At 34.8% G+C, this 72,089-nt stretch overlaps 2 protein-coding genes across 3 annotated transcripts; both read left to right on the top strand.

Moving 5' to 3' along the window:
* The first annotated feature begins 13,510 nt into the window (after positions 1-13,510).
* On the top strand, positions 13,511-14,581 carry LOC139854658 (protein ALP1-like). The gene has a single exon (XM_071843949.1). It carries the CDS (start codon positions 13,511-13,513, stop codon positions 14,579-14,581), a length of 1,071 nt encoding a protein of 356 aa, XP_071700050.1.
* Positions 14,582-42,798: 28,217 nt separating this feature from the next.
* Positions 42,799-50,925, top strand: LOC139853011 (uncharacterized protein At4g26485-like). Of its 2 annotated transcripts, XM_071842378.1 has the most exons (4): positions 42,804-43,103; positions 43,750-43,948; positions 44,255-44,321; positions 50,489-50,925. In XM_071842378.1, exons 1-4 carry the CDS (start codon positions 42,926-42,928, stop codon positions 50,885-50,887), a joined length of 843 nt encoding a protein of 280 aa, XP_071698479.1. In that variant the 5' UTR covers positions 42,804-42,925; the 3' UTR covers positions 50,888-50,925. The 2 variants fall into 2 exon arrangements, with proteins under 2 accessions (XP_071698480.1, XP_071698479.1); XM_071842379.1 differs by lacking the exon at positions 50,489-50,925 and having other exon boundaries at positions 42,799-43,103; positions 43,750-44,303.
* Positions 50,926-72,089: the final 21,164 nt, after the last annotated feature.

The following is a 72,089-nucleotide window of genomic DNA, read 5'->3' as shown; positions in this document are numbered from 1 at the left end:
ATTGTACGCTAAGTTTTCAAAGTGTGCATTTTGGTTGGAAGAAGTTCAATTCCTCGGTCACATAGTGAACAAAGAAGGTATTAAGGTGGATCCAGCAAAGATAGAAACTGTTGAAAAGTGGGAAACACCGAAAACTCCGAAACACGTACGCCAGTTTTTAGGACTAGCTGGTTACTACAGAAGGTTCATCCAAGACTTTTCCAGAATAGCAAAACCCTTGACTGCATTAACGCATAAAGGGAAGAAATTTGAATGGAATGATGAACAAGAGAAAGCGTTTCAGTTATTGAAGAAAAAGCTAACTACGGCACCTATATTGTCATTGCCTGAAGGGAATGATGATTTTGTGATTTATTGTGACGCATCAAAGCAAGGTCTCGGTTGTGTATTAATGCAACGAACGAAGGTGATTGCTTATGCGTCTAGACAATTGAAGATTCACGAACAAAATTATATGACGCATGATTTGGAATTAGGTGCGGTTGTTTTTGCATTAAAGACTTGGAGGCACTACTTATATGGGGTCAAAAGTATTATATATACCGACCACAAAAGTCTTCAACACATATTTAATCAGAAACAACTGAATATGAGGCAGCGTAGGTGGATTGAATTATTGAATGATTACAACTTTGAGATTCGTTACCACCCGGGAAAGGCAAATGTGGTAGCCGATGCCTTGAGCAGGAAGGACAGAGAACCCATTCGAGTAAAATCTATGAATATAATGATTCATAATAATCTTACTACTCAAATAAAGGAGGCGCAACAAGGAGTTTTAAAAGAAGGAAATTTAAAGGATGAAATACCCAAAGGATCGGAGAAGCATCTTAATATTCGGGAAGACGGAACCCGGTATAGGGCTGAAAGGATTTGGGTACCAAAATTTGGAGATATGAGAGAAATGGTACTTAGAGAAGCTCATAAAACCAGATACTCAATACATCCTGGAACGGGGAAGATGTACAAGGATCTCAAGAAACATTTTTGGTGGCCGGGTATGAAAGCCGATGTTGCTAAATATGTAGGAGAATGTTTGACGTGTTCTAAGGTCAAAGCTGAGCATCAGAAACCATCAGGTCTACTTCAACAACCCGAAATCCCGGAATGGAAATGGGAAAACATTACCATGGATTTCATCACTAAATTGCCAAGGACTGCAAGTGGTTTTGATACTATTTGGGTAATAGTTGATCGTCTCACCAAATCAGCACACTTCCTGCCAATAAGAGAAGATGACAAGATGGAGAAGTTAGCACGACTGTATTTGAAGGAAGTCGTCTCCAGACATGGAATACCAATCTCTATTATCTCTGATAGGGATGGCAGATTTATTTCAAGATTCTGGCAGACATTACAGCAAGCATTAGGAACTCGTCTAGACATGAGTACTGCCTATCATCCACAAACCGATGGGCAGAGCGAAAGGACGATACAAACGCTTGAAGACATGCTACGAGCATGTGTTATTGATTTCGGAAACAGTTGGGATCGACATCTACCGTTAGCAGAATTTTCCTACAACAACAGCTACCATTCAAGCATTGAGATGGCGCCGTTTGAAGCACTTTATGGTAGAAAGTGCAGGTCTCCGATTTGTTGGAGTGAAGTGGGGGATAGACAGATTACGGGTCCGGAGATTATACAAGAAACTACCGAGAAGATCATCCAAATTCAACAACGGTTGAAAACTGCCCAAAGTCGACAAAAGAGCTACGCTGACATTAAAAGAAAAGATATAGAATTTGAAATTGGAGAGATGGTCATGCTTAAAGTTGCACCTTGGAAAGGCGTTGTTCGATTTGGTAAACGAGGGAAATTAAATCCAAGGTATATTGGACCATTCAAGATTATTGATCGTGTCGGACCAGTAGCTTACCGACTAGAGTTACCTCAACAACTCGCGGCTGTACATAACACTTTCCACGTCTCGAATTTGAAGAAATGTTTTGCTAAAGAAGATCTCACTATTCCGTTAGATGAAATCCAAATCAACGAAAAACTTCAATTCATCGAAGAACCCGTCGAAATAATGGATCGTGAGGTTAAAAGACTTAAGCAAAACAAGATACCAATTGTTAAGGTTCGATGGAATGCTCGTAGAGGACCCGAGTTCACCTGGGAGCGTGAAGATCAGATGAAGAAGAAATACCCGCATCTATTTCCAGAAGATTCGTCAACACCTTCAACAGCTTAAAATTTCGGGACGAAATTTATTTAACGGGTAGGTACTGTAGTGACCCGAACTTTTCCATGTTTATATATATTAATTGAGATTGATATTTACATGATTAAACGTTTCCAACATGTTAAGCAATCAAACTTGTTAAGACTTGATTAATTGAAATAGGTTTCATATAGACAATTGACTACCCAAGTTGACCGGTGATTCACGAACGTTAAAACTTGTAAAAACTATATGATGACATATATATGGTTATATATATAGTTAACATGATATTATGATAAGTAAACATATCATTAAGTATATTAACAATGAACTACATATGTAAAAACAAGACTACTAACTTAATGATTTTTAAACGAGACATATATGTAACGATTATCGTTGTAACGACATTTAAATGTATATATATCATATTAAGATATATTAATATATCATAATATTATGATAATATAATAATTTAACATCTCATTAGATATAATAAACAATGGGTTAACAACATTAATTGAGATCGTTAACTTAAAGGTTTCAAAACAACACTTACATGTAACGACTAACGATGACTTAACGACTCCGTTAAAATGTATATACATGTAGTGTATTTAGATGTATTAAAATACTTTTGGAAGACTTCAAGACATATATCGAAACACTCATACTTAACGAAAATGGTTACAGTTACTTTCCCATTCTTTTCTTTCATCAAGAATTCTAGTCGTATTCTTACCCGTATTATACACAGCTTCAAAACGTACTTACTATGGGTATATACCAATAGGAACTAGCATGGGATTCCACTCTTGATTATGTCATGTATGACTAATCAATTTTAACTTCTACCATGAGCTAGTCAACTAACTAGAACTCCTTTTAACCCCACTCACCACTCACCAATTAACACTCATCATTCACTCCATTTCACTTCCAAATCTCTTTCTAATTCTCTCTCAACACACACACACTATTATGAACGTATTTTTCCAGTAGTTAATCATCATCTTCATCAAAAATCACTTCAAGAATCAAGCTATAATCATCATAGGAAGAACACTTCAAGAATACTTCAAAAATCCCTTCAAGTTTACTAATTTACTTCCAAGCTTTCTAATCCATTCCAAGTAATCATCTAAGATCAAGAAACCTTTGTTATATACAGTAGGTTATCTTTCTTATTCAAGGTAATATTCATATTCAAACTTTGATTCAATTTCTATAACTATAAACTATCTTAATTCGAGCAAAAATCTTACTTGAACTTGTTTTTGTGTCATGATCCTACTTCAAGAACTTTCAAGCCATCCAAGATCCTTTGAAGCTAGATCATTTCTTGTCACTTCCAGTAGGTTTACCTACTAAACTTGAGGTAGTAATGATGTTCATAACATCATTCGATTCATATATATAAAACTATCTTATTCGAAGGTTTAAACTCGTAATCACTAGAACATAGTTTAGTTAATTCTAAACTTGTTCGCAAACAAAAGTTAATCCTTCTAACTTGACTTTTAAAATTAACTAAACACATGTTCTATATCTATATGATATGCTAACTTAATGATTTAAAACCTGGAAACACGAAAAACACCGTAAAACCGGATTTACGCCGTCGTAGTAACACCGCGGGCTGTTTTGGGTTAGTTAATTAAAAACTATGATAAACTTTGATTTAAAACTTGTTATTCTGAGAAAATGATTTTTATTATGAACATGAAACTATATCCAAAAATTATGGTTAAACTCAAAGTGGAAGTATGTTTTCTAAAATGGTCATCTAGACGTCGTTCTTTCGACTGAAATGACTACCTTTACAAAAACGACTTGTAACTTATTTTTCCGACTATAAACCTATACTTTTTCTGTGTAGATTCATAAAATGCAGTTCAATATGAAACCATAGCAATTTGATTCATTCAAAACGGATTTAAAATGAAGAAGTTATGGGTAAAACAAGATTGGATAATTTTTATCATTTTAGCTACGTGAAAATTGGTAACAAATCTATTCCAACCATAACTTAATCAACTTGTATTGTATATTATGTAATCTTGAGATACCATAGACACGTATACAATGTTTCGACCTATCATGTCGACACATCTATATATATTTCGGAACAACCATAGACACTCTATATGTGAATGTTGGAGTTAGCTATACAGGGTTGAGGTTGATTCCAAAATATATATAGTTTGAGTTGTGATCAATACTGAGATACGTATACACTGGGTCGTGGATTGATTCAAGATAATATTTATTGATTTATTTCTGTACATCTAACTGTGGACAACTAGTTGTAGGTTACTAACGAGGACAGCTGACTTAATAAACTTAAAACATCAAAATATATTAAAAGTGTTGTAAATATATTTTGAACATACTTTAATATATATGTATATATTGTTATAGGTTCGTGAATCAACAGTGGCCAAGTCTTACTTCTCGACGAAGTAAAAATCTGTGAAAGTGAGTTATAGTCCCATTTTTAAAATCTAATATTTTTGGGATGAGAATACATGCAGGTTTTATAAATGATTTACAAAATAGACACAAGTACGTGAAACTACATTCTATGGTTGAATTATCGAAATCGAATATGCCCCTTTTTATTAAGTCTGGTAATCTAAGAATTAGGGAACAGACACCCTAATTGACGCGAATCCTAAAGATAGATCTATTGGGCCTAACAAACCCCATCCAAAGTACCGGATGCTTTAGTACTTCGAAATTATATCATATCCGAAGGGTGTCCCGGAATGATGGGGATATTCTTATATATGCATCTTGTTATTGTCGGTTACCAGGTGTTCACCATATGAATGATTTTTATCTCTATGTATGGGATGTGTATTGAAATATGAAATCTTGTGGTCTATTATTATGATTTGATATATATAGGTTAAACCTATAACTCACCAACATTTTTGTTGACGTTTTAAGCATGTTTATTCTCAGGTGATTATTAAGAGCTTCCGCTGTCGCATACTTAAATAAGGACGAGATTTGGAGTCCATGCTTGTATGATATTGTGTAAAAACTGCATTCAAGAAACTTATTTTGTTGTAACATATTTGTATTGTAAACCATTATGTAATGGTCGTGTGTAAACAGGATATTTTAGATTATCATTATTTGATAATCTACGTAAAGCTTTTTAAACCTTTATTGATGAAATAAAGGTTATGGTTTGTTTTAAAATGAATGCAGTCTTTGAAAAACGTCTCATATAGAGGTCAAAACCTCGCAACGAAATCAATTAATATGGAACGTTTTTAATCAATAAGAACGGGACATTTCATATAACATATGAAACTAAAACATTTCTTCAAGTTTTCCACTTGATTCCATCTTAAACCTCATTTGTATTTTGACGATTACAATCCGCGTTCAAACCTTTCATGATTCTTGAAAACACCTCAATCAAAAGGATGAACCAACCGCACTTCATCTACGGAAGAAAAGATTGATGCATATAGTTATGCACCTGAAAACAATCAGAACCTAAGTAAATGTTTAACATGTATCTGTGCTAGCTTCTTTGGCGTTATTATTAGTGAAAATAACTTTGCAATCCCTTTCCAAAGTAGCCAATTTTGTCATAGCTCCAGCAAAGCAACTTCGATTTTCATTCGGATAAACTCTATTATAACTTTGATATATAAGTTACCTTTCCTCATCATTATCAGGGAACCGTTTATATCACACCACATTATCAGTAAACTTACCAGCAACTTCATTACTCATTGGCTTAAGACTCTCCAAAGAACCATTATATTTGTTCGTTAAAACCTATTCATATACTCATCCACATCTTATAACGAGAATTACCACATCAATTACTGGGAATCAGCAATCAGTATTTTGAATCTCGCAGCGTTTCTACATCAACAGTTATATGTATACATATAACATTTATCTCTTAGAATTATGATCTTCCATTCTAAAAGTCTGAAAAGCACCCAGTTTACGAATTAGTTCTCTGAATTTTGAAAAGTACTGATGAAACAGCAAAAATGGTAAACGACCTTAACAGTCAAAAGTTTGATGATAAAAAAATTGAATGTTGGTAAAGCTCAGAAATTTTGGAACTAGAAAACGGGTTGAACAAATTATGAAGGAGGCTGTGGACAAATCACAAAGACTAAACCTGCCTTCAAAGAATCCTGATGATTCTGTTTCTGATAAAATCTTTAGCGAATACCTTACTCCTTAATCACTCTAAATCATCGTGAATGAATTTCTTCATCACAATTTGATTCTGAAATTCTAAGATATCATCGTATCTTTCTTTATTAATATCCTCAATATTTCTAAAGATATCATCATAAATATTCTTGTCCGATATTAATTATCTCTCCGCTCTATCTGTATTATATCATAAAAGAAACTGTTTTAGTTTCTAAAATTCTAAAAAAAATCGAATTTAAATTATGAATGATATTGAAGCAGTGTTGGGAACTGAAGCATAAGTTAGTATAATATAATGACACTTGATCAACGTGATTATATTACAGTAAGTCATGCTGAGTTTCTAATGGAACATGATGATTCACAGATCATAACGTCATCATGTGCCATGTTACACGACTCTTACATTCTATCTAACCTCTAAACATATCAAGAACACATTATCTTGATAGTTCTATCTTTTCCCATGAATTCAGGAAATCAACCGTGACTACGTCACCGGTTAAGACGAACCTGTATTTAATCATTTCACTCTTTTGTGATAGCTTCACTCGTACTCTTCACATAAATAAATCGTTTTATCCATATTACTCACTAATGATAAAAACTCAAATTTTTAGCTCGTATGCGTCATAAAAACATACTTATTGTCAGTCATGACCATCTTAATCAAATTTCGAGACGAAATTTCTTTAACGGGTAGGTACTGTGACGACCCAGAAATTTCCGACCAAATTTAAACTTAATCTTTATATGTTTCCGACACGATAATCAAAGTCTGTAATGATTGGGTCTCAAAAAGTTTGAACTGTTTCATATATTCAATTGACCTTCGACTGCTCTCGACGATTCACGAACAATTAATTGTAAATAGATATGTGTGTATGTATATATAAATAATAATTCAAAATATAATTTAAAGTAGTATATGTTGTTGTTATTAAAAATTAATAAAATAAAAATAGGATATTATAATAATTATTATTTAAAATATATCTCTATATATAAATAAAGTATATTAAATATAAATATTAAATGATTGTAATACTCGTTTGATGTTTCGATTGATATTAAACAAGTTAAATTCAAACTTATGTAATTTTAAAATAAACGGTGATACGAAAATGAGTTCTATAAATTTTAGGCTTATTAAAAATGTATTTAGGAATTATTTGTTGAATTTTAAAACTTTTTATATTTTACTTGGGGTTGGGAGTGAATAATTAATGTAATTTTTATTTAATAGTTAAGGATCGAATTTTATACCATAATGACCAAAATAAATAAATATAGTTAATCTAAAAATTTAGGATTTTTCCAAAGACTTTTATCCGCCACTGATTAACAACGGAGAACGAAATTCAGTACACTAATTGATGTCGATATAAAGTGAACGATGGCTTCACTGTTTAAAAAAAAATCTCAATTCATTCTCTGCATTATTACTATTCTTTTATTCTCTTTTGACTTTGATATATGATATATGTTATGATAATACATATATATATATATATATATATATATATATATATATATATATATATATATATATATATATATATATATATATATATATATATATATATATATATATATACGGATGCCTAATATGATTAACCATCAAATGCTTATCTTCTTTCTATTGCTAGTCCACAAACCCACTAGTGTAATAAAATAAGAACTCGTCCGTGATACTTTCAATTATGAAACATAGTTACTGTGTGGTTGATTGTTTTCTTCCACAACTTAATATATATATACACATGCCATAGACATATACATATTTACACATATCTAGCTTCATCATCCACCATCTCTGGCAAACTATCACCGCCACCCTAACCGAACCACCTTGACCTCGCCACCGTCACCTTTGATCAAACCACTATCATCATCATCACCATCTTGGTTTTTACTACTACTCCATCACCACCGTTTCGATCAACACCATTAAACCCACCTTCGATCTAAACTCCAAATCATAATCGTGAAACACCATCACTAACCGCCACCATGGACGCCACCCTACCACCATAAAACCTCCAACACCCATCAACCACCATGACTCTCTTCATACGAACACCTTCTGCTTTCTGGATCAACCCGGCACCATCACTACCTTCCATCACCGCCTTGTATCACCAACACCTTCTTCGTTTTGAACACCATTAACCACGATCCACTGATCACCATGTCAAACCTAAAACCACCACCCATGATCACCAAAGTCGACCACCACCTTCATGACAATCATATCATCACCAAGAATCTCCCATGCTTCTACTTTAATTATCATTTCTGTTTCTTTCGTTTGATCGAACACAAGAACCCAAAACACCATCAAGATTCGCTGCAGCCTTCTGCTTTCTGTTTCTACTTAAGACAACCACCCTAAACCATAGTTGATTACCACTACACCCCATCGACCACTTCCCTCAAAATATCATCGAACACCTCATCAAAATTATTTTTACTGCACGATTTATACTACTTCCATCTCCTGCTCGTTTTCTATTTTCTATTTCCATCGTCAAAACCATCAACTTAACCCTCGCAAACAACCCTCACCCCTTGTTGTTTTATCCTGCTCGAAACCACTTATGAAACTGTCGAGGCTACTGTGGGATGATATACGAATGATACAGTAACAATGATGAGAAAGAAGATGAATAGTATTGGGTGTCACCGATGATAAAGTGAAAAGGTGATATAGAACGATGATGGTTATAGAATAATGATTGTAAGATAACGATTAACAATGGTGAAGGTTAAAGGCGGCTACAACTTGCCTGCATTTTTTTTTATTTAAACACAACAGCTGGGCCATTTAATCGGTTACTGGATTGGGATGTTGGATTAAAATGTGGACTAGATTCGTGGGCTTTTAATTTTATTAGGTTGGGCCGTATTTTTGTATTGTTGGACCGAGACCTAACTGATTACGGATTAGCTGATAACATAATAAAATATAATTGGGGGACGGTTTATTTAGAAAAGCATGAAACAGATGGGTGGTTAAGGGTGTTATGGGTCAAGTGAGAGGTCGCGTGTTTGAGCCCGGGCGTGGGCAGTTATATTTTTTTGAACTCTTTGTGAGGTAGTCCTCTCACTATTATTTATTATTATTATCATCATCATTATTATTATTATGATTATTATTATTGTTATAGTTAGTATTATAATAATTATTATTATTATTACCATACTTATAAGTATTATAATTATTATTATCATTAGTATTGTTATAAGTATTAGTTATATAACTATTACTACTAATTTTACCATTTAGTATCATTGTCATTTTTTTATGATTATGATTATTATTATTATAATTATTATGAAAATAAAATAACTTATTATTGTTTTCATAAATAATAGCATTAGTATCATTTTTTTTGTACTATTATTATTATTATAAATATTATCGTTATTATTATTAATATAATTAGTAGTATTGTTATTATTAAATTTATTATCATTATTATCATTCTTACTAAAATTATTATTTTGATCACTAAAACTATCAATATTATCACAAATAGATACTTTATATAAAAATACATTACACTATATTTTTATTATTAAAAAAATATTAGTTAAGTTATATCAATTAATATATAAATATATATTAAACCTTAAATATACAGTTTTATTTTTAATAATAAGTAATAGTTATATATAAAACATATAAACTAAATATATTAAATTTATCTAAATAACGTATAGTATAACAAGTATATTATTAATAACAGGATATATATATATATATATATATATATATATATATATATATATATATATATATATATATATATATATATATATATATATATATATAATTGTTCGATTACGATTATATGTGTTAATATATATATAAATGATATAGGTTCGTGAATCCGAGGCCAACCCTGCATTGTTCAGTTCCGTCGTATGCATATTTTTACTACAAAATATCGTATCGTGAGTTCATTTGATTCCCTTTTACTCTTTATATTTTTTGGGACTGAGAATAAATGCGCTGTTTTTACAACTGCTTTATTAAATGCCTTTGAAATCTATATTTTTGGACTGAGATGCTTTTATAAATATTTGACGAGATAGACACAAGCAAAACATTTCTCGAATGAATTATTATGCAGACAGAAGTTCTGTGAATTATTATTGAATTAGTTGGACGTTATAATTACCACTAATTGTTGTGAATATTTTTCCCTGATTATTATTGTTTGGTAACCTAAGAATTAGAAACGGGTATGGCCCTAATTCACGCGAATCCTAAAGGTAGCTACCGGGTTTAACACCCTCACCCGGAATGTTCACTAGACGGAAGAGCTAGTGGGCGTGGTGTTTAGTACTTCGAAGTTTATATATTATACAGACGAGATGTTCTGTTTTTGGGGATATTCTTGATGCACATTATATGTTAAGGTCGGTTACCAAGCCAAGCTATGAAAGCAAAGTGAATGTTATGTATCGAGAGAATGATTTTTATACACAGGTTATGTGTATTAGTTTTGTGCACGAGATATGTGTACGATTATTAAAAAATCGCAAGGCAACCTACGGGGGAGAAAAGGATACGAACCTACTCTGCTAAGCATTATGAAAAATGGTTTCGTACACGAGATAGGTGTACTGTATTTGAATCTTGTGGTCTATCAAAATGATGAATTTTATTGTTTACGATAAACTTTTGAACTCACCAACTTTTTGGTTGACACTTTAAAGCATGTTTATTTTCAGGTATGAAAGAAATCTTCCGCTGTGCATTTGCTCATTTTAGAGATATTACTTGGAGTCATTCATGACATATTTCAAAAGACGTTGCATTCGAGTCGTTGTGTTCATCAAGATTATTATTAAGTCAATTATAGTTGGATGTATTATGAAATGATATGCATGCCGTCAACTTCATTGTAATGAAAGTTTGTTTTTCAAAAACGAATACAATGTTTATAAAATGTATCATATAGAGGTCAAGTACCTCGCGATGTAACCAAATGTAATGTATTCGTCCAGATGAATTAGGATGGGTAGTTATAAACTTTATCCAATATTACCCTTCCATGAATCAATCCAATACGACGTCGTTTGTTTGTTCAATGTTCAACTTTTCAAGGTACATCTGTAATAACCAACATTTTCAAATGCAAACACTTTATAAGCCTAGAGACATGCTTTCAGTAACCATAGGTGTAATACACACGTCCCTGCACCTTCACAGTTACCACCACCTTCGCCATTTTTTTCTCTCAACCATTTTTGTTACTCCTTAAAATCTTCCTCCATAATCAACTTTATTATAGGAACTCCTTAATAAAAATATTTACGGGGAGGACGGGGGCCTTAACACTTCTTTTTCTCCCCCTTCCTCACGAGCTTCTTCTACTTGGGCGGGTATCCTTAAGGTGGGTAAAAATATCTTTAATGCAAACTCCGCTTTCGCTAATTCTTTCAAAAAAAGAGTCGTAGATGGGTCTAGTACATGTTTTTGGGATGAATTATGGCTTGGGGAAATGGTTCTTAAAGACAAATTTAATAGGCTTTATAGACTAGACACAAATAAATTTGCCACAATTCTTGACCGGGCGAGATGGGAGGGCGGGAACTTTCATGCCACGTGGTGTTGGTCCCGCGATATCTCGGGGAGATTGGCCGGGGACCTCACCACTCTTACTAATCTTTTATCTAGTTTTGTCCCGTGTAGCTCAGGTAAAGAAGAATGGTCATGGTCTTGGAGTAAGGATGGCTCGTTTTCGGTTCACAAGCTTACGGATATTCTGATCCGGAGCAGCCCTGACATCGCAACCGTGAGCATAAAGTCACTCCGCAACAAACTGGTCCCCCTCAAAGTTGAGTTGTTTATTTGGCGTACTCGACACAAAAGGTTACCTACAAGAGTTGAACTTGACAAGAGAGGTATGGACTTGGGTACGGTACGTTGTCCGGTTTGTGACAATGGTTTGGAATCAGTAGAGCACTCCATCATCTTATGCACTTTCGCTTTTGACATTTGGAATCGTGTCTATGATTGGTGGAAGCTCGGCCCTTTTACAAACTTGGGTATAAATGAATCTTTTCTTGGAAATGGATATAACTTCACCTCCGACTTGGAAAAACTGTTGTGGCAAGCTACGGAATGGGTTACGGGATACATGATTTGGAAAAGTAGGAACGCTTTCACTTTCACTAAGATAAAACCGACATGCGCAATGGTATTCAAAGACATCCAACTTAAATGCTTCGAATGCAACTCTAATAGGATCAAAGGCACCAATATTGAATGGGATGTCTGGCTTGCAAATCCACGAGGTTATGATTCGCTAGCTTTATCGTCTAGGAGATCCGGGATAGGTTAATTAATTGTTCTCCACGCAGGTTTTTTGCCCCACTCCTAGAGTAGTCGTTTTGGTCGAGAGAATTTGAGGTGGATCAGGGGGCTTTGTCGTTGAATTGCCAACACTGTGCTCTGTCCCCACTCCAGCTTGTTTAGTTAATTCTTCTCAAGTCCAATCTCGACCTTAATGATAATGAACGGACTACGGCGTTTTCCTGCACACTTGTGGAGTCTTACTATCTCGCTTATATATTTGTCGTTTTGTTTTCCTAGATGTAATTCCGTTTTTGTAAGCGTGACATTATTGTAATTATTTCGTGTTGATATATATAATACATACTTCCTTTGCCGTTAAAAAAAAAAATAGAAACTCCTTAATTGATTATTGTAATTTAAAAAAAAAAAAAAAAAAAAGTTAGACATATACTGTAAGGCCTTTCCCTATGGTTGAGTTAAAGTCAAAAGATGTAAGAGATGATGGTGGTAGGGAACAAGCCAATCAAATGTCACACCAGCCACATCTCTAACGAAGCATAACGTTCATTTGCTGGGGCCATAAATATTATTTTAGTTTTTTTCTTTGTTTGCTTTTTGACCATAACGTTCATGGTAGGGAACAATACTAGTTTTATTATTAATATTGCTTTTAGTGAAGTACGGAGTATTATTTATAAGTATTTATTTATTGTATTTAAATATTATTATAAATGGAATAAAGTTTGAAGTGAAAGTGTAAGATCTCTCTGGTTAGATCAACATATCAAGCCAATTTTTTTTCCCTAGTGTAGCGTGATCAAAAACAAATGGGTGGTGTGGTGATACTTTCACGGGAGATTAACACGCCGTATAAACCAACGAGCAAAAGATTACATCTGCGTTGCGTCAATTGGCGTATGGTACAGCAGCTTGGTAGACTAGGTTTTACTACTGAGCAAAAGATTACATCTGCGTTGCGTCAATTGGCGTATGGTACAGCAGCAGACATGTTTGATGAATATTTACAAATGTCTGAAGCCACATCAATAATATGTCTAAATATGTTTTGTAAGTGTGTTCTGCAACTATATGTTGATGAATATTTGAGGAAACCAACGAGTGGCGATATAGCTCGTCTGTATAGCGCTCATGAAGAAAAGCATGGTTTTAAGGGAATGCTTGGAAGCATCGACTGCATGCATTGGCAGTGGAGGAATTTTCCAGTTTCTTGGAAAGGGCAATATACGAGTGGTCATCAAAAACACCCAACCATTGTTCTTGAAGCCGTTGCTTCATATGATACGTGGATTTGGCATGCATTCTTTGGTGCTGCGGGTGCAAACAACGATGTGAATGTTTTGAATCAATCTTCATTATTCGATGACATCAAAAATGGAAATGCACCATTTGCTCCATTTACTGTTAATGGTCAGGAATACATGAATGGTTATTATTTAGCCGATGGGATTTACCCCGATTGGGCAACATTGATCAAGGCGTATTCGACACCAACCGATGAGCCAAGTGCAAAATTCAAACAATTTCAAGAAAGTGCACGTAAAGATGTGGAGAGAACATTCAGTGTTCTTCAAGGTAGATTCCATATTCTACAAATGGCTGGACGACCACATAGCGTGAACAAGTTAAGACGAATATTGTATTGTTGTGTGCTATTGCACAACATGATAGTCGAGGATAACGGGTTTAACATTACCTGGCTCGAGGAAGAATTACTGGCCACTGATAAAGCAAATCCTAACTATGTAAGGAATCGCTCTACAAGTCGTGATGTACGAGAACAAGAAATACGAGATAGAAATGTTCATGACCAACTTCGACATGATCTTACTGAACACATTTGGAGCCTTCTCCCAAACTTTAGAACTATGAATGGTTAATTTGTGTGTTTGTTGTATTTTTAATTTAATTGTTGTATTTTAATAAATTTTTGTATTTTAATAAATTGTTGTATTTTAATAAATTCTTGTATTTTAAGTATTTTGAATTTCAACTTTGGATTCGTGTAATACAGTAGTGATGAGCAGAGATGCTCTGCATAAAGTAGTGGTGAGCAGACATGCTCTGCATAAAGTAGTGGTGAGCAGAGATGCTCTGTATAAAGCTGTTTCCACTATTACCTTTATTAAAGCTGTATTCAACATGTGATTTTAATTCATGACCATTGGATTCGTTCAAACACTTGCTTCAATCCCCTATAAATACAACCCCTCAGTTGTTAACAAACCACATCTCAAACACTTATCTCTCTACTACTTCTAAAATTTATAAGTTCAAAATGTCTCAGATGAATGTTATGCTTCAAGTTAACTATGGTGGGGAATTCGACCGCGAGGTCAAGAATTACTTCACCGTCGATTCTGAACAGAGGGAGTATTGCCTGAATGTCCGAAATTACCCGTTGTCTGAACTACTTGATTTTCTGAAAGAGGACATACCTCTTACATTCTCACAAGTCTGGTTCTTCAAGGAACCCAATGTTCCAGTCAGTCTTCTTAAAGATGAAGAAGATTGGACCATGCTTCTGGGTCGAGCAGTGACCAGCAACGAAATCATTAAGTTGTATATCGAGTTCCGGGATGAGAGCGAAAATATCGTGTCTGGTGAAGAGGAGTACGTGCCCTCCGGACCACAGTACGACACGGATGGCAAATTCTATTCGTCCGATTCTCCTGATTTCAATGATTTCTAAATGTTTTGTTGTATTATCGTTGTCGTTGGGTAGTTTTCGTTGTCATCGTGTTTAATCTGTATTTTCAAAAATTGTAACCGTGATGTTGTTTTAATAAAAGTGACGTTAAAAAAAAATTTGTGATTTATTTTTGTAATAATAATAATAATAATAATAATAATAATAGTAATAGTAATAATAATAATAATAATAATAATAATAATAATAATAATAATAATAATAATAATAATAATAATATAAAATGAAAAACTAAAATTAAAATTAACTCCATCACATAACCATCGCGCCCACCACTACAAACTCCATCACACCATCACCCCATCACATTTGCCAACTCAGCACTATACCCTACAAAAACCCCATCACCCCCCATCACGCCCGTCACTATTAAAAAGGGTCTTAGAGACTCCACCGGCCAAAGAGTTGGCGATGGTATTCCTTATCATAGTCATCTCTCACATCAAATGATATAACCACTTGGCGTAGGATAGGGAACAACCTTAAAGAAATGTTAAGAGAATGTTAAAGGAATTTGTGCTGGCGTAGCTCTGATGTGGAGGAGAAAAGTTCAGTTATAAGAGTTATGATAGGGAATGGCCTGAGTTGTTAGCTTGTTCCATACCACCGCCATCTCTGACATCTTTTGACCAAGCATTTTAACGCAATCATAGGGAAAATCCTCATAAGTTAGTGACACACTGTAATCAACTCATGTATTTCAAACAAACAAGAATTAATGCTACAGTAAGTTTAGAAGTTAAATGAAAGAAAGTCACCACACTTGATACCACATTTAATAACATATTAGATATGAAAATGCCAATGGATATTAGATAGATTTATATATATTTTTATTTTTGAAAAGCAAACATATTATAGATATATTAAATAGATTTATATTAAAAATCAATAGGACAGTTCTTTTTTTTTCCTGAACAGTAAGATTATTATTTAAACTATAAACATGATACAGAAGCATAGCATTATGACTATGCAACTACACGATAATAGTTACAACTCGAGGGTATCAACTATGGACTTACAGAACTCGAATTATGAAATTGCATGGCACTTACAAACTTGAGGTGCAAAGGATGCAACTCAACTCAACAAGCCTAAGACCTAAGTAATCATGAGATAACAGGCCGTATTTGAAAGCCACATTAGCCACTCGAATTTCTTACCCTTCGATCTATTGGAGTTCCACTTGAAAGCTTTTACTTGTATCTCGTTGATAGCAACCGGGTCATTTTAACTTTTGCCTTGGAACACCCTTGGTTCGAATTGCTATTGAGTAATAGTTTCTCGTCGATTTCAGCAGACAAAATCTTCACGCTATACAGCCTATTTGATGTCTTTGACCATTTCCAGTTATCTTGTTTGTTTCTGTCAGGTGCGTACGAAGTCAGCAATGATGATAACGCTTCAAATTCACCCAATGCACGTCCAGTATGTGGTCTTCTCCACTGCCATACAACAGATCCATCGTCTTTAATATTAATCTTCGGTGCTTCATCAATTCTATAAAGTCTTGGGGAAAAAAGACACGACTTACCGTCTCTAATCCAATGCACATGCCTAATAGTCATTACTTACTTAGTAAGTTGCTTTGAGTATCAGGTGTTATTTCAATTTTCCCCCGTTCAATTATCAGTGGCTTTTAATATCTTTTTTTTTTTTTTTTTTTTTTTGCTATTGTGTTATTGTGTTATGTATAATAATGAATAATGATGATTTCTCATTTTTACTTAATGTACATACATTCGGTTGTCCCTTTTTTAGGGTATATGAGTTCACTTTCAATTTTAATTTTTGGTTTTAGAAAAAAAAATCGAGTTCAACGTTGATATATATGTTGGCCACTTGATAAACAATAGGAGTATTGCAGAAGGGGGTGAATACAATTCTTTTAATTAACTTAACAGTTAAGACACAGTTTAGTATTCAAGCAAATAAATTAAATAGAGTCAAAGGTAATTTTTCAATGGTTTATTCTTTATTGATTAAATCATAAAGAATTATAACTATCCTTGGCGGAATGATAGTTGGTTGATACAGATTCACCTAAATATAGCTACAGAGGGTGTTCTAAGCTATTACACGTTTTGGACTCTAAATAAACAAACTCACACCACTAGTTGTTACAATAGTGGATACATCAATTTATACTAGTCCTATTATTCGTGTAATTGTTCTATTGTCCACTGGTACATAGGATGTCTGTGCTTGTGGAGACAACTGCATCAGAGAGCGTGCTCTCCTCTTTCCTCTTTGGTAACTATTTGCAGGAACACCCCAATTCGGTTTGGCACCACTATTTGTTTAAACAAATAGAATGTTGTGTTCCCTAGGCGTTGACAAAGTATAACACATGTCTGCACATGCGTTAAACTTCTGCATTCCCACGTGGTCTTGTAAGGTCACTTGTCAGCCGCCGACGCGTGTCCTTTTCTGTTCAACTTTGTCTTTGACTTCTGTTGAATAGTACAATTGATGTAGACCACTCAGGAAACCACTATGCTTGTAATGGAGCATAGCTGTCTTGTGTAGTAAGCTGCATTCCAGCTATGCTGGTTCTTCATTGCTAAGTCACTTGATATTCTTGAATTGCTGAGTACGCATCCTGTGCTAATTGAAGAATACTATCTACCTTGTGCTGGTAGACTAAGCAGCAAACTATACACTCGACACAGCAATATCTGTTGTCTATACATAAACAAACTTGTGCTGACTGCACATAACATTTTAGTGCAAATAAATTACAGTTTTGTCATAATTAAATCCTTAATTATTTTGGGGACTCAACAATCTCCCCCTATTTGATGATGACAAAACCTATGACATGAAGAGAAAACACTAAAGCCAGCACTAAGGGACCTAATGAAAAATAGGCAGTAAATTTGTCCCTTTTTGATTTGTTTTGGGATCTTTTGCTGAGTTATCTATACCTTATTATTTGATATGATTTTAAAGATAAACTCATTTCATTTTCACTACAACAGAGTATATACAATAATTACCAAACATCATAATGAAAAATGAAGAAAACAAAAGATACATTTTAAGCATCAGAAGGCTATCTGTCTTTATCCTTGTCTTTATCTTGTTCATCTTCAGATAGCTCTTCTTCTTTAATTTTGAGGGCTGCCCAGGCTTCAGGATATAGGTAAGGTACCTCAGCATGGTAAAACACTGGAATTTTAGGGGGTAGAATGATGGAATCTCTTCTGTGTGGGCCATCACCAGTAGATTTCTTTTCTTTAGGATTTTGAGAGAGAACTTCTTCTACATTCACTAATGGTGCGTTCCCATACTTTACTGCTTTATTGAAGAGCTCTTGAAGTTCAGGTTTCAGTGTATCTTTAATACCACTTTTACCTTTACCAATAAAGTACTGCAGTATCTCCATCCATTCACTGAATCCTAAGGTTCTTAGTTCAGTGTAGTCTATCCTCTCCTGAACATTACCTTCCCTGCTGACACTGAAGGCCCTTTTTGTGCCTTTATGCACTTTGATGATCTTACCAGGATTGGATCTTCTGGTCATCACATCACCATACTTGCTCCTATAATAATGATCAGATAGCTCTATTGTTCGTTTAGTCTCTATAGGAGATACAGTAGGTACCTTCTCAGCAGCTTCTTGTTCATCAAGTGCCTTATCCTGTGCTTTGACAATGGCTTTTGCTAACTTTAAAGATTCAGCTTCTTTTTGTCTGTCAGCAGCCAATTTATCTTCCACTTCCTTAAGCATCAGCCTCTCACCAAGTTCAGCATCATCCATTGTTTGCTGTTCAAACTGAACACTTAAAAGATAATCATTTACTGTGATATTTAGGGATTTAGCTGTAGCAATTAACTGTCTGCCTTCATCAGTAGTCATGGCATCACAGTATTGCTTTAGATCCATGTCCAGCTATAGAGCCTCATAAAAGAGAGCTTTCTCTGCATCAGTATGTAGCCTTTGACCACTGTTGTATAGATACACACCAACTTCAATGCCAAATTCCAAAGCATTGATGTAGAATTGCTGATCAAGTGGATGGTACAGCATTCTGATTTGGCGTATCCTTTCAGGTATAGCTGCTACTCTTTATTCAAGCAGTTCCGGAACAGTGATCTCCAACCTGTAAGCCTCTCTTTCGTCTGGATTCATCTTTCTTAAATCTGGCTCACCCTGTGCAGCTGGATCATCTTCCCAAGTAGTGTGTTTATTATGACGTTTTGGGGAAGATGGAGGATACATACGTGATTCTGCTATGCCAGAAGGACCCACTGATTCAAAATCAAAACGTTCATCCAGTGTCCTATCAAAATAAGCAAGAGTCCGGGTAGGAATAGGTGATTGAATAAACATTGAACTCCCTCTGCCCCAGACTGTGAAATCAGCAGCATCAACAGAATCAGCATCTTTATTAGCACCCAGCTCAGCCACCTTGGCTGGGTCTTCATCACTTGTTACACCCAGCCACACACTTCTGGCCGGGTCTTCATTCACAGCACTCCTTGTTGTCTTCAGTACCAGCTGACTGATTAGTATCAACTGGTATAACTGCCACAGTACCTTCATCAACTGCCTCAAATAAGGGCTCTTTCCTTAGGGGCTGGTTGTCCCTAGGGGCAGATTTTATCCTTTATTTATTGATTGGTATGGGTTCAGCTGATGGTTCTTGTGTTGATACTGGTTCTTGTGGAGGCAGATAGGGAGTAATAGCAAGATACTCCCCCTCAAAAACATCATCATCAAGGTTGATGACTTCTGCTGGCTATTGTGGTGCAGCTGGCTGAGCAGAAGATGCTGGTCGAGAGGATTGACTGGTTTCTAACATATCGTCCAGCCATTTCATGAATACATCAGCTCTAACTCCTCCTGACTCAGTAGATTGCAAATAATCTTTCATCTCTTCAGGTGTCATTCTTTTAATCCTGTCTGCTCGCTCAGCATACAGCTTTGCCTTCTTTTTATCATATTTCACCATGAACTTAGCATTTCGTTTTCGAGCATCTCTCTTGTATTTATTTATGCTGAGCAGTTCATCATGAATATCCATCTTTTCAGTGTCTAGGCTTCTTCTATGCTCAATTCTGTGTCTTTTACGAGCAACATAGGCCTCCCATTTTGCATTAAAGACATCGTTCAATTCCTGCTGTCTCTTCTGATGCCTCTCTAATTTCCTTTTCATTTTTCTTTCGATCGTTTGAAAGACAACAAAAGATTCAGCAACAACCAGTTCAAAAACATCACTGGGCTTACTGCCAGAACTAATATCATCCACAGATGTGGTAGACACACTGGGTTGAGATTCACCAGCAGTATTGACACTTGCTTCAGTATGAGCGTTGCTGGGCTTAGTGCCAGTACCTTGATCAGCACCATCACCATCTCTCCTTTGCTGCTTTGGAGCTTTTTCATGCTCATGCTCCCCCTCAGTTTGTTTTCTCTTTTTGTGCTTCTTAGACTTCTTCTCCCCTTTTTATCATCAGCTGGGCAGAAGGATGGTCTGGGGAAACATGTGCATCAAGGTCACTATCTGACTCTGGAACAGAATAGGCAAAGTTGTTCCAGTTAGCATCAGTAGGAGATAGATGGGCACCAGGATCTACGCCATATTGTCTGAGGCATAGGTTTGAAGAACGAACTTCATTCCTTGCAACACCCATGACCATTTGATTTACGCTGGCTCATACATCAGCTTGAAGAGCAGCCATGCGTTGCATTACCTCCACCATTTGAACATAAGCAGAGGCAGGAATCATCGTAGCCATTTGCTGTTCCTGCGAATCCAACCTCTCTTCTAATACCTTATTCTCCTCATTAAGAAAAAGAATCCTGCGATTAGCAGCATCAAGTTCAGCTTAAAGATGGGCAATATGATCAGCATATTCATTATGAGAGATGATTCACTTTTTAGGATCCTCCTCTTCTTCATGGTTTTTGACAATGGCATCCACCGCTAGATCTGCAAAAGCACATACTTGTTTGAGCTGCGCTTCAATAGTGGACGTTGTAATGTTCCCAGCTCTGCGAATGGCTTCAGTCATTCGATCAGTGAGAGTATCGCGGATGGTTCTCTCGATGTCTGGTGAGATTCTGGCTACAGTGCGATAAACAGCCAGAGTAGAAATGGCAGCCACCTCAGTAGGGTTAAAACTACTGGTTGAGGGGCGATGACTAGCAGCTACAACAGGAGTACCTCCGTGAGGTGGTGGAGGTGGAATGTAGTGACCCGAACTTTTCCATGTTTATATATATTAATTGAGATTGATATTTACATGACTAAATATTTCCAACGTGTTAAGCAATCAAACTTGTTAAGACTTGATTAAATGAAATAAGTTTCATATAGACAATTGATCACCCAAGTTGACCGGCGATTCACGAACGTTACAAAATTGTAAAAACTACATGTTGTGGTATGTATAGACATATATATATGGTTGAAATGAGATTATGATGAGTAAGTATCTCACTAAGTATATTAACAATGTGTGATATGCATAAGAAATGAGTTTACTAAGTTAAGAAACTAGAAATGATATATATAACTATTATCGTTATGATAACGTCTACTAAATACATATGTATCATATTAAGATATTGATACAATATATTTAACATGATAAAATGATATTTAAATATATCATTTAGTGTGTTAACAATGAACTACGTATGTAAAAACAAGACTACTAACTCAAGAATTACGAAACGAGACTTATATGTAACGATTATCGTTGTAACGATATTTTAATGTATGTATCATATTAAGAGATATTCATACATCATAATATCATGATAATATAATAATTTAACATCTCATTTGATATAATAAACATTGGGTTAACAACATTAATTGAGATCGTTAACTTAAAGGTTTCAAAACAACACTTACATGTAACGACTAACGAAGACTTAACGACTCCATTAGAATATATATACATGTTGTGTTTTGATATGTATTCTTACACTTTTTAAAGACTTCAAGACACATATCAAAGTACTTCTACTTAACAAAAATTCTTACAATTACATCCTTGTTCAGTTTCATCAACAATTCTACTCGTATGCACCCGTATTCGTACTCGTACAATACACAGCTTTTAGATGTATGTACTATTGGTATATACACTCTAATGATCAGCTCTTAGCAGCCCATTTGAGTCACCTAACACATGTGGGAACCATCATTTGGCAACTAGCATGAAATATCTCATAAAATTACAAAAATATTAGTAATCATTCATGACTTATTTACATGAAAATAATATTGCATATCCTTTATATCTAATCCATATACCAACGGCCAAAAACACCTACAAACACTTTTATTCTTCAATTTTATTCATCTAATTGATCTCTCTCAAGTTCCATCTTCAAGTTCTAAGTGTTCTTCATAAATTCCATAAGTATAGTTTCATAAAAATCAAGAATACTTCCAAGTTTGCAAGTCTACTTCCAAGCTTTCTAATCCATTCCAAGTAATCATATAAGATCAAGGAACCTTTGTTATTTACAGTAGGTTATCTTTCTAATTCAAGGTAATATTCATATTCAAACTTTGATTCAATTTCTACAACTATAACAATCTTATTTCGAGTGAAAATCTTACTTGAACTGTTTTCGTGTCATGATTCTACTTCAAGAACTTTCAAGCCATCCAAGGATCCTTTGAAGCTAGATCCATTTTTCTCATTTTCGGTAGTTTTATCCAGAAAACTTGAGGTAGTAATGATGTTCATAACATCATTCGATTCATACATATAAAGCTATCTTATTCGAAGGTTTAAACTTGTAATCACTAGAACATAGTTTTGTTAATTCTAAACTTGTTCGCAAACAAAAGTTAATCCTTATAACTTGACTTTTAAAATCAACTAAACACATGTTCTATATCTATATGATATGCTAACTTAATGATTTAAAACCTGGAAACACGATGAACACCATAAAATCGGATATACGCCGTCGTAGTGAAACTAGGGGCTGTTTTGGTTTGGATAATTAAAAACTATGATAAACTTTGATTTAAAAGTTGTTCTTCTGGGAAAATTATTTTTCATATGAACATGAAACTATATCCAAAAATCTTAATTAAACTCAAAGTGAAAGTATGTTTTTCAAAATGGTCATCAAGATGTCGTTCTTTCGACGGAAATGACTACCTCTTTAGTAATTGACATGTAACTTAAATTTCTGACTATAAACCTATACTTTTTTCTATTTGGATTCTTAAATTAGAGTTCAATATGAAACCATAGCAATTTTATTCACTCAAAACGGATTTAAAATGAAGAAGTTATGGGTAAAACAAGATTGGATATTTTTGATCTTTTTAGCTACGGGAAATGTTAAACAAATCTATACAAATCATATCCTAGCTAACTTATATTGTATTATACATGTATTATAATATATTATGTAATCTTGGGATACCATAGACACGTATGCAAATGTTTTGACATATCATATTGACCCATGTATATATATTATTTGGAACAACCATAGACACTCTATATGCAGTAATGTTAGAGTTAGCTATACAGGGTTGAGGTTGATTCTAAAAATATATATACTTTGAGTTGTGATCTAGCTTGAGACGTGTATACACTGGGTCGTGGATTGATTCAAGATAATATATATCGATTTATTTCTGTACATCTAACTGTGGATAACTAGTTGTAGGTTACTAACGAGGACATCTGACTTAATACACTCAAATCTTTAAAACATAATAAAAATGGTTGTAATTATATTTTGATCATACTTTGATATATATGTACATATTTGTATAGGTTCGTGAATCGATCCGTGGCCAAGTCTTATTTCCGAGGAAGGAAATATCTGTGAAAGTGAGTTATAGTCCCACTTTTAAAATCTAATATTTTTGGGATGAGAATACATGCAGGTTTTATAAATGGTTTACAAAATAGACACAAGTACGTGAAACTACATTCTATGGTTGAATTATCGAAATCGAATATGCCCCTTTTTATTAAGTCTGGTAATCTAAGAATTAGGGAACAGACACCCTAATTGACACGAATCCTAAAGATAGATCTATTGGGCCTAACAAACCCCATCCAAAGTACCGGATGCTTTAGTACTTCGAAATATATATCATATCCGAAGGGTGTCACGGAATGATGGGGATATTCTTATATATGCATCTTGTTAATGTCGGTTACCAGGTGTTTACCATATGAATGATTTTTATCTCTATGTATGGGATGTGTATTGAAATATGAAATCTTGTGGTCTATTATTACGATTTGATATATATAGGTTAAACCTATAACTCACCAACAATTTTGTTGACGTTTAAAGCATGTTTATTCTCAGGTGAATACTAAGAGCATCCGCTGTTGCATACTAAAATAAGGACAAGATTTGGAGTCCATATTTGTAAGATATTGTGTAAAAACTGCATTCAAGAAACATATGTCGATGTAATATATTTCTATTGTAAACCATTATGTAATGGTTGTGTGTAAACAGTATATTTTAGATTATCATTATTTGATAATCTACGTAATGTTTTTAAAACCTTTATTGATAAAATAAAGGTTATGGTTGTTTTAAAAATGAATGCAGTCTTTGAAAAACGTCTCATATAGAGGTCAAAACCTCGCAACGAAATCAATTAATATGGAACGTTTATAATCAATATGGACTGGACATTTCATGGAAGGTCAGAATCTGACTCATCACCATGATCACCACCATTTTTACCTTCACCCGAAGGTTTAGAACCACTGGTATCCTTTGCAGCATCATCATTATCATCATCACTGAGATCCACTTGTTTGTCCTTGGAGCCAGTCACATTATCATGAATGACTGGCTCGTCCTTACCAGTACCTCTATCAGCATCATCATCAGATGAAGAGGATGATGAGGAAGAAGCGGATGAATCAGAAGGCACTAGCGAATCAGGAGCAGTTTGCATGACACACTTACCAGTAGCCGGATCAATGATGAACTTGAGAGGCCTCTAAGTACCAGGCCATGGAGAAGCAGCTGGAGCCATACTAAAGTAATGGTAGTATGGCTGCTCATTAATTTATTGTAGAGTGGCCAGCCTCTTATATACCTCTTCACAGACTGGTTGGTCAAGCTGAGACAGTAGTTCAGTCAGCTCCTCTGTGGGTAACTTGCTGGCTGATACCAAAGCACTTTGAGGATCAATAGTTAGCTGATCCACCAGCAGATAATCTTGGGAGTGATAGAGGCTCCCCTATATATGAAGTTGGGCACAACTTCATCTGGATCTGGTACCTAGCATACATACTTGGGCTTTTCACCAGAAGTAGAAGCCTGAGTAGTGTCATTAGTAGTAGCAGTGGAGGTACCAGCATCCAAAGTGGGTTTCGTAGAACCAGTGACATGTGCAGAATAGGCAGCATTTGCTGCAATAATCTCATCAGTAAGCACCACGTCATCCTGGTCACATCCTGTAGTAATTTCCTCAATAGAAGCAGTTGGAGGAGTAACAGTGATAGAACCAGTAACATCGAAATCAAGAACCTCCTTAATAATATTATCAATAACTTTTTCAAGTGCAGGAGGAGGTTTTGTTATCATCTCATCAACCACCTCAGAATCAGTGGTTGAAGCAGCAATACCGGAGACAGCAGGAGGAGTAGCAGAAATATAAGCAGTAGCTAACACCTCATTAACAGTATGGTCAGTGGAACCAGCATCCACTATATCTCCAGTAGTACCAGCAGCAGTAGAGGCAACATCACTAGCATCAGCACCACCAGTAGACAAATCAGTAGCACCAACACCAATAGCAGAAACAGAGAGCTCATCAGTAGAAACAATAACATTATTTTCTTGCTCCCCCTCTGCCTGTTCATCTACCCTGCTAAGAACTGAAACAAAAGAACATTTTATGTTAACAACAGTAGAACCAAATAAATTTGACTCAACAATTGCATCTGTTATTGGTCTCTGGGGACAGACTGGTGATTTAGTCAGCCCTTTGATTGAGACAGAGTAAGGTGTCTATAAGTGCAGGTGTAACTCTGCTGACTCATTGACAACACATGTTGACCCAGATTGTGAAAGAGTTCTAGCTGGTAATGATGTAGGAGTGTGACTCTTATCAAGATCCAAGTAACATTTGGGCTGTGCAGTAGCCTGAGCTAATTCAACATGATGAGGAGCCAGCTCAAGTCTGCTTTGGGGGTCAGTTACGTTCTCTGCTGGCTGTACTGTCAGCAGAGGGTATTTTTTTTTAAAGGATAATTTTGAAAAATGTGAAAGTGCCTGGATAGAAGAGTATGGGATGCTACTCTTCTTAACACTAGTTTTAAAACCAGTAAGCTTGGGAGTCAAGGTTGTACCTTTAACTCCACTTTCATTTTTTAAGTCAGTAGTTAAAATAATTTTAATTAAGTTAGAGATTTCTACTGTTTGGTCTAGAGACGCACCAGGTTCCATAGCAGTATTCTTTTCAGAAGCAGCATTTGAGACTGGGGCAATCTCCCTGGTGGCTTGCGTGGAGCCAGCTTTAGTTCGTTTGGATTTGCCTGTTACCAAGAAATAAATAAGTAACGGATTCTAATACTTAGAAGTGGGTAGTCAGTATATAAGACTAGGACTGTTCTTTATTATCAGAGAGCACTAGATTCTAATACAACTACTGCTTTACCAGTATGTGAGACGATGGATGTTCTAGATGAGGTAGCTGGCTTCTTCCTTTTAACAGCTGGCTTGCGCTGAGGTCCCTCCCCCTCAGCTGATGCAACACCAGAGGCAGTCGATTGGGCAACTACACCTTGAGCAGCTAGATACTCAAGCATTGCTGATGTCAAGGCAGCATATGGAGCAGTTGGTTTATCTTTCGGCATCCCCCTTGCTTTAAAGGCAGGTCAAATGATTCGTCAGCAATCTGCTGGTAAGCATTACCAAGCTCGTTTTCAAACACAAGGCTCAAGAACCTTGGAAAGGGAATTAAATGTGTTCTTTTGGGTGCAAGCACCATTTCCTTTAACCTGAGGTAGATCTCAGCTGCATAATCAATGTTCCTATTGAACAGCAATCCATGACCGATCTTAAGCTCAAAGCCTGAGCATTGATCGAAGCTACCAGATTTCTGGCTGATGCACTGGGTTAGCAGTCCGAAGAAGTAGTACCATAACGGTGGCATATGCTTCCTTAAAGGCGTATGACCAATTGGACCAGTATATCCAATTATTTCCAGCACTTCCCTCCTGAATTCATAGCTAGTTGGTGAATTGACAAATGGACCACCGGGTAATTGAAGAGCCCATCGAATAGTATCAGCAGTGATGGAGCAGATTAGGGTTTCAGTAACCATACCACGACTACATGGAGCATTCTGTTGAGTGGTGGCCATGGTGGCGGTGTACCAGAATCTGGAAAAATAGGCTGGATAAAGACGAGAAGGCACTCCAGTGATAGATCTTACCAAGGGGCATCGCCTGATGTAGTTGATCAGAGCCTCATAGCCTATGTTGGCTTTAGACTTAGGGGATGGAGAGAGCATGTGCATCATTGCCTCTTGATAGGCGAATGAGATCATGTGCAGGTGCGTTAGAAGCCTTAACAAGGCTTGGATGAAGATTGAACAATGGTCCTTGTTCAACCTGTTCCTCTAGGACCGGTGGAGGTTGTTGTTCTGGTTGTTGTTGCTGTTGTTATTGTTCCTCTGATTGGTTCTCGATGGGTGGTGATTGTTGTTGGTCTGCCATTGATAATTTTGTTGAAGATGAATCTATGAATGATTTGAATATTTTGGGGATTTAGAGAGAAAAGTGTGTTTTTAAAGGTAAATGGAAGAGTTAATAACCGAAGGTTATTATGAGAAATGGATCGCCTTATTTAACCTTTCGGATTGGTGGAAAAAATGCAGGAGAGAGAAAAATGGAAACTGTCATCTGGAGGCGCGTGGGCAGATGTGACAGACTGGCACGTTTTCGAGGGTACACAGACTATTGACATGACGTATAATCGGCTTGAACACTCATACCTCCCATTAAGCATTAAATGCAGCAGGTTTTAATTCAAAATGAAGTTAAAGACCATAAAATGAAATTTTTATTAAATACAAAAATTCTTTGTTACATTTAAGATGTCATGAATTTAATTTTAAATCATTGGGAGTAAATGAGTTTCTGTTTTAAGGTATCATTTAATGTTGTGAGCTATTTATTATTTCATTTTAGACATTGAATAACCATGATATAAAAGACCTTGTTGTGCTGATTGTTTAACATGTAGGTAGTAAGTAAAGAATTTGTGACTTACTGGGTTGCCCTACATGTTGTAGAACCAGCACACCAATAAAATTGTCTTTTATTTTAAAGTTCAAGCATACCCAGCTCAGAGATGAGATAGTTAAAACGTTTCTCATCTAAGAGCTTTGTGAATAGATCTGCTAACTGCTGGTCTGTTGAAATAAAATGTAGCTCCACATCTCCTTTATGAACATGATCCCTTATGAAGTGATAACGAATGTCAATATGCTTTGTCCTTGAATGCATCACAGGATTGTTGGTAATAGCAATTGCACTGGTGTTGTCACAGTAGATTGAAGTTTTTGTAACATGAACACCATAGTCCTTCAGCTGGCTTTGCATCCATAGTACTTGAGCAGTACAACTACCAGCAGAAACATATTCTGCCTCAGCAGTAGATATGGACACAGTATTTTACTTTTTGCTCGTACAGCTGACTAGCCTACCACCTAGTAACTGGTAACTACCAGTAGTACTTTTCCTGTCTATTTTACACCCTGCAAAATCAGCATCTGAATACCCAATTAGTTCAAAATCCTGGTCTTTGAGATACTAAAGACCACGTTTAGCAGTACCTTTCAGATACCTAAATATCCTTTTTACTGCTAGCAAATGTGACTCTTTAGGATCAGCTTGATATCTGGCACAGAGACATGTGAGAAACATAATATCTGGTCTGCTGACTATAAGATAAAGTAAGGATCAAATCATACCTCTATATTCAGTGATATTAACTGGTTCACCACTGGAATCAGCATCTATTTTTATGGATGCTGCCATTGGAGTCTCTATGTCTTTTAAACAGGTCAAACCAAATTTCTTTAACATATCTTTGATATATTTATCTTGACTTATAAAAATTTCATCATCAAGTTGTTTAATTTGCAATCCTAAAAAGTATTGCAAATCTCTTTGTAAGCTCATTTCATATGTCTTTGACATAAGTTTTAAAAAATCTTGACAATGTTTCTCATTTTTAGATCCATAAATAATATCATCTACGTATATATGTACCAGCAAGAGATCACCATCTATCTCTTTTGAGAATAGAGTGGTATAAATTGTTCCAACTTTAAAACCTATACCAGTGAGATACACATGAAGTGTCTCATACCATGCTCTTGGTGCCTGTTTGAGGCCATAAAGAGCTTTGTCTAGCTTGTAGACATGGTTTGGTTATTTACTACTTACAAAACCAGGAGGCTGTTTGACATAAACTTCTTCTTGCAGCTTCCCATTTAGAAATGCAGACTTAACATCCATCTGGAATACCCTAAATTTTATCTTTGCAGCATATGCCAAGAACAATTTGATAGCTTCCATCCTAGCCACTGGTGCATATGTCTCTCCATAATCCAATCCTTCTTCCTGTTTAAAACCTTGAGCTACCAATCTAGCTTTGTTTCTGATCACAATCCCATCTTCATCCATCTTATTTTTGAAAACCCACTTGGTACCAATGATCTTCTTAGTTTCCTCATCATGTGTAGGTACCAAGTCCAAACCTTATTCCTATCAAACTGGGAGATCTCTTCTTGCATAGCTCTTTCCCAGCTTGGATCTTTGATTGCTTCTTCAGGACATGTAGGTTCAATGGTAGATACAAAGTTTACATGCATACAAAAATTGCTAGTTGCATGTCTTCTTGTTTTAACACCACTTGCCTGATTACCAATAACTTGTTCAATAGGATGCTCCTTTGTCCTTCTAGTGTTATGAACAGGTGAGCTTCTTGTGGAACACACATCATCTTGATCATCAGCTGGCTCAGAGGAATGAGCAGCAGTGGGAGACAGCTATTCATTATGAGTGTAACCAGTACCAGCTTGAGATCCTTCAGAACCAGTAGACCTATGCTCAAGTTGTAAAACTTCAGTAGAGCAAGTAGGTCCACCTGGTTTAGATACAGATGGAACAGAGTGTTCCATCCCATCATTAGAGAACCCAGCAACATGGATTGGTGAGGAATTTGCTGCTGGTTCTTCTTCATCATCTAGAGCTTGCTGAGTTGGCTCTTCAAACAGTAACTCATCATCTTCTTGACCAGAAGATGAAGTAGGGGCAGTTTCATCAAATGTAACACTAATAGATTCTTCAAAACAACCCCTTCTTTTATTGAAAACCCTATATGCCTTTGACATATTGAATTATATCCAGGAAATATAACATCAAACTTGCCTAGCTGATCCCTATTGTTTAGAATGAAACAGGCAGTGCCAAATACATGAGAAAATGAGATTGAGGGTCTTCTACCTTCGAGAACTTCATAAGCAGTTTTCTGATGTCTTTTCACTATTAAAGATCTATACTGGGTAAAACAAGCAGTGTTCACAGCTTCTGCCCAGTATGAATTTTTCAGCCCAGACTCAGCCAACATAGATCTTGCTGCTTCAATGAAAGTTCTGTTTCTTTTTTCTACAACACCATTCTGTTGAGGTGTTATCACAGCGGAAAAGTTCTGTGAAATGCCTTTGTCAGCACAAAATTCTTCCAATGTAGCATTTCTGAATTCTGTACCGTGATCACTTCTAAGCTGCTTCACCAGTTGCCCATTCAGTAATTCCATTCTTTTGATAAAATTGATAATTTCATCAGCAGCTTCACTCTTTTGCTTAAAAAGAATACCCAAGTGTATCTGGAATATTCATCAACAATCACCAGTGTATACTTCTTCCCACTACAGCTGGCTATATTAACAGGACCAAAAAGATCCACATGAAGTAGGTGAAAAGGTTTCTCAACAGATGAAATCTGCTTTGACTTGAATGAGGCATGGTGATGCTTCCCTTTTTCACATTCAGGACACAATCTGTCCTTTACATAAGACATTGTGGGTAGCCTAGACACCAAACTTTTACTAGATAATTTGTGAATATCTTTAAAGTTGAGATGTGAGAGTCTATTTGCCATAACCATTTGAGGTTGTCTGCTGCCTTTGAATAAAAACAAGTATCAGTTGTTGTGACTGCTGTGTTCATGTCAATTTGATACATGTTCTCATGTCTTTTAGCTGTCAGCAATGGCTTTCCTGTCTTATCAAAAATAGTGCCAATTTTCCTTCTAAATTGAACTATCTTACTTTTGCTTGTCAGTTGGATTATGCTGAGTAAGTTGTGTTGAAGCCCAACGACATATGCTACATTTGAAAATGTAACATTCCCATTTGTTAAAGTACCAAAACCCTTTGTGTAACCCAACGAATTATCTCCATATGAAACAACTTGACCATCCTTTTCTTGATAGTCCATTAGCAGGGACCTACTTCCGGTCATATGTCTCGAACATCCACTATCGAGATACCAGATTTGCTTGCTTTGAATGCCCTGCACAGTAGCTAAGAGATTAGTTCTTTTTGGGAACCCATCCAAGGATGGGTTCTGGAAGGGTCATCTTTTTTCCAAGGATGGGTTCTGGAAGGGTCATCTTTGATGATCTCTTCCTGTCTGCTGGTTTACTTGAAGAGGCAGCAGCAGATGGGGTTAGGGTTAGAGTACACCGGTTAGCTAAGTGAAATTTGCTGCCATACTTGTAGCATTTTCTCACATTTGGTATCGGTGACTGGTCATACACTGAGTAAATGGTTGTAGTAAGATCAGGTCTGCTTTCAGATATGGCAGCTATGAGCTGGTCAAGCATGACAGCCATTATCTCAGTGATAGATGACCCAGCATATGATTCCACAATTTGGTCCACTTTAGCTTTTCCCTTAAGGACAGCTTTCTTCTTCTGTAACACCGTATTTTTTTATAACACAGTGGTAGTCTTATTTACAAAACGTGCCCTTACGTACAAACATAAACATAATTATTACACTTCATACATAAATACATTGTTATCAAAAACCGGTGTTACGTTAATATTCGATTTCATATAGACAACATCAGAGTTCTAGATTTGTCGAACACAACTCAACACGCCCATATTCTCCCATGTCCATAAAAGCAAAAGACCTACAATCTGCAAGGGGAAGGTGGAGGGGTTAGCACGAAGCTAAGTGAATGGACTAATCTAATAGCTAAAACACATAGGTACAATCACTAGAACATGCAGCAACAAATTAATCAGACAGTTAATCACATAACTACTAGAACATGCAGAAACATAGCAATCTACCATTAACATACAACATAAAAGCAATACAAATACAATATCCAACAATCAATTAAATCCAAAGACCACTAAGGCATAAACACATCTTCAGCAACGGTCAATCCAAAGCAACCGTGATAACTACAAGCAATGGTCAATCAGAAGCAAGCATCTGGGTAATCCGAAGCAACCCATTGAGAGACTCGGCGGTCTGGCCGGGCCAACGACCCCCAGTTGATCAGTCTAGAGTCTACCGAAAACTCATAACTCTGTATCACTAGTATAAGTCTTCCACACGCGATGGACGCGTGATTCCGACTTATATTAATCATACAACATCAATGAGCCCAACCTGATCAGAAGCAAGGTTGATCTCTCCCGACCTGATCAGAAGCAAGGTCGGTCCAATAAACGCGTGAGGTCATAGTCCACATCACACAATAACAAAGGTTCTAAGCATAGCAACTAGGTCAATGGTCTAGGTCATGTCACTATATGCCTTAACGGCTAGATTAACCCACTCACCGAAAACCAGCACAAGAAGTACTCAGAGGTCTTATATTTCCGAGTCTTCACTTCTCCTGATCACTGGAAACATCAGAAACAAAGTCAGTATAGTGTTCTAATCAATAATATAATTGATAAATACTATAAACTAGGTCATATTATCATATATTCATCATATTATAAGTCTACAACATAAACTCAGTCAATAACGACACCAAACGAGTACAGAACAAGACATACACAATAAAATCCCTTTTTATGACCAAAATAAAGTTTTATTTAGTTTCTTAAAATCTTATCATTGGATATTAAATTTCAATACAAGTCCAACGATAGTTTATTCATCGAAAACGGAGTTACGGTTAGAAAGTTACAGCCTTTTCAAGTTTACCAAAAATTGACCAGTGCTCACTCGCGCGGACGAGGCCTCACTCGTGCGAGTGAGTCCTCAACCGCGTGGTTGAGCCTCAAACACGTGGTTACATGTACGGGTGACCTGTCAGAAGTGTGGGAGCTATTAGAACATTCCAGCTCGCTGATTTTTGCCATTTTTGCCCAAAAACTCGATTTTTGCAACATCTAACACCAAAACCACTCCCAAAACATCATATAAACTATACAAAACATATTTCTAACAACAATAGAACATATCAAACACTTTAGATCAAGAATCAAGCATCAAAACCTAACTTTTACTCAAGAACACAAAAACTCAATTTGAGCAAGAATCACTACATGAATCTAAGAGATGCTTACCTTAAAATGATCACAAAATCACAGAGAACAAGAAGATGTGAATAATTTAAGCTCTAGATCAAAGATTAGATTTTAGGGTTTTGATTAGATGAAGATGAAGGTACAGGTGTGTGTTTGGGAATAATCTGAAAAGTGAGAGAAATGGCCAGCTCTAGACACTTAATTGTGGATAATTTCCACACTGTGCAACACACGGGTATTTATCGATTATCTGATATCTTTCGTACATCATTTGGCAATCCAAACGAAGTCCAAATTAAATAAACAAACCTGTTTTGTGACCCTTGTCACGAACTGGTCTCAACCAAATAGTCAAATGACTATAATCATTCAACTAATAAAATAACAATATAAATGCACACAAAGGCAAAATGGTCATTTCATCTAGGCCCAATTATCAGGTGTTACAAATCTACCCTCCTTAAAGAGATTTCGTCCTCGGAATCTGGTCAAAGTCGTAGGTCACGACAAAAATACTATCAACTACCAGTCTCACAACACATAACAACATATAATCAAGTAGTCACCTAACCTAATTCTCGTCTTATCTTATTGAAACTTCCGCATGATCTACCAAAATGTACTTACGTTGGCCAGACGTAATACATTATCATAGATCACGTCTCCATTTCAGTTAAGAAAATCCGAGAAACCTAAATCCTTATCTAACACTACAGCTAACACTACCTCAAATCACCTATCACTAAACAGATTACATCATCTACATAACATACTAAACACGCATTCCTGAAATCAAAAGCAACAACAAAGTTAGTCTGAACATACCAGTGTTTAAGTCTTCTGATACAACATCAGTATCTGCTACCATCTGATAAGCTCTAGCTATAGCCGTGGGAGGACCTTTTCTCTTCTGTCCTACTGATGCGGTAGATCCACCGACAGACGCCGACTACACCCCGGACCCTGCCCCGAAACTCCCTCTACCCGCTGCCGGACACTGCGCTGACCTATGACCTTCCTTATGACAATTCCAGCATACATTGCTTTTGAAAGAACATTGTTGAACATCATGTCCCACTATACCACACCTTAGACACCTTTTCGTACCTGGAGAACATTGTCCACTGTGGTAAGATCTGCACGAGTTACACCACCATTTCTGTACGTAACCTGACCCACTCGTACTCGAAACTTCCCCCGTACTGGACCCGGTTGACTTTCTTAATTTTGGACTGGACTGATAACTGGATTGACCTTCCGACCTCTTCCCATAAGAACCACTCCCCACTCCTGTATTCCTTGTGGCTTTAACATCACCCTCTATCGCTTTAGCCATTTCAAAAGCTTGCGATAAAGAAGAAGAAAATCTAACCATTGACCGATACTCTGGCTTAATAACTCTAATAAAATGCTGAATTTTATCTTTCTCATGCGGTACCCCTGGTGACAAAACCTTAACTTAGAGGTAAAGTCCAAAATAACATCATCAATCGTCATATCATCAGTCATTCTCATCCCCAAAAACTCAGTTTTCAATTTCTCCAGATCATATTCTGAACAATACTGCTCACGAACCTTGGCATGAAACTGCTCCCATGACACTTGACTTAGTTGTTCATTTGATAAATGACCTGTGATAGAGTCCCACCACTCCATAGCTCGCCCCTTGAACAATCGACTAGCATATAACACTCTCAACTCTGGCTTGCACTGACAAGCATCTAATGCTCTTTCCACTTTCCTGAGCCAATTTAAAGTCTCAGTCGGGTCAGTTTTACCAGTATACTCTGAAGGTTGACAATTAAGAAAGTCCTTATACGAGCACTTCTTCTTTTCAAACATCGGTGGTTGGAAGAATGGTGTCTGAAACGGGTACATCACTTGATTCGAAAGTAGTGGATTGAACTGAGACGGTATCTGGTACTGAGGTGGCACATACTGTTGTTGAGAAATGTTTCCAAACTGTGAGTAAACATTTGGAGGAAAGCTTTGATTTATTGATGTGGTGTTAGAATGCGATATCACTTGTTGTTCAAGCTCTTTGATCCTATCTTGAGCATCTTTCAACTGACTCTGAAGCTCTAACACTTCTTCTGATACTTCTTATTCTGATACATGACCGTCTTCATCGGGAGCTCTAAAGGTTCCGGAGGCATTGGGGGTAGCGTCTTGATTACCTGACATATCTGCACTACCACAACATCTCACACAAACGCTTAGTAGATAACATGTTAGTGCCTATCAACTAACACATAAAAGCTCCTACATTCACTTAACCCATCCCCTTTATGTTATGTTCGACAAGATCCTCTCAAGGTTTGGGAACATGACATTCAAGTACAATGTCGATGCGGCCAAACCTATGCTCTGATACCAAATTGTAACACCATAATTTTTTTTTATAACACAGTGATAGTCTTATTTACAAAACGTGCCCTTACGTACAAACATAAACATAATTATTACACTTCATACATAAATACATTGTTATCAAAAACCGGTGTTACGTTAAAATTCGATTTCATATAGACAACATCAGAGTTCTAGATTTGTCGAACACAACTCAACACGCCCATATTCTCCCATGTCCATAAAAGCAAAAGACCTACAATCTGCAAGGGGAAGGTGGAGGGGTTAGCACGAAGCTAAGTGAATGGACTAATCTAACAGCTAAAACACATAGGTATAATCACTAGAACATGCAGCAACAAATTAATCAGATAGTTAATCACATAACTACTAGAACATGCAGAAACATAGCAATCTACCATTAACATACAACATAAAAGTAATACAAATACAATATCCAACAATCAATTAAATCCAAAGACCACTAAGGCATAAACACATCTTCAGCAACGGTCAATCCAAAGCAACCGTGATAACTACAAGCAATGGTCAATCAGAAGCAACCATCTGGGTAATCCGAAGCAACCCATTGAGAGACTCGGCGGCCTGGCCGGGCCAACAACCCCCAGTTGATCAGTCTAGAGTCTACCGAAAACTCATAACTCTGTATCACTAGTATAAGTCTTCCACACGCGATGGATGCGTGATTTCGACTTATATTAGTCATACAACATCAATGAGCCCAACCTGATTAGAAGCAACGTTGATCTCTCCCGACCTGATGAGAAGCAAGGTCGGTCCAATAAACGCGCGAGGTCATAGTCCACATCACACAACAGTTCTAAGCATAGCAACTAGGTCAACATTCTAGGTCATGTCACTATATGCCTTAATGGCTAGATTAACCCACTCACCAAAAACCAGCACAAGAAGTACTCAGAGGTCTTATATTTCTGAGTCTTCACTTCTCCTGATCACCTGGAAACATCAGAAACAAAGTCAGTATAGTGTTTTAATCAATAATATAATTGATAAATACTATAAACTAGGTCATATTATCATATATTCATCATATTATAAGTCTACAACATAAACTCAGTCAATAACGACACCAAACGAGTATAGAACAAGACATACACAATAAAATCCCTTTTTCTGACCAAAATAAATTTGATTTAGTTTCTTAAAACCTTATCATTGGATAGTAAATTTCAATACGAGTCCAACGATAGTTTATTCATCGAAAATGGAGTTACGGTTAGAAAGTTACAGCCTTTTCAAGTTTACCAAAAACTGACCAGTGCTCACTCGCGCGGACGAGGTCTCACTCGTGCGAGTGAGTCCTCAACCGCGTGGTTGAGCCTCAAACGCGTGGTCACACGTATGGGTAACCTATTAGAAGTGTGAGAGCTATTAAAACATTCCAGCTCGCTGATTTTTGCCATTTTGGCCCAAAAACTCGATTTTTGCAAGATCTAACACCAAAACCACTCCCAAAACATCATATAAACTATATAAAACATATTTCTAACAACAATAGAACATATCAAATACTTTAGATCAAGAATCAAGCATCAAAACCTAACGTTTACTCAAGAACACAAAAACACAATTTGAGCAAGAATTACTACATGAATCTAAGAGATGCTTACCTTAAAATGATCACAAAATCACAGAGAACAAGAAGATGTGAATAATTTAAGCTCTAGATCAAAGATTAGATTTTAGGGTTTTGATTAGATGAAGATGAAGGTACGAGTGTGTGTTTGGGAATATTCTGGAAAGTGAGAGAAATGGCCAGCTTTAGACACTTAATTGTGGATAATTTCCACACTGTGCAACACACGGGTATTTATCAGTTATCTGATATCTTTCGTACATCATTTGGCAATCCAAACGAAGTCCAAATTAAATAAACAAACCTGTTCTATGACCCTTGTCATGAACTGGTCTTAACCAAATAGTCAAATGACTATAAACATTCAACTAATAAAATAACAATATAAATGCACACAAAGGCAAAATGGTTATTTCATCTAGGCCCAATTATCGGGTGTTATAAGAACCAGTACCATAATCATGATATACTGCTTTGCCTTTGTTATTCAACGAGCTAGTGTGGGAAGTTACTGACCCGTCAGCTGATACCGGTCGACTAGTATGAATCTTGATTGCTGCCTTTGACTTGCCATTATTGTATTTTGCTGGCTTATCAGCAGCTACTGGTTGACTAGTACAATTTTCATCAGCTGGCTCAACATTGGTGAAATTTGAACACGAAGGGGAATCAATTGATTTTGACTTTCTTTGATTGTTTTCAGTGATTTTCCTTTTAATGCGTCTTTCTTTTGGATTCATATAGTAAATGCTTGAGGGATCAGTAGCTTCATCAATTGAAATTCTGGTTTCCTTGGCTTTTACTTCACTCTCCAAAATTTCTTTCATGGACGGTGGTGGGGTCTCTGTAGGTCTGACACACTTATTTGTTAAGACCTTTTTACCCTTAACTATATTAGCAAAAGTATTTGGCAAGACAGCTTCAGGATCAGTTTCAAGAATGGGGTTCATAAAAGTAACTTCTGCAAAAGCAGCAGCAGCAGCATAGTCACCAGCAAAGAAGGCTTCAACTTGGGCAGGCACCTGCTCATTTACACATTTAGTTGTGTGTTGAGCAGATGTACACCATGAAGCAACAACCTTTTTGAAATCGTTTAGTTGGTTCTTAACATCTGCCGCCTCAACGTGAAGAGACTTTAGAGCAAAATTTTGTTTTCAAGTTTTGAAATTTCATCCTTCAAGATTTTAATTTCATCAGTTTTGCTTTTAAGTTTATCATTTAAAGATTTGTTATCATTTTTCAAAACTTCTTCACGTTTACTGCCTCTACATAAATCAACTCTTAGGTAGTCAAACATTTCAGCCTTTTCATCATCAGTATAAGTTCGAAAATTATCAACCTTATACATCATTTCAGTTTTCTATTGAGGTGAATCCTTTTTCAGGTCAGCTTCCCTTATATCAGACACAAATGTACTACCATTATCATCCTCATCAGACTCCTTGACCTCCTTGGCCATCAAACACAGCTTTTTATCAGAAGCATAACCAGCATCATCATCATCAGTATCACTGTCAGAAGATGAAGAAGAGCTGGTTTCATCTCAGTCATGATGCTCAGCAACTAGAACCTTTTCTGACTTCTTTCCCTTCTTATCAGTCTTTGCACTCTCCTTCATCTTAGCTTTCATAGATTTGTACTTGTTCTTTTACTCATCAGCTTTTGAGAAAGAGTTAGCATGTGAGATTGAAGGTTTCCTGGACATGCATTCAACAGCAAAATGTTCAACCTTCCCACAATTGTAACAATCAGATTTAGGTCCTTTGACTGATTTGCTATTATACCTAGCACTCGGCTTCTTACTCCCTTTGTATGACTTGCTGGTTCCATTATGATTGAACATTTAAACTGCCTAGCTAGCAAAGCCATACCTTCAGTAAACCTTTCCACATCATTTCATCATCACTGCTCTCTTCAGACCCTGTACCACTCTCCACATCATCTTCAGCTGACTCTTCTTCTGCTGTCAACTTTTGAACCAGTAAAGCCTTTTGAGCTTTCCTTTTAGCAGCAGCAATAAGAGCAGTATCATAGGTTCTTAGAGGGTCAGTCACAGGTTTCCATTTAGCAGACAGTGAGTCAATGAATTTGTTTACTTGTTCAAAATCAGTATATGTGATTTTCAAAGTAAGCAGGTCAGCAACTAAAGAGTTAAACCTAATGAAGGTTTGCGTAAGGGTCTCATTCTTATAGGCAAAGAACATTTCATACTCTCTTTTCAAAGCAATAATCTTGTTCTGCCTAACCTCGTCCATGCCTTCATAAGTAACATCTACATAGTCTAACATAAGCTTAGCATTCAGTTTTCCCTTAATCAGTTTGAACATGTGGTTAGGTAATGTTATAGCTGACAGAGTTCTGATCTTAGGGTCAAGTTCAACACGACGTTTGTCCTCAGCATCTCATTTAGCTGGAGTGAGAACAACCTCTCTGCCAGGAATGGCAGGAGTGTCAGCAGTAGCTGGAATACTATCAATAGTCTCAGTTGGGATAAATGGACCATCTTTGGCAATACCAGGCATGAGTGGGTCAATAGACTCCAGGTGAAACATGAACCCTGCCTTCCAAGTTTCATACTCATCTTCATCAAATTTGGGTGGTCTATTGGATGAGTCATTTTCAAGTTAAGCTGTATTTGAATATGCAGCCATGAGAGAATTCAGATCCAAGATATTAAATTATCAAGACTGAGGCTCTGATACCAGTTGTTGCTCCCTTGATAAATAACAGGAGTATTGTAGAGGGAGGGGGGGGGGGGGGTGAATACAATTCTTTTAATTAACTTAACAGTTAAGACACAGTTTAGTATTCAAGCAAGTAAATTAAATAGAGTCAAAGGTAATTTTTCAACGGTTTATTCTTTATTGATTAAATCACAAAGAATTACAACTATCCTTGGCGGAATGATAGTTGGTTGATACAGATTCACCTAAGTATAGCTACAGAGGGTGTTCTAAGCTATTACACGTTTTGGACTCTAAATAAACAAACCCACACCACTAGTTGTTACAATAGTGGATACATCAATTTATACTAGTCCTATTATCCGTGTAATTGTTATATTGTCCACTAGTACATAGGATGTCTGTGCTTGTGGAGACAACTGCATCAGAGAGCGTGCTCTCCTCTTTTCTCTTTGGTAGCTATTTGCAGGAACACCTCAATTCGGTTTGGCACCACTATTTGTTTAAACAAATAGAATATTGTGTTCCCTAGGCGTTGACAAAGTATAACACATGTCTGCACATGCGTTAAACTTCTGCATTCCCACGTGGTCTTGTAAGGTCACTTGTCAGCCGCCGACGCGTGTCCTTTTCTGTTCAACTTTGTCTTTGACTTCTGTTGAATAGTACAATTGATGTAGACCACTCAGTAAACCACTATGCTTGTAATGGAGCATAGCTGTCTTGTGTAGTAAGCTGCATTCCAGCTATGCTGGTTCTTCATTTCTGAGTCACTTGATATTCTTGAATTGCTGAGTACGCATCCTGTGCTATTGAAGAAAACTGACTACCTTGTGCTGGTAGACTAAGCAGCAAACTATACACTCGACATAGTAATATCTGCTGTCTATACATAAACAAACTTGTGCTGGCTGCACATAACATTTTAGTGCAAATAAATTACAGTTTTGTCATAATTAAATCCTTAATTATTTTGGAGACTCAACAATATATCTCACTTACGGGTTGAGCAAAAAACAAGGTGAAAAATCAGATTATCTTATACAATTTTCACCGAACTTTTATCATTTACATCAGCAATTCAGCATCAACCCATTTTCATTGAATAAATTCATCTTTAAATGGACTAAATTATTCAAAAACATTACATTAATAATTTAAATACAATATGTTTTTTTGTTTGAAATTTTAAACGATAAAGGTTAGATTATTCTAAAAATAAATAAATAAAAGGCAAGGCCCGTCCATACCACCAACCTAATGCCAACCATTTGTCGATTTGCGTTTGGTGCAGACGCTAACGACTTCGTGCCTATCCTCGTTACATGTGTGGCATGCGTCGAAACTCATTTTTGTTTGAGATAGGGAGCCGTTTTAGTAGTTGGAAGTTGTGATGTGATCCAGCGGTTAGTAGCATGTCTCCTTTAGGGGATGTCAGGAGTTCGACCCCTTTGGCTACATATTAACCCACGATTTCATCTCTGCTATGAAGTTCCACACATGACACTTTTCTACATCGCGTTTGGTGGGGTGGGGGGGGGGGGGGTATTAAAGGGAAGGAGGCACATATAACTGTGCGAGATGAACGCGTTGGTGGTTAAGTCTCATCAGATGATTCATAAAGTGTTGTCCGAAAAATTTATATACATAGTTGGTTATTTATACCGAGTTAAAGTTAAAGTTATAGGATCGTGATCTTTAAGATGATCTTTTAAAAGAAAGTGTTGCACAATATTTAAGTGTAGCTCTATTTCATTCACTTTTCTTCATGGTTAAGAAAAGGAAATTGTAGACTATATTATATGAATGATGATGATTATATATTTATCATCATAAATACATAACTCTGTATTGTAGATTGTATTATTTGTACCGTACAAATACATAATACGTGATGAATCTATACATTCTGATAGTAAAATATCAATCATCAATCAAAATATTTATAACATAATGATAATGATTGGTAAATCTTTACAAAAATAAATTTGATTTCATGCATAAATGATGATCTTTGAAACTTTGAAACTTGTAAGGGGTCTAAATGAAATTATAGCAAGAGCTTATACTCCGTAAGTGCCTAAAACGCGTAATTAAGAACACTTTAAAAAAGTAAAACTTTATCCAATATTATCCTTCCATGAATCAACCCAAGACGTCGTTTGATTGCCCAACGATTCAACCTTTCAATGGCATATCTGTAATAACCAACATTTTCCAAGGCCACCCCACCCTTGAAACATGCTTTAACCGGGGGTATAAATCTCATACCACCTTCTTGGCCATTTATCTCAGGAAAAAAATTATGTGGAGGTATGAAGAACAAAATTTGTGGAGTAATAATGAAGTGAAATCGGTTAAACATTATAATTCTGAAAATGAAATATTATTGGTAGGAGAAGGAGATTTCTCATTTAGTCTTTGTTTAGCTAATGCTTTTGGTTCTGCTTCTAATATTGTTGCTACTTCACTTGATTCTTATGGTAACTTAATCATTAATTCCCTTTGTTCTTGTTTTATTTAATTTGTACTTTATAAGAATGTGTGACACTTGTTGATGTAGGAATTTACATTTCACTTTTTTTACTGATCATCATTTAGGGTTTCAATACATATTGTTTCGTATTGTGCATTATAAGTTTTGATGTTAAAAATCATATGTTTATGGGAATGTTTAACCTAAAATACAAACCAAATTTTAGTTGTAATTATTTATTATTGTGATTTGCTTTACCTTAAAAAGAAATTAGGAACCCAATTTTTTTGCCTCCTAAAAAAACCCAAATAAAACTGAGTTGTCGATCATATAATTTGGGTGATTAATTTGTACTATATACGTTTTGAATGACAAATTTGACTTTTTTTATTTGATTAAAGGGAAAATAAGGGTCTGTAAAATTGCCGTTTCCATATTATGAGTGGCAAATTTATACTGTACGTGCTAATGTTTTTATGTTAAATTGTGATGAATTCGATCATTCCAAAATTCACTTAACTGGTTGTTTTTTATCAAATACAAGCAATTAGGTTCATGTTCGTGTTTCAATCTTAAAATTCTAGTTTTACCTGCATGCTGAACGAAAATTTCTTCAATATTTATTTATGTAATGGTTATGATTACTTTACTAGATGATGTGATCAAGAAATACAATGGAGCAGCAACAAATTTGTTACGCTTGCGTAGTTATGGAGCTCAACTGTTACATAGAGTCGATGCAACCAAAATGCAGTTTCATCCATATCTTCGAAACAGAAAGTTTGACCGGATTATATACAACTTTCCACATGCCGGTTTTATTGGGCTTGAAAACGATCCACAAGTCATAGAGTAATCTCTTTTACGTGACTATAAGCTTATATAAAGCTGCACATATATAAGTTATATGCAACAAACTCAAAACAATTTTCCAAAATCCCTTGGTCAACGTCGGTTAATGGATAAAAATTAGATTTGTTTTTTCAAAGTGAGTCCAATGTCAAAATTGGTGACATTTTATTACTCGTATGAGTTAATAATTAGAATTCTAGACTTTTTGAACAAATGAGTTATAATGTTTACTGTATGTCATGACAATTCATACTCATCCCGGTAGATTAATTTGGAAATTTATGTAGTCATATATGTCATATATAGGATTCATAGAAATCTCGTTCGAGGTTTCTTAAAGAATGCAAGTTGCATGTTACATTTAGACGGTGAGGTGAAACAATTTCAAGAATCTATTGATTCTTAGATCAAGAACACATGAATACAACCAGTATTCACACCAAATCAAATCAAAGAATAAACTGAACTCTTGAAAATTACTTCGTACAGTTTACAAATTATGATCACAGACCATAGATTCATCAACTAGATGAATTAACAATTACAAACCCTAACTAAGGATTTATTCAATAGAGAGAATATGCAGAATGAAGATTGAATCGTATGTGAACCTGGGAGAGGACCTTTGATTTTATACTGCCTGAATCAGATAACTAACACTTTTAATATTGGCAGAATTGGTCCTCTAAGTTCAAATAAACCAAAACCAACTATGTCCCATCTTTGTAAAAGTACTATTTAGTCCCCATACTAGGTATGTTAACCAAATAATATTTTACATGATTCACAAAGGTTTTGGCCCTTCTAGCTTCAACCTTCAGACCTTCAATCTTTTACAAATCAACTTCAACCTCTTCTCTCTTGATGAATTACAGCTAACTGCACAATAAACATTTCAAGTTATGACCAAACAAAGACAAGTCAAGATTGGTCAACTTTAATACCTTTCAATACTCCCCCACAATCTTGGCTTGTAAACACATTAACCATTTGAAGTTTTTCACACAACATATTATGCTGACTTGTGATTAATCCTTTTGTAAACAAATCTGCTACATTTGAATTTGAGTCAATTTTCAAAATTTTTAGCATTCCACTATTGGCTTTTTCCCTAACAACATGCCAATCTATGTCAAAATGCTTTGTCCTTTCATGATGTACAGGGTTTGCTGCAATCTGAATTGCAGGTGTGTTATCACAAAACAAACTAACAGGAATTAAGTTGTTTAACTTCAAATCATTTAGAACCTTTAAAATCCAAATTAATTCACAAGTCACAGCAGCCAAAGCTCTATATTCTGCTTCTGCAGAAGATCTAGAAACTGTTGGCTGTTTTTTACTTTTCCAAGACACAAAAACCAGTTATAGACTTTCTTTCAAGCAGATTCTTAGCCCAGTCTGAATCAGAATAAGCAGTAAGATGAAGAGACATACCTTTTACAATATGAATACCCTTACCTGGGCTGCCTTTGAGATATCTAAGCACTCTGAATGCTAACCTCAAATGATTATTAGTTGGAGCATGCATAAATTGGCTAAGCACATGTACAGAAAAGCTTATATCTGGTCTAGTGACAGTGATGTAAATCAATTTTCCAACTAATTTCTGATAAACTGTGATATTGGATAATACTTTATCTTTCTCATTTGCACTATATGATGATACATTAACTTCAATAGGAGTATTAAAAGGTTTACTGCCTAGTAAACCAAATTCATTTAGTAATTCTAAGCAATACTTCCTTTGGCATAACCCTAAACCATGTTCAGTTTCAATTACTTCAATACCCAAAAAATATTTTAGCTTTCCTAAATCCTTTATCATGAACATGTTACTCAAGAACTGCTTAACATTGTCAATTTCATCCACATTGTTACCAGTTATCACAATATCATCTACATACACAAGTAAAACAATAAATATATTATCTTTTGTTTTTGTATATAGAGAATAATCATTTTTACTTTGTGTGAAACCATGACTGATTAAGCAATTAGAAAGCTTTTCATTCCATTTTCTTGGTGCTTGTTTTAGACCATATAAAGACTTGGTTAATTTACACACTTTTGTTTCATGTTTATTAAAAAAACCTAGGGGTAAAGACATGTAAACCTCTTCATCTAATTCACCATACAAGAAGGCATTATTTATGTCTAACTGACACAATGACCAACCATAATGAACAGCTAATGAAAGAACACATCTAACAGTGACCATTTTTACAACAGGTGAGAAAGTCTCATCATAGTCAACCCCCTCTGTTTGACTATAACCCTTTGCAACCAATCTAGCCTTAAACCTCTCTATTTCTCCTGTTGACTTACACTTCACTTTGTACACCCACTTACATCCAATTGGTTTCCTATTAGGGGGTAAATCTGTAAGAACCCATGTATTATTCCTGTGTAATGCTTCCATCTCTTTAACCATAGCTTCAACCCATCTAGGGTCTTTAGAAGCTTCAAAATAATTCTTTGGTTCAACAGTTTTGTTTAATAATGTAACAAAGCAAAGATTTTCCATGGAAAGTGTTCAGTAGTTTACAACTTTATCAATTCCATATTTTACTTTAGTATTTATAACAAAATCTTCAAACTTTTTTGGAATTTTGACTTCCCTATTTGACCTTCTTAAAGAAGAAGCAGGTTCATCCTGACTTCCCTCAGAATTTGTTGTCAGATCAACATGTGTTGCATTAGTACCATCTGAATTGGTAGAAGTATGACCATGGACATTTCCAGTATTTACACCTCTTAATACAGAATCATCATTTATGCCCCTAGCATTTGACCTATTATTACCATTAAGATCATGTTCTGTGTTAGAAGATGACTTACTGGTTGACTCATGACTACTACTTCCAAATTCAGACACCCTATTGCCATCACTATGATCTGTATTATTATTTTTATCATCATTGGGGTCATTAGGGTTATCATAAAGCAACTTGTTGTCAAAGAAATTCAAATGATCAATACCTGGAAAAACATCAACACTTAGTTTAGAAGACATTTTAAATGGAAACACTTGTTCATAAAACTTGACATCCCTAGAAAAGATCATTAGCTTTGAGTCCAGATTATAAAGTTTATAGCCTTTTTGTACATTTGAATATCTTAAGAACACACACTTATCAGCTCTTGATGCAAATTTGCCATTGTTATTTAACTTTGTAGCAAAACAAAGACAACCAAAAACTCTTAAGTGATTAAGAGATGGTTCCCTTCCATATATTACTTCATAGGGAGACTTTCCCTTTAACACAGATGAAGGAGTTCTATTGATTAAATATGTTGCAGTTAACACACACTCACTCCAAAACTGTAATGGTACCCCCCCTTGAAACAAAAGTGATCACTCCAAAAGTGATCTAGCCACATTTAAAAGATGCATGTGCTTCCTTTCCACAACACCATTCTGTTGTGGAGTGTATGCACATGAAGTTTGATGAAGTATACCCTTTTGTTTAAAAAACAGAGATAAGGTTGTATTCAAAAATTCTGTACCATTGTCACTTCTAACAATTTTAATTTTCTTATTAAACTGATTCAAAAACATTTCTGTGAAATCTATAATGTTTTGTGAAGCATCACTTTTGTGTTTTAATAAAAAAACCCAAACTGCTCTTGAGTGATCATCAACAATGGTCAAGAAAAATCTATACCCATCTCTACTAGTGACCTTATATGGACCCCATAAATCTAAATGAATAAGTTCACCAATATCCTTAGTTTTGTGTTCACTTAAAGGAAATGGGTCCCTTGTCTGTTTAGCCTTATGGCATACTTCACATGGCATTAATTTCTCATTTCCAAGTGCAATTTATGTTTTAAAGCATGAAGAACAGGTTCTGCAGGATGACCTAACCTATTATGCCAAGTATACTTAGATAACAAACAAACATTTGAACTAATAGCAGGTGTATCAGCATTATGCTCACCATTTAAACCATCAAAGAAATAAAGACCACCCTGGACACTACCAGTCCCCAGTGTCTTGCACATCACTCTTCCTTGGGGCAAGTCCTGTATATAGCACATATTTTCATCAAAACCAACAAATCTTTTACTATCTCTAGCTAACTTGCTAACAGACAACAAGCTTACAACATACTCAGGAACAACTAAAACATCAAACAATGTAACATTTGATGTTAGCCTGCAATCACCAATTTTAGTTATTTTGGCCATAGAACTATTAGGATGACCAACAACTAGACCTAGGTCAGACACATCAACCAAATTATATAGATGGTTTTGAGTGTTCACATAATGTTGATTAGCTCCAGAATCTATAATCCACCCAGGTTGACTTAAACTAAAGCAACTTGTGGCCATAGAAGAGAAGAAATGACTTTTTGCCATATTTGAATGAAAATAATTACCTGCCATATTAGCTTTTGGTTCTTCATTTACATTATTGCTCAACAAGGATAGTAACTTGGTTATTTGATCTTTAGAAAGACTTAACTGTGTAGTCTTATCTGTAACACAATTGTTGCTTGCAAAAGATTTAGTAGCAGAGTTACAGTTGTTATTATTGTTATTGTTCCAAGAACTAGAGACTCTACTACTGTTTGAGTTACTGTTGTTGATGTAATTAGGATTATTTTTTCCTTTAAACCAAGGTGGATATCCAACCACCTCAAAACATTTGTCAATTGTATGACCAGTCTTATTACATTTGGAGCATTTGAGATTAGGGTTAGGCCCTTTACCAACTTTAAAACCAGAATTGTTAAAGTTGTTAACAGCATTAGATGAATTTAGATGTACTTTAGACAAAAAAGCAGAGGACTGCATCTTTCCATTAGTTGAAATAGAGGAATCTCTATGAGATTCTTCTCTTGACAGAATAGCATATGCACCCTTTATAGAGGGTAAAGGATCACTAGTCAAAAGATTACTTCTTATATGTGAATATTTGTCATCAAGACCCATTAAGAACTGCATTAATTTTAACAATTGATTGTGTTCTTTAAGTTTCTTTTCAGCTTTACAAGTACAATCAGGTAACTGAACCATAGAATCAAATTGTTTCCATAATGCATTTAGTTTATGATAATAGTCAGACAAACTAGAACCATTTTGAGTATGAGAAGTAATCCTATGATGTAAATTGAAAATAACAGATCCATCCACCTTGTCATAAGTTTCTTTAAGTTCTTTCCAAACATCAGATGCAATTTTAGAAAAAACTTGACCTAGATACAACTCTTCTGATATGGACCCTAAAATCCATGACAGAACAACAGAGTTGCATCTATCCCACTGTTTTGCTAAAACTTCATCATCTTCTGATTTTATTATAGTTTCATCAATAAAACCATATTTGTTTTTAGTTTCAAGTGCTAAAGTCATAGCACATGCCCAAACCCTATAATTCTCAGTACCAACCAGTTTTATATTAACCAAAGGTGTACTACTTATATCAGAAGGATGAAGATACAATGGATCACCAAAATCAAGTTTGCTGATCATTGTATCACTAGTACTATCACCCATGTTTACAACAAACAAAAGAAGACAACAAGTCAAATAAGATCAAGAAAGCAACTAGACAGTCAAGATCCAACCTATAGGCCAATCTCCTTAGCACAACAGCTATTATGTGCTAAGGCAAATTGCTACAGAGAAGGTGAGTAAAGAAGACTTACAGTGACTTTCTCTGCGAAGAACACACCTCGATGAACAAGATTCAATTACATAGCGAAAGATGATAAAAACAATCTTTAAATCACCAGATGTGTCTACACAACGAAGAAAGACACAAATCTTCAATTGATATCCCAAGAACTAGCCTGATAATCTTCAATCGAAGGATTTTAGAGAAAATCCCCAAAAATCACTAAGAACCCTAAAAAACTTCGAACAACGAATGGAGCCCTAATTTTCCAGAAATTAACCCGTAATCACTTCGAATACACCAGATATCAGAACAATTGCTCTGATACCATGAAAACAATTTCAAGAATCTATTGATTCTTAGATCAAGAACACATGAATACAACCAGTATTCACACCAAATCAAATCAAAGAATAAACCGAACTCTTGAAAATTACTTCGTACAGTTTACAAATTATGATCACAGACCATAGATTCATCAACTAGATGAATCAACAATTACAAACCCTAACTAAGGATTTATTCAATAGAGAGAATATGCAGAATGAAGATTGAATCGTATGTGAACTTGGGAGAGGACCTTTGATTTTATACTGCCTGAATCAGATAACTAACACTTTTAATATTGGCAGAATTGGTCCTCTAAGTTCAAATAAACCAAAACCAACTATGTCCCATCTTTGTAAAAGTACTATTTAGTCCCCATACTAGGTATGTTAACCAAATAATATTTTACATGATTCACAAAGGTTTTGGCCCTTCTAGCTTCAACCTTCAGACCTTCAATCTTTTACAAATCAACTTCAACCTCTTCTCTCTTGATCAATTACAGCTAACTGCACAATAAACATTTCAAGTTATGACCAAACAAAGACAAGTCAAGATTGGTCAACTTTAATACCTTTCAATATGAGGTTCATGTAACACATAAGGATACAAACCCGTTCAACACTTGGAATATTGAAGAACTTGGTACTCAAAGTTCGTTACAGCTGCTTGAATGTGTCAAGTTCAACATTCATGATTATCCTGGTTACAATAATAAACGAGGAGACGGTAAAAGATCTGACGAGCCTTTTCCTTTAGGAAAATGCAAGACTTTTAAATTTACATCAGCATCAGCATCATCATCATCATCATCATCATCATCATCATCATCCTCACATCACAAAAATCCTCTGCAATATCAAGAAATTTCATCACAAAGAACAAATGTGTGTCCGGTTATGAATCTTGTTTTCCAGATTTTCATGATCTTTTTTTTTATTTGGACATATATACACTTATTCAATCTGTGGCCCAATAGCAATTGAATGCACCGATATATCAATACTACCAAAGTCTTGCTTTACTAATTCAGCAACTTCCTGGATACAGGGTTTGAAGAGATCTGACTTATATTATCTTAATTTATACATTAGAGTAGATGTGACACTTTCGACCCAATTACCTACAAATAGTAACAACCAACAAGTTTAAAGGATACAATTTTAGATATCTAAAAGGAACCGCTCCAATTGGGTTGAAGGTCACCCAACGTGTACTTATGATGCATTGAACCACCTCCTATGTTACTTAAAAAATAAATTACTTTTCAAAAATATATAATTTAGATTTATGTTTGACAGCCTAATTAAAATGGTACCTATGAAAGTGAAATGTCCCGTTCTTATTGATTAAAAACGTTCCATATTAATTGATTTCGTTGCGAGGTTTTGACCTCTATATGAGACGTTTTTCAAAGACTGCATTCATTTTTAAACAAACCATAACCTTTATTTCATCAATAAAGGTTTAAAAAGCTTTACGTAGATTATCAAATAATGATAATCTAAAATATCCTGTTTACACACGACCATTACATAATGGTTTACAATACAAATATGTTACAACAAAATAAGTTTCTTGAATGCAGTTTTTACACAATATCATACAAGCATGGACTCCAAATCTTGTCCTTATTTAAGTATGCGACAGCGGAAGCTCTTAATAATCACCTGAGAATAAACATGCTTAAAACGTCAACAAAAATGTTGGTGAGTTATAGGTTTAACCTATATATATCAAATCGTAACAATAGACCACAAGATTTCATATTTCAATACACATCCCATACATAGAGATAAAAATCATTCATATGGTGAACACCTGGTAACCGACAATAACAAGATGCATATATAAGAATATCCCCATCATTCCGGGACACCCTTCGGATATGATATAAATTTCGAAGTACTAAAGCATCCGGTACTTTGGATGGGGTTTGTTAGGCCCAATAGATCTATCTTTAGGATTCGCGTCAATTAGGGTGTCTGTTCCCTAATTCTTAGATTACCAGACTTAATAAAAAGGGGCATATTCGATTTCGATAATTCAACCATAGAATGTAGTTTCACGTACTTGTGTCTATTTTGTAAATCATTTATAAAACCTGCATGTATTCTCATCCCAAAAATATTAGATTTTAAAAGTGGGACTATAACTCACTTTCACAGATTTTTACTTCGTCGGGAAGTAAGACTTGGCCACTGGTTGATTCACGAACCTATAACAATATATACATATATATCAAAGTATGTTCAAAATATATTTACAACACTTTTAATATATTTTGATGTTTTAAGTTTATTAAGTCAGCTGTCCTCGTTAGTAACCTACAACTAGTTGTCCACAGTTAGATGTATAGAAATAAATCGATAAATATTATCTTGAATCAATCCACGACCCAGTGTATACGTATCTCAGTATTGATCACAACTCAAACTATATATATTTTGGAATCAACCTCAACCCTGTATAGCTAACTCCAACATTCACATATAGAGTGTCTATGGTTGTTCCGAAATATATATAGATGTGTCGACATGATAGGTCGAAACATTGTATACGTGTCTATGGTATCTCAAGATTACATAATATACAATACAAGTTGATTAAGTTATGGTTGGAATAGATTTGTTACCAATTTTCACGTAGCTAAAATGAGAAAAATTATCCAATCTTGTTTTACCCATAACTTCTTCATTTTAAATCCGTTTTGAGTGAATCAAATTGCTATGGTTTCATATTGAACTCTATTTTATGAATCTAAACAAAAAAAGTATAGGTTTCTAGTCGGAAAAATAAGTTACAAGTCGTTTTTGTAAAGGTAGTCATTTCAGTCGAAAGAACGACGTCTAGATGACCATTTTAGAAAACATACTTCCACATTGAGTTTAACCATAATTTTTGGATATAGTTTCATGTTAATAATAAAAATCATTTTCTCAGAATAACAACTTTTAAATCAAAGTTTATCATAGTTTTTAATTAACTAACCCAAAACAGCCCGCGGTGTTACTACGACGGCGTAAATCCGGTTTTACGATGTTTTTCGTGTTTCCAGGTTTTAAATCATTAAGTTAGCATATCATATAGATATAGAACATGTGTTTAGTTGATTTTAAAAGTCAAGTTAGAAGGATTAACTTTTGTTTGCGAACAAGTTTAGAATTTACTAAACTATGTTCTAGTGATTACAAGTTTAAACCTTCGAATAAGATAGCTTTATATGTATGAATCGAATGATGTTATGAACATCATTACTACCTTAAGTTCCTTGGATAAACCTACTAGAAAAGAGAAAAGTGGATCTAGCTTCAATGGATCCTTGGATGGCTCGAAGTTCTTGAAGCAGAATCATGACACGAAAACAAGTTCAAGTAAGATCATCACTTGAAATAAGATTGTTATAGTTATAGAAATTGAACCAAAGTTTGAATATGATTATTACCTTGTATGAGAATGATAACCTACTGTAAGAAAAAAAGATTTCTTGAGGTTGGATGATCACCTTACAAGATTGGAAGTGAGCTAGCAAACTTGAAAGTATTCTTGATTTTATGTAACTAGAACTTGTAGAATTTATGAAGAACACTTAGAACTTGAAGATAGAACTTGAGAGAGATCAATTAGATGAAGAAAATTGAAGAATGAAAGTGTTTGTAGGTGTTTTTGGTCGTTGGTGTATGGATTAGATATAAAGGATATGTTATTTTGTTTTCATGTAAATAAGTCATGAATGATTACTCATATTTTTGTAATTTTATGAGATATTTCATGCTAGTTGCCAAATGATGGTTCCCACATGTGTTAGGTGACTCACATGGGCTGCTAAGAGCTGATCATTGGAGTGTATATACCAATAGTACATACATCTAAAAGCTGTGTATTGTACGAGTACGAATACGGGTGTATACGAGTAGAATTGTTGACGAAACTGAACGAGGATGTAATTGTAAGAATTTTTGTTAAGTAGAAGTATTTTGATAAGTGTCTTGAAGTCTTTCAAAAGTGTATGAATACATATTAAAACACTACATGTATATACATTTTAACTGAGTCGTTAAGTCATCGTTAGTCGTTACATGTAAATGTTGTTTTGAAACCTTTAGGTTAACGATCTTGTTGAATGTTGTTAATCCATTGTTTATTATAACAAATGAGATGTTAAATTGTTATATTATCATGATATTATGATATATAATATATCTTAGTATGATGTATATACAGTTAAATGTCGTTACAACGATAATCGTTACATATATGTCTCGTTTCGAAATCATTAAGTTAGTAGTCTTATTTTTACATATGTATTTCATTGTTAATACACTTAATAATATATTTACTTATCATTTAACATAATTAACCAAGTGTATCAATATCTTAATATGATTCATATGTACCTAGTAAGACGTTGTTATAACGATAATCGTTATATATATCGTTTTCGAGTTTCTTAAATTAATAGTCTCATTTTAATGTATATAACTCATTGTTAAAATACCTAATGAGATACATACTTATAATAAAAACATGTTAACTATATATATAACCATATATATGTCATCGTATAGTTTTTACAAGTTTTACGTTCGTGAATCACCGGTCAACTTGGGTGGTCAATTGTCTATATGAAACATATTTCAATTAATCAAGTCTTAACAAGTTTGATTGCTTAACATGTTGGAAACATTTAATCATGTAAATATCAATCTCAATTAATATATATAAACATGGAAAAGTTCGGGTCACTACAGTACCTACCCGTTAAATAAATTTCGTCCCGAAATTTTAAGCTGTTGAAGGTGTTGACGAATCTTCTGGAAATAGATGCGGGTATTTCTTCTTCATCTGATCTTCACGCTCCCAGGTGAACTCGGGTCCTCTACGAGCATTCCATCGAACCTTAACAATTGGTATCTTGTTTTGCTTAAGTCTTTTAACCTCACGATCCATTATTTCGACGGGTTCTTCGATGAATTGAAGTTTTTCGTTGATTTGGATTTCATCTAACGGAATAGTGAGATCTTCTTTAGCAAAACATTTCTTCAAATTCGAGACGTGGAAAGTGTTATGTACAGCCGCGAGTTGTTGAGGTAACTCAAGTCGGTAAGCTACTGGTCCGACACGATCAATAATTTTGAATGGTCCAATATACCTTGGATTTAATTTCCCTCGTTTACCAAATCGAACAACGCCTTTCCAAGGTGAAACTTTAAGCATGACCATCTCTCCAATTTCAAATTCTATATCTTTTCTTTTAATGTCAGCGTAGCTCTTTTGTCGACTTTGGGCGGTTTTCAACCGTTGTTGAATTTGGATGATCTTCTCGGTAGTTTCTTGTATAATCTCCGGACCCGTAATCTGTCTATCCCCCACTTCACTCCAACAAATCGGAGACCTGCACTTTCTACCATAAAGTGCTTCAAACGGCGCCATCTCAATGCTTGAATGGTAGCTGTTGTTGTAGGAAAATTCTGCTAATGGTAGATGTCGATCCCAACTGTTTCCGAAATTAATAACACATGCTCGTAGCATGTCTTCAAGCGTTTGTATCATCCTTTCGCTCTGCCCATCAGTTTGTGGATGATAGGCAGTACTCATGTCTAGACGAGTTCCTAATGCTTGCTGTAATGTCTGCCAGAATCTTGAAATAAATCTGCCATCCCTATCAGAGATAATAGAGATTGGTATTCCATGTCTGGAGATGACTTCCTTCAAATACAGTCGTGCTAACTTCTCCATCTTGTCATCTTCTCTTATTGGTAGGAAGTGTGCGGATTTGGTGAGACGATCAACTATTACCCAAATAGTATCAAAACCACTTGCAGTCCTTGGCAATTTAGTGATGAAATCCATGGTAATGTTTTCCCATTTCCATTCCGGGATTTCGGGTTGTTGAAGTAGACCTGATGGTTTCTGATGCTCAGCTTTGACCTTAGAACACGTCAAACATTCTCCTACGTATTTAGCAACATCGGCTTTCATACCCGGCCACCAAAAATGTTTCTTGAGATCCTTGTACATCTTCCCCGTTCCAGGATGTATTGAGTATCTGGTTTTATGAGCTTCTCTAAGTACCATTTCTCTCATATCTCCAAATTTTGGTACCCAAATCCTTTCAGCCCTATACCGGATTCTGTCTTCCCGAATATTAAGATGCTTCTCCGATCCTTTGGGTATTTCATCCTTTAAATTTCCCTCTTTTAAAACTCCTTGTTGCGTCTCCTTTATTTGAGTAGTAAGGTTATTATGAATCATTATATTCATAGATTTTACTCGAATGGGTTCTCTGTCCTTCCTGCTCAAGGCATCGGCTACCACATTTGCCTTCCCCGGGTGGTAACGAATCTCAAAGTCGTAATCATTCAATAATTCAATCCACCTACGCTGCCTCATATTCAGTTGTTTCTGATTAAATATGTGTTGAAGACTTTTGTGGTCGGTATATATAATACTTTTGACCCCATATAAGTAGTGCCTCCAAGTCTTTAATGCAAAAACAACCGCGCCTAATTCCAAATCATGCGTCGTATAATTTTGTTCGTGAATCTTCAATTATCTAGACGCATAAGCAATCACCTTCGTTCGTTGCATTAATACACAACCGAGACCTTGCTTTGATGCATCACAATAAATCACAAAATCATCATTCCCTTCAGGCAATGACAATATAGGTGCCGTAGTTAGCTTTTTCTTCAATAACTGAAACGCTTTCTCTTGTTCATCATTCCATTCAAATTTCTTCCCTTTATGCGTTAATGCAGTCAAGGGTTTTGCTATTCTGGAAAAGTCTTGGATGAACCTTCTGTAGTAACCAGCTAGTCCTAAAAACTGGCGTATGTGTTTCGGAGTTTTCGGGGTTTCCCACTTTTCAACAGTTTCTATCTTTGCCGGATCCACCTTAATACCTTCTTTGTTCACTATGTGACCGAGGATTTGAACTTCTTCCAACCAAAATGCACACTTTGAAAACTTAGCGTACAATTCTTCCTTCCTCAATACTTCTAACACCTTTCTCAAATGTTCACCGTGTTCTTGGTCATTCTTTGAGTAAATAAGTATGTCATCAATGAAAACAATGACAAACTTGTCAAGGTATGGTCCACACACTCGGTTCATAAGGTCCATGAACACAGCTGGTGCATTAGTTAAACCAAACGGCATGACCATAAACTCGTAATGACCGTAACGTGTTCTGAAAGCAGTCTTTGGAATATCATCTTCTTTCACCCGCATTTGATGATACCCGGAACGTAAGTCAATCTTTGAATAAACAGACGAGCCTTGTAGTTGATCAAATAAGTCGTCGATTCTCGGTAGTGGGTAGCGGTTCTTGATGGTAAGTTTGTTCAACTCTCGGTAGTCGATACACAACCTGAATGTACCATCTTTCTTCTTGACAAACAAAACAGGAGCTCCCCACGGTGATGTGCTTGGTCGAATGAAACCACGCTCTAAAAGTTCTTGTAATTGGCTTTGCAGTTCTTTCATCTCGCTGGGTGCGAGTCTGTAAGGAGCACGAGCTATTGGTGCAGCTCCTGGTACAAGATCTATTTGAAATTCAACGGATCGATGTGGGGGTAATCCCGGTAATTCTTTCGGAAATACATCGGGAAATTCTTTTGCAATGGGAACATCATTGATGCTCTTTTCTTCAGTTTGTACTTTCTCGACGTGTGCTAGAACAGCATAGCAACCTTTTCTTATTAGTTTTTGTGCCTTCAAATTACTAATAAGATGTAGCTTCGTGTTGCCCTTTTCTCCGTACACCATTAAGGGTTTTCCTTTTTCTCGTATAATGCGAATTGCATTTTTGTAACAGACGATCTCTGCTTTCACTTCTTTCAACCAGTCCATACCGATTATCACATCAAAACTCCCTAACTCTACTGGTATCAAATCAATCTTAGATGTTTCGCTAACCAGTTTAATTTCTCGATTCCGACATATATTATCTGCTGAAATTAATTTACCATTTGCTAATTCGAGTAAAAATTTACTATCCAAAGGCGTCAATGGACAACTTAATTTAGCACAAAAATCTCTACTCATATAGCTTCTATCCGCACCCGAATCAAATAAAACGTAAGCAGATTTATTGTCAATAAGAAACGTACCCGTAACAAGCTCCGGGTCTTCCTGTGCCTCTGCCGCATTAATATTGAAAACTCTTCCGCGGCCTTGTCCATTCGTGTTCTCCTGGTTCGGGCAATTTCTAATAATGTGGCCCGGTTTTCCACATTTATAACAAACTACATTGGCATAGCTTTCTCCGACACTACTTGCTCCGCCATTACTCGTTCCGACACCATTTGTTCCTTTCGTTCTATTAACCCCTGGTCCATAGACCTCACACTTCACCGCGCTATGACCATTTCTTTTACACTTGTTGCAAAATTTGGTGCAGAACCCCGAGTGATACTTTTCACACCTTTGGCATAGCTGATTCTGATTGTTGTTGTTGTTGTTGCGGTTATTATTGTTGTTGGGATGATTGTTGTAGTTGCTGTTGTTGTTGTTGTTGTTGTTGTTGTTGTTGTTGTTGGGCCGTTTGTTGTAGTTGCGATTGATGTTGCGATTGTTGGGATAATTGTTGCGATTGCTGTTGTTGTTGTATTGGTGATTCTTATCACCGTTTTCCTCCCACTTTCTTTTGACTTGCTTCACATTGGCCTCTTCAGCAGTCTGTTCTTTAATTCTTTCTTCAATCTGGTTCACTAGTTTGTGAGCCATTCTACATGCCTGTTGTATGGAGGCGGGCTCGTGTGAACTTATATCTTCTTGGATTCTTTCCGGTAATCCTTTCACAAACGCGTCGATCTTCTCTTCCTCATCTTCGAATGCTCCCGGACACAATAGGCACAATTCTGTGAATCGTCTTTCGTACGTGGTAATATCAAATCCTTGGGTTCGTAACCCTCTAAGTTCTGTCTTGAGCTTATTGACCTCGGTTCTGGGACGGTACTTCTCGTTCATCAAGTGCTTGAATGCTGACCACGGTAGTGCGTACGCATCATCTTGTCCCACTTGCTCTAGATAGGTATTCCACCATGTTAACGCAGAACCTGTGAAGGTATGCGTAGCGTACTTCACTTTGTCCTCTTCAGTACACTTACTTATGGCAAACACCGATTCGACCTTCTCGGTCCACCGTTTCAATCCGATCGGTCCTTCGGTTCCATCAAATTCCAAAGGTTTGCAGGCAGTGAATTCTTTGTAGGTGCATCCTACACGATTTCCTGTACTGCTAGATCCAAGGTTATTGTTGGTATGTAGCGCAGCCTGTACTGCGGCTATGTTTGAAGCTAGAAAAGTACGGAATTCCTCTTCATTCATATTCACGGTGTGTCGAGTAGTCGGTGCCATTTCCTTCAAAATTGTCAAATGGAACAAGTTAATCATACAGAATATTAAGAGTAGTTAATAGTATTTCGTAGCATAATATGAACTCATTTATAAAAGCTTTTTCTTCATATTAGCGTTTTATAAGTTTAAATTCGGGTAGTACCTACCCGTTAAGTTCATACTTAGTAGCTAATATACAATTCAACTACTACAATTCTATATGAAAAACTGATTATAATAATATTTCGCGTTCAAACTTTTATACAATATTTTACAAACTTACAATACCGCTTATTTTACATAAAGCATGAAATATAGCACACAATAACTTTGATACAAGATAGTTGTGAAGATAATTCTAGCTAGTACACAAGTCGTTCAGCAAAGACAATAAAGACACGTAATTCATACGTCCAGAAACAAGTCATGCATTCTGGTTTTACTAGGATTACTTCCCATCCTTGGTCTTGTGCAACATAACCGTTATGGCCGTTGATAAGACAGCGTGTTGTAACGTCATCAAAGGGACGAGGGTTACGTAATGTCCAACAGTCCCGTAATAATCTAAAAACCTCATTTCTTACCCCAATTACCGACTCCGTCACTTGTGGAAACGTTTTGTTTAATAGTTGTAGCCCGATGTTCTTGTTCTCACTTTGGTGAGAAGCGAACATTACTAATCCGTAAGCATAACATGCTTCTTTATGTTGCATGTTAGCCGCTTTTTCTAAATCACGAAGTCCAATATTCGAATATATTGAGTCAAAATAATTTCTTAACCCATTGCGTAAAATAGCATTTGGGTTCCCCGCAATATATGCGTCAAAGTAAACACATCGTAACTTATTGGTTTCCCAATGTGATATCCCCCATCTTTCAAACGAAAGTCTCTTATAAACCAAGACATTCTTGGAACGTTCTTCGAATGTCTTACAAACTGATCTCGCCTTAAATAGTTGTGCCGAAGAATTCTGACCGACTCTAGACAAGATTTCATCAATCATGTCTCCGGGTAGGTCTCCTAAAATATTGGGTTGTCTATCCATTTTGTGTTTTTATACTGTAAAATAGACAAGAGTTAGATTCATAAAAAAAATACTTATTAATACAAGCAATTTTTACATATATCATAAAGCATAAGCACACTATATTACACATATTACACCACACGAATACAACTATCTTATTCCGACTCGCTCGTTTCTTCTTCTTCGGTTTTGGTTCGTTTTGCCAAGCTTCTAGGGATATATGATGTTCCCCTAATACGAGCCGTCGTGATCCACATTGGTTTAGAAAAACCTGGTGGTTTAGAGGTTCCCGGGTCATTGTTACAACTTAAGGACTTCGGGGGTTGACGATACATATAAATTTCATCGGGGTTGGAATTAGATTTCTCTATTTTTATGCCCTTTCCCTTATTATTTTCTTTTGCCTTTTTAAATTCAGTTGGGGTAATTTCTATAACAACATCGGAATTCTCGTCGGAATCCGATTCATCGGAGAATTGGTAATCCTCCCAATATTTTGCTTCCTTGGCGGAAACACCATTGACCATAATTAACCTTGGTCGGTTGGTTGAGGATTCTCTTTTACTTAACCGTTTTATTATTTCCCCCACCGGTTCCGATTCTTCTTCCGGTTCCGATTCTTCTTCCGGTTCCGACTCTTCTTCCGGTTCCGACTCTTCTTCCGGTTCCTCTTCGGGAACTTGTGAATCAGTCCACGAATCATTCCAATTTACATTTGACTCTTCATTATTATTAGGTGAGTCAATGGGACTTGTTCTAGAGGTAGACATCTATCACATAATATCAAACACGTTATAAGATTAATATATCACATAATATTCATATGTTAAAAATATATAGTTTCCAACAAAAATGTTAAGCAATCATTTTTAAAGAAAACACGGTCGAAGTCCAGAATCACTAATGCATCCTAACAAACTCGATAAGACACACTAATGCAAATTTTCTGGTTCTCTAAGACCAACGCTCGGATACCAACTGAAATGTCCCGTTCTTATTGATTAAAAACGTTCCATATTAATTGATTTCGTTGCGAGGTTTTGACCTCTATATGAGACGTTTTTCAAAGACTGCATTCATTTTTAAACAAACCATAACCTTTATTTCATCAATAAAGGTTTAAAAAGCTTTACGTAGATTATCAAATAATGATAATCTAAAATATCCTGTTTACACACGACCATTACATAATGGTTTACAATACAAATATGTTACAACAAAATAAGTTTCTTGAATGCAGTTTTTACACAATATCATACAAGCATGGACTCCAAATCTTGTCCTTATTTAAGTATGCGACAGCGGAAGCTCTTAATAATCACTTGAGAATAAACATGCTTAAAACGTCAACAAAAATGTTGGTGAGTTATAGGTTTAACCTATATATATCAAATCGTAACAATAGACCACAAGATTTCATATTTCAATACACATCCCATACATAGAGATAAAAATCATTCATATGGTGAACACCTGGTAACCGACAATAACAAGATGCATATATAAGAATATCCCCATCATTCCGGGACACCCTTCGGATATGATATAAATTTCGAAGTACTAAAGCATCCGGTACTTTGGATGGGGTTTGTTAGGCCCAATAGATCTATCTTTAGGATTCGCGTCAATTAGGGTGTCTGTTCCCTAATTCTTAGATTACCAGACTTAATAAAAAGGGGCATATTCGATTTCGATAATTCAACCATAGAATGTAGTTTCACGTACTTGTGTCTATTTTGTAAATCATTTATAAAACCTGCATGTATTCTCATCCCAAAAATATTAGATTTTAAAAGTGGGACTATAACTCACTTTCACAGATTTTTACTTCGTCGGGAAGTAAGACTTGGCCACTGGTTGATTCACGAACCTATAACAATATATACATATATATCAAAGTATGTTCAAAATATATTTACAACACTTTTAATATATTTTGATGTTTTAAGTTTATTAAGTCAGCTGTCCTCGTTAGTAACCTACAACTAGTTGTCCACAGTTAGATGTATAGAAATAAATCGATAAATATTATCTTGAATCAATCCACGACCCAGTGTATACGTATCTCAGTATTGATCACAACTCAAACTATATATATTTTGGAATCAACCTCAACCCTGTATAGCTAACTCCAACATTCACATATAGAGTGTCTATGGTTGTTCCGAAATATATATAGATGTGTCGACATGATAGGTCGAAACATTGTATACGTGTCTATGGTATCTCAAGATTACATAATATACAATACAAGTTGATTAAGTTATGGTTGGAATAGATTTGTTACCAATTTTCACGTAGCTAAAATGAGAAAAATTATCCAATCTTGTTTTACCCATAACTTCTTCATTTTAAATCCGTTTTGAGTGAATCAAATTGCTATGGTTTCATATTGAACTCTATTTTATGAATCTAAACAAAAAAAGTATAGGTTTCTAGTCGGAAAAATAAGTTACAAGTCGTTTTTGTAAAGGTAGTCATTTCAGTCGAAAGAACGACGTCTAGATGACCATTTTAGAAAACATACTTCCACATTGAGTTTAACCATAATTTTTGGATATAGTTTCATGTTCATAATAAAAATCATTTTCTCAGAATAACAACTTTTAAATCAAAGTTTATCATAGTTTTTAATTAACTAACCCAAAACAGCCCGCGGTGTTACTACGACGGCGTAAATCCGGTTTTACGATGTTTTTCGTGTTTCCAGGTTTTAAATCATTAAGTTAGCATATCATATAGATATAGAACATGTGTTTAGTTGATTTTAAAAGTCAAGTTAGAAGGATTAACTTTTGTTTGCGAACAAGTTTAGAATTTACTAAACTATGTTCTAGTGATTACAAGTTTAAACCTTCGAATAAGATAGCTTTATATGTATGAATCGAATGATGTTATGAACATCATTACTACCTTAAGTTCCTTGGATAAACCTACTAGAAAAGAGAAAAGTGGATCTAGCTTCAATGGATCCTTGGATGGCTCGAAGTTCTTGAAGCAGAATCATGACACGAAAACAAGTTCAAGTAAGATCATCACTTGAAATAAGATTGTTATAGTTATAGAAATTGAACCAAAGTTTGAATATGATTATTACCTTGTATGAGAATGATAACCTACTGTAAGAAAAAAAGATTTCTTGAGGTTGGATGATCACCTTACAAGATTGGAAGTGAGCTAGCAAACTTGAAAGTATTCTTGATTTTATGTAACTAGAACTTGTAGAATTTATGAAGAACACTTAGAACTTGAAGATAGAACTTGAGAGAGATCAATTAGATGAAGAAAATTGAAGAATGAAAGTGTTTGTAGGTGTTTTTGGTCGTTGGTGTATGGATTAGATATAAAGGATATGTTATTTTGTTTTCATGTAAATAAGTCATGAATGATTACTCATATTTTTGTAATTTTATGAGATATTTCATGCTAGTTGCCAAATGATGGTTCCCACATGTGTTAGGTGACTCACATGGGCTGCTAAGAGCTGATCATTGGAGTGTATATACCAATAGTACATACATCTAAAAGCTGTGTATTGTACGAGTACGAATACGGGTGTATACGAGTAGAATTGTTGACGAAACTGAACGAGGATGTAATTGTAAGAATTTTTGTTAAGTAGAAGTATTTTGATAAGTGTCTTGAAGTCTTTCAAAAGTGTATGAATACATATTAAAACACTACATGTATATACATTTTAACTGAGTCGTTAAGTCATCGTTAGTCGTTACATGTAAATGTTGTTTTGAAACCTTTAGGTTAACGATCTTGTTGAATGTTGTTAATCCATTGTTTATTATAACAAATGAGATGTTAAATTGTTATATTATCATGATATTATGATATATAATATATCTTAGTATGATGTATATACAGTTAAATGTCGTTACAACGATAATCGTTACATATATGTCTCGTTTCGAAATCATTAAGTTAGTAGTCTTATTTTTACATATGTATTTCATTGTTAATACACTTAATAATATATTTACTTATCATTTAACATAATTAACCAAGTGTATCAATATCTTAATATGATTCATATGTACCTAGTAAGACGTTGTTATAACGATAATCGTTATATATATCGTTTTCGAGTTTCTTAAATTAATAGTCTCATTTTAATGTATATAACTCATTGTTAAAATACCTAATGAGATACATACTTATAATAAAAACATGTTAACTATATATATAACCATATATATGTCATCGTATAGTTTTTACAAGTTTTACGTTCGTGAATCACCGGTCAACTTGGGTGGTCAATTGTCTATATGAAACATATTTCAATTAATCAAGTCTTAACAAGTTTGATTGCTTAACATGTTGGAAACATTTAATCATGTAAATATCAATCTCAATTAATATATATAAACATGGAAAAGTTCGGGTCACTACAGAAAGTTACTAGTTTCGACCGGCACCACCACCTTTTTTACAACATCCACCATAAATTATGTATTAACATGTTATACCATACAACTTGTTAATGAACAATTATTATACAACTTGTTAATGAACAATTATTGTGCATGTAGTAAAAACTATGATGCATAAATCAATGTCCATTAATTATAGTGTTATCTGTAATTAATAAATTGTCTCATGTGTGTATGATATATAGGGGTGTTTATCGGTTTGATTTTCGTTTTGGTTTTTAAACTTTAAAAATCAAAACCGAAAACCAATCTAAAACAGAATTCAAATATCTAAACCGAAACCAAACTGAAAACCGAAAATATATTCGGTTGGGTTTCGGTTGAAACCGAATTCAACTTTTAGATTGATTTTCTACTTTTTTCTCACGAGAAAAACAAATATTATGATATTAGCTTTGTAAAGTATCATACTAAACTAATATGTATAATCGAATTTATATATATATAAACTTACAAAATATAATAAGCTTATAGATAAAGATATAGAATATTATAATACAATAATTATTATATCAAGAAAACAAACAAAATCAATAATCAATAGAATAAAGGAATTGAGGTTATACATAAATTTTATTGATTAAATATAAATACACATATATTGATTTAAACAGAAAGTGGACTTGAAATTGTTACGATTTAAAATGTGGAATGAAAACAATTAGGAAAAATAAAAAATTAAATATTCAAATATGATTTTAAATCCGAGTAAACATAATTTGACTTGAAAAGTTAATATATCTATTTAAATCATATCTTGTACATTATATAGAATATAAAATAATATTAATATTAATAAGTTAATATAACATAGTTTATTTATTTAATCTATAGTTTCTATTAAAATTCTACAATGATGATGTCATTATTAGGCTAATTCTTTTGTTAAAAAAAATTAAAAAGAAAAAGAAAAAAATCTAAGCCCTTAAGGTGTTGTTATTAATCTAATTAATTATTAATTAAATTAATTCTACTTATTTATTTATTTCATGTTTTTTTTGGAAAAAATTTACTCTCATTAATATTAATTATCATTATATTATTATTCAAATTCAAATATGGGTTCTCTTTGCGTGATTAATTACGTTATATATGTATACGAAATACACGTCTCAATAAAATGTTATAATGTAGACTTTTATAACAAAGAAAATAGTAATTGTGATGAAAATTGGAAGATGATAGTGAGAGAATAAATGTAGTTCATTTATTCCGATCAAGTTAAGTACATCAATGTGTTTGTAAAAATAACGAGAAGTTTCTTAGTCAGAATCTGTTGGGTCATTAAACTAAATGACTTTAGCGTTTAAATTCACTTAGTACCTAAAATATACCATTAAACTGTTTCGTTTTAACAAACCCGTGGTTCCACGGTGTAACATCCCGCCTTTTTCCGTTTACTTTTCCGTTTAATTATTTAAAGTCCGTTATCCCGTTAATATGCGTTTTAAATTATCTCTTTAGGTAATTCACGCACCCGAATGGAACTAGAGGGACCAAACTTGCCCAAGTGCCAAACATTTGACTAGGTCAAATGGTCAACACTCCATCTCCTCCACCCATTATTTTCCATTTTCATTTTCACTTTTCATTTAATACTTTCAACTTTTCTCTCAATCTTCATCTTCAAGAATCATCATCTAAATTCGTTCAAACAAGCTTCAATCAAAACAAATTACATATTTGGAATCCTTGCAACTTCCTCTTCGATTCCATACCGAATTCATTGCATTTGGGTAACTTTCTAAAATCACTAGATTTTGTGTTCTTGATGTTTTTAAGTTATAAAGTTGTTAATTAGTGTCTATGGCTCAAGTCTAACATGAATATATGATTTATATGTTCGATTTTGTTATTTGAAGTAACTAGCATGAACATAAACTTTGGTGTGTTTGATTTGGTGATTTGGTTGTGTGGATGATGTTAAATGTTATAAATGCATGTATTAAATGGGTTCCTAACATCACTAGCTTCAATTTGATGTGTAGGTTGTTTTAGAAAACTTCATAAACATGATTAGTGATTTTGATGTTGTTGGTTAGGGTTTGATAGAATTGAATGTGAACATTTAATGTATTGAATGCCATGAATTGTGGTTGGTAAGTGGTTAGTTAGAGTGTATGCTTGATTACCTACGAAACGGCGTGTCATATGTGTAAAGACCCCGACCTAATCCATCCGGACGAAGTCTTCAACATTTGGTCCCATTGCGATGATCGACTCCAAATAATGTTCTTAAAATGAGCAAATGCACAGCGGAAGACTTAATTCGTACCTGAGAATAATCATGCTTAAAAGTGTCAACCAAAAGGTTGGTGAGTTCATAGGTTTATCATAACAATCATTTCAATATTTTAATAGACCACAAGATTTCATAATCATAAACATAATACACTCGCAAGTGTATGTAAAGCATTCTAAGTGGTTGAGCACTTGGTAACCATACTTAACATTTAATCAACGTCGCATATTCCCTTTATTATAAAATCTCCCTACACTGTACCAAGTGTAGTAACGAAACGAAGTACTGTGCAACCGTTGAATACTGGTCGTCCAGTCCGGTTGGGGTTGTCAGGCCCGATAGATCTATCAACATGATTTGCGTTTACAATACCCATGTAAATAGCAGTTACCAAGCTACAGGGAAGTATGCCAGTGGTACAACTCAACGTAGAATATATTTTTAAGTACTTGTGTCTATTTTGTAAACATTTATAAAACAGCGCATGTATTTTCAGCCCAAAAATATATATAAAAAGGGAGCAAATGAAACTCACCATACTGTATTTTGTAGTAAAAATACATATGACATCATTTAACAAGTGTAGGGTTGGCCTCGGGTTCACGAACCTATATTCAATCATGTATATTAATACATGTAATGGTAATCGAACAATTATATATATTATTAGTGATTTTATTTGTTATTTTATATTATGTTTTATTAATAACTAAATTAGATATATTTATCTTCTTATAGATAATTAACATTTATTACAAAAGTTTTAATATGTCTAGGTTTTATGTCATAAATATATTTTTATATAAAAAAAATCTTCATTTGATATATTAGTAATACTAATAGTAATAATGAGTTAACATAATATTAATTATGATAATAACTATGATAATTCTATTAATAATAATATTAATGAAAATTTTAATATTAATGATAAAGATAGTACTAATAATAATAATGTTTGTAATGATAATATTAGTAATATTTAATTATAATACTAATAATTATAATATAAATTTTAGTAATAATAAGTAATAATAATAATAATAATAATAATAATAATAATAATAATAATAATAATAATAATAATAATAATAATAATAATAATAATAATAATAATAATAATAATAATAATAAGTGATAAGTAAACTACCTCAAAGGAGTAACCCTAAAAAAATGCCCAAGTTCAGGTTTGAACTCGCGACCTCTTGCTCAATGAACATTCACCCAAAACATTGATCTCTCAGTTACTTATTGTAATAACTCGCATCTTTTTGTTATCTAATCCGTACGAAACGGTTATCATTTAGATCATAATTCCATCATCCTCATACTTATCTATTATTTCATGTATCATTTTTCACTATCATATATCATCTTTATTATGATCATCATCTATTAAACATGATCAATCATTGAAATCTTATTATAACATCATCATCAAATATCATCTCATCTCATCATCATATCATTTCCATTAGTTTCATATGAGGTTTAAGATGAAATCAAGTGGCAAACTTGAAGAATTGTTTAGTTTCATATGTTACAATCAATATTTTAATTTATTTTAATTGTCCAAAGTTAGCAGTCCAATAGTTCAATTGTCCAATAGTCCAATATATTCATATATAATTTAATATATAATATTCGAATTAATTAATACGTATCGTGACCCGTGTACCGGTCTCAGTATTGATCACAACTCAAACTATATATATATATATATATATATATATATATATATATATATATATATATATATATTTTGGAATCAACCTCAACCCTGTATAGCTAACTCCGTCATTTACATATAGAGTGTCTATGGTTGTTCCGAAATATATATATATAGATGGGTCGATATGATATGTCGAAACCTTGTATACGTGTCCCGTTATTTAAAGTGCGTAAAATAAATAACAGAAATTAAATGACGATAAATAAAATTGCGAGAATATAAATTGCGATAATTAAATTGCGATAAATAAAATGTAACCAGTTAGCTAGGAACAGTTAGCGTGGATACTTATCAATATTTCAATTAGTTAATTCGTTTGTTTCTAGCAAATTTTATTTGTCCAATGTTTTCTTCATTATGCCACTTGTTGGATTCTGATAAGTCAAAATCCAAATATGAAATTGAATTTGAATGGAAATAGTTGTTCTTTGGTGAACGGATACGTATATGTATGAATTTGAGCAGTATTTGTTAATGACCGCTAAATAAGAACTGAAGAGTGTACCGTGTAACTCATTAATGTGAATTCTAAATATTCCTCGGGTATTACCTACCCGTTAAAATATTTTCATCATTAACAGTTGGTACAAAAGAATTTTTAATTACAATCTTTATGAAAATATACATACATATATATTTTCTTCAGATGTAATCATGGATTTAATGAGTCAATAAGATAGTAAACTCATTTGATTTACCGTTAGAATAAGAATATATAATCTCTAAAACTTTAGAGATTACATAATCATCATGTAGAACAAAGGTAATTGATATAGGACGATATGTAGAACAAAGATAGTCGGTGTAGAACGATACGTAGAACGAAAATTATGCTCGAGGTACAGAATGAGATGTTGAAGCGTGTGATGTTGAAACTTGGGTTGTTGGTGGTACTGGTGTTGATGTTGATAGTATTGTTGGTGCTGGTGATGTTGCTGGAGCTGTTAAGTTTTGCACCATATTCTCCAAAGCCACTACTCTAGCACGAAGCTCGTTGACTTCTTCTATTACTCCGGGATGATTGTCGGTCGGAACGAGCGAATGAATTAGATTTAGAATTTTAGACAGAATATACTCGTGGCGAGATATTCAGGAAAGGAGGGTGAAAATGGTGTTTCGAACAAGTTCGTCGGTGAATGCTTCAGGTTCTTCGTCAAGAGGTGAATTCGGTTGACGGAAAGGATCGCCTTCTTCGCGTTTCCATTGATTAAGTCGACTTCGAACCCATCATATGAATTAGGGATGGCTGATTGATTGATTCATTCTGGTGACGCTGCTTTCGGAGCTGGAGTGGGACCTCATCTCGGAATCCGACGGACTTGAACTAGTTGTGGGTTCCATTTCGTATGATTGAATAAAGGATTTTTCGATATGAAATGATTTTCGGATATCGGATAATATTCTAATTACACAGAATACCTATATTTAGTATAGAAGATCCCGTAGATTACGGAGGGAATTAAGGAAACGTGTCAGATAAAGTCTACAGTAACAGATACGCTAAGATATGAATTTATCTGTACACTATCTATCAAATAAGTTTAGGAAGTCGTGTCTAGACTTAGGAATGATAAGCAGGTAACTTTCCACTAGGAATGACAAACAATACTTATAATATGCAGCTAAGGTCGAAGTCCAGACTCGCTAATGCATCCTAACAACTATCAGGTAGACACACTAATGCAAGACCTGGTTCGCTAGGACCAACGCTCTGATACCACCTGTAAAGACCCCGACCTAATCCATCTGGACGAAGTCTTCAACATTTGGTCCCATTGCGATGATCGACTCCAAATAATGTTCTTAAAATGAGCAAATGCACAGCGGAAGACTTAATTCGTACCTGAGAATAATCATGCTTAAAAGTGTCAACCAAAAGGTTGGTGAGTTCATAGGTTTATCATAACAATCATTTCAATATTTTAATAGACCACAAGATTTCATAATCATAAACATAATACACTCGCAAGTGTATGTAAAGCATTCTAAGTGGTTGAGCACTTGGTAACCATACTTAACATTTAATCAACGTCGCATATTCCCTTTATTATAAAATCTCCCTACACTGTACCAAGTGTAGTAACGAAACGAAGTACTGTGCAACCGTTGAATACTGGTCGTCCAGTCCGGTTGGGGTTGTCAGGCCCGATAGATCTATCAACAGGATTCGCGTTTACAATACCCATGTAAATAGCAGTTACCAAGCTACAGGGAAGTATGGCAGTGGTACAACTCAACGTAGAATATATTTTTAAGTACTTGTGTCTATTTTGTAAACATTTATAAAACAGCGCATGTATTTTCAGCCCAAAAATATATATAAAAAGGGAGCAAATGAAACTCACCATACTGTATTTTGTAGTAAAAATACATATGACATCATTTAACAAGTGTAGGGTTAGCCTCGGGTTCACGAACCTATATTCAATCATGTATATTAATACATGTAATGGTAATCGAACAATTATATATATTATTAGTGATTTTATTTGTTATTTTATATTATGTTTTATTAATAACTAAATTAGATATATTTATCTTCTTATAGATAATTAACATTTATTACAAAATTTTTAATATGTCTAGGTTTTATGTCATAAATATATTTTTATATAAAAAAAATCTTCATTTGATATATTAGTAATACTAATAGTAATAATGAGTTAACATAATATTAATTATGATAATAACTATGATAATTCTATTAATAATATTATTAATGAAAATTTTAATATTAATGATAAAGATAGTACTAATAATAATAATGTTTGTAATGATAATATTAGTAATATTTAATTATAATACTAATAATTATAATATAAATTTTAGTAATAATAAGTAATAATAATAATAATAATAATAATAATAATAATAATAATAATAATAATAATAATAATAATAATAATAATAAGTGATAAGTAACTACCTCAAAGGAGTAACCCTAAAAAAATGCCCAAGTTCAGGTTTGAACTCGCGACCTCTTGCTCAATGAACATTCACCCAAAACAGTGATCTCTCAGTTACTTATTGTAATAACTCGCATCTTTTTGTTATCTAATCCGTACGAAACGGTTATCATTTAGATCATAATTCCATCATCCTCATACTTATCTATTATTTCATGTATCATTTTTCACTATCATATATCATCTTTATTATGATCATCATCTATTAAACATGATCAATCATTGAAATCTTATTATAACATCATCATCAAATATCATCTCATCTCATCATCATATCATTTCCATGATTATCCCCGTCAACTCTCGGCCCAACAGGAACTAGGAGTTTGCTCACGGCCCAATTTCAATCCTAATTAGAATATAGGCCCAACACACAAAAATTTACGGATGGAAATAATAGAAAACATGACAGTTCCATGGTGAGCCTAAATAACCA

The sequence above is a fragment of the Rutidosis leptorrhynchoides genome, chromosome 6, assembly GCF_046630445.1.
Source record: "Rutidosis leptorrhynchoides isolate AG116_Rl617_1_P2 chromosome 6, CSIRO_AGI_Rlap_v1, whole genome shotgun sequence".
NCBI lineage: Eukaryota > Viridiplantae > Streptophyta > Magnoliopsida > Asterales > Asteraceae > Rutidosis > Rutidosis leptorrhynchoides.
The sequence above is the reverse complement of the archived record's forward strand: the minus strand, read 5'-3'. Positions and strand labels throughout refer to the sequence as shown.

Excerpts from the sequence above, each read along its gene's own strand:
- LOC139854658 (XM_071843949.1), top strand. The coding sequence starts at position 13,511 with ATGGGTGGTGTGGTGATACTTTCACGGGAGATTAACACGCCGTATAAA.
- LOC139853011 (XM_071842378.1), top strand. The coding sequence starts at position 42,926 with ATGTGGAGGTATGAAGAACAAAATTTGTGGAGTAATAATGAAGTGAAA. Across the intron at positions 43,104-43,749 it reads TACTTCACTTGATTCTTATG|ATGATGTGATCAAGAAATAC; the intron begins GTAACTTAATCA and ends TTACTTTACTAG. Across the intron at positions 43,949-44,254 it reads AACGATCCACAAGTCATAGA|GATTCATAGAAATCTCGTTC; the intron begins GTAATCTCTTTT and ends TGTCATATATAG.